Genomic DNA, 72,089 nt, shown 5'->3' on the forward strand with positions numbered 1-72,089 from the left:
TAACTTTTTAGATACATAATTATATTTCCTATAATGTACATATGCATATGTAAGTATAAAAATAAGCTTTCTATCTCATCTTATTATTTATCTCAAGGGTAATGTATTCTTACTTTACCATCAAAAAATACTATGGGAAAAGTGTCAATAGCTCCGCCTCTTTAACTTGGGGCAAAAAACATTGATTCTTTATTTCTACTATTTCATTATCATCTCACACCCTAGCTAGATCCTATATCTAGGGTAAACTCCAATATATATATATTCTATGTATTTTTTATACTTTTCTTATATTTCTTTTTAAATAGCTACTAGGAGAGAATCAAATCCTAGTGGGACACTAGGTGGCATGATTTCAAAGATACACTTATTTTAATGCATTATTGCAAGCATGGTTACAAAACTTTGTCAAGGAGAAATGTCATGCTTTCATATGGCATGAGGTGTCCTTGGGAATTAAATGAAAGTCAAGGCTAAGGAGACCACATGAAGACTTTTGTTGCCATAAATGGACCCTATTTTGATGAATTTTTTACACAAGGTTCCAATCCGAATTGGAGAATGATTTTAAAATGAAAATCGTAGCTAATGAGCTGAAGTTTCTGCCCATATTTTTATTTTTTTATTTGGAGCTACGGTTGAGGAGATATGATCAAAATACTGGACCCCAGTCTGCCCACATCATGCAGGGACAGCTCATTTCCAACTTTTCCAATTCCTGTTCACACTGGCTCCTCTCTTCTTGTGTAAACCCTTGTGGGTTCCCTTCACCTATAAAAGGGGACCTCTTCTTCCTTGGAAGGAATTCAAGCATTCAAGCCATTGATGAGAGGAATTCTCGAGGGAGTGAGTAGTAATGCCTAATTGTACTTAGCCATTAACATAAGCCCAAGCCTACACTTTCTCCTAGAGGGAGACTAGCCATTCTTGCAACAAGCTAACCTTGGAAGATCAACTCTAATCAAAGAAGGTTTTACACTTGGTGTATCAATCAAAGTGGAATTCTCCACTCTTCTTCTCTTTCCCATCAATAATGGTGCCGAAGGGTTTCAAGTAAGATGTGTTCTACATTGATGTTTTCTTGATTTCTTGTCGTTTTCTTTTTCATCTCTAATCCAACATATATATATGTATCTAATCTCATCTCCTAAAGAAAACCTATCTCTCTCATTCTTAGTAATTCATCCTCTCTGCAAATTCTAGGTTCTCTTTTCTACAGGTACATCTCTCCCCGCAGTATCCTTATTGCCTACGGGCAAGAATAGGGCTTGGGAGGGAAACTTCTCATCTCTTCACTTCTCTCATATCTACATTTCTCACATACTATCCTAGATGAATAACCCACATGATGATCATTTCTATCGCTTTCACTCTGTACAATCTATTAGAATTAACGTATGGATTAGCCGTAAAATACACTTTCAACAACGTATAGTGTTTCTCTTTGGCCCTGAAAGGCTCAATGAAATACTTCTATCACCGGATCCCATCATACTACCTCTCATAGACTATAATTTTTCTTTTGATGTAAGCGTAGTTATCTTGCTATGAACCAAGAGGATTTGTACACACAATTAATCCCAATCACTAGACAAAATATCTATATTATGGTAAGCACAAAACTACAATTCCAAAGAACAATTCGTAGCCTATTTGGTCAGCCAAGATTGAATGCCATTAACTCATCCATTAACCCTTTCATATTACCCATGATACGATATGACCATAGCCTTGATGTTTTCATCTTCGTATTGTTTTGACATTCTCTTTTGCGTTCTTTCTTTGTGTGTGTGAATGCAAGAGAGAAAGAGTGAGTCTTCTTTGATTGCACTTCTTTCCAAACCCTAGTCTTCATGGCATCTATGGTTTAACTCCTTCATATAGTTTTTGTTGAGTTCTCTCACAAACTCTCACAGCCATAAGCCCGGTGCTTTCCTGGCAAGACCACAAATTTCTCGACATATTTTTGGTGAACCCGACGCGAAACTGCTAGGGTGAGAGTTTGTGGGTAACCATGGGTGATCATGTTGAGCAACAGGGTATGCATTTTGACCCAGCAACAATGCAAATGTTTCAAGCATTTGCAATGTTCATGCAACAACAACATGCTACTGAAAGAAGGGAGATTTCAGCAACGAAGGCCATACAAGTGGTCGTCAACAGAATGGATCAGTTCAATGGCAAAGATGTAACCAAGTACTTACGCGAGTATGTGAAGGAGATGGAGCTGCATCGCGTATCAGAAGGTGAGATGATTCAAAGCTTTGAGCTAGTTGTTGCTCCAGAAATTAGGGAGCATGTTAGGGCAATTAAAGATGGGCATGGGAGAAATTGGGAAGAACTCAAAGTAGCTTTAAAGGAGGAATATTTCATGGAGGACTCGGAGAGAGTGACCAAAAGGACATTCTTAGAATGGGTAGTCAAGCCAAAGCAAGGACTATCAATAACAGAGCTACTTAGGGAATTTGAGCGGCGCTATGCACAACTCACTAGGACAGAAAGGGCCACACTAGATGCAGAGAAGACAGATCTTTTCTTACAAGCTGCAGGTAAAGAGTTTCAAGAAAATTTGGAGCTTCTTCTTGAAGATAAAGATGCTGAGCAAGGACTAAAGACCGACTGGAATGAGGTTGAAGGTGCTGTCTCACTGCTTGCCAAACTACAAAGAAGAAGGGACAAGATGGTAGTAAATACTACAAGTCCTTCCACCTCAACTTCTGACAAAATGGTAAAGCCTACTTTTATCACTCCTAAGTTTGATGAGTCCATGCTAGATGAGCTTGTGAAGGGAATGCATGACTTGAAGGTGAAGTTTGCAAAGCTTGAAGAAAAAGGCCAACCATCAGGGCCACTTCCTAGGCAAAGACAACAACCCAAAGAAGGGTTTGTTAATAGATGTATATGGTGTGATAGTACAGACCATGTAAGAAGGGATTGTGATGATTTTAGTGATGCTTTGTCAAAAGATGTTGTCTTTTTTAAGGATGGTAAAATCCACTTAAGAGAGACATGTCTACCCTTGAGAACTAACTTTGGGAAGGGGGGAATGCAAACCTTAGTTGAAGATATGGCAACCAAGCATGCCACCTCTTCAGTTGAGGCAGCTACTTATGGAGTAAAAATTGAACATTTTTGTGATGAAGAGGTGAGTGACCATCATGGTCAAATTTGGCCAAATGTCATGCAATTAGCTAAAAAGGGAAAGCTTACAAAAGAGATTCTACATGAAGTAGGTGATTGCATACGTCTAGAAACAGGATGGAATGATCCAGTGGACTCATTGTCAGTGCATGCCTACATTACAAAATGCCAACAAAATGAGGCAATTGTAGAAGAGAAGCGCAGACGTGAGAATGCTGATGAAGGACCATAAAAAAGAGCTTCTAGAAGTGGGGGAAGAAGCGACACAATGCCTTCTCAAACACCCTCAACACAAGGAGCATCTCCACCTGAAGTACTCATGGAGGAGTCTACAACAGGAAAGAAGAAAGAGCCAATGAAAGGTAAGACAAAAGGCCCAACTTATAAACTACAATCTGATATTGAGGTTGCTACAGATTTAAAGAAAGTCTTGGAGGAAAGGATCTTGAATAGCAAGATTGAGTTTACTCTGGGAGAAGTTCTTGGCATTGCAAAGCGTGAATTCCATGAGGAGATCATTGACATCATCAAGAGAAAGAGGCAAACCCTTGCTGAAGTTTCTCGTCCACAGGATGAAGGGGAAACCTCAAAGACACAAGGGATGCAATTGCAAAATAAGGAGAATGATGGAGCTGTGGTAGGATGCTACCAATCTAGTGGGAGAGTGAAGCAAGTGCATTTCTCAAATGATGATGAAGAAGTTGAAGATATTCCTAGGAGTTACTATTCACGAAGTCATTGGGCAAGGGCTACTACAGAAACTTTGGTCAAGGTAGGTGATCTTGAAGAGCCATTTGTTGCCTTGATTGACCATGGTTCAGAAATAAACATAATGTCAAAGAGTCTCTACAACAAGTGCAAATGGCCGATGGACACAGATCATGGCTGGATGGTAAAAGTGGCAAACAATTCATCCGGTGAATTGTATGCAGCATGTCCAGGTGTGAAGGTGACAATAGGTGATGTAAAGATTGACCAAAACTTCTTTGTACAGGATACATCTTCATATCATCTCATCCTTGGACAGCCCTACATTGTGGGAGTTCGAATGGAAACAAAGGTAATGGATGATGGTTCAGCATATGCTAGGATACGTAGCAAAGATGGTAAACGAGCTGTCCAATTTCTCACAGTTTGTGTGAACCATGAAAGAAATCGTGACAACCTCAGAGAACATCCTCTACCAAAGGTGAGCAAAGAGTTTCATGATCATAGAGAAATGATGGGTTTTGGCCAAGTACCATTGTAAAGCGGGATTGTAGTGGTACAGAAAGAAAAAGGGTCTCGCCTGATCCAAAAATAGATGAAACTTTCTCGATGAGCTCCTTGGTAACAAGGAATGGATCAGTATGTTTTACAAAACTTGAAGATTTGAAGAGATATGAGAGGCAATATGTGCATAATGTACAAATAGGCATGAAAAAGAGTGGGTTGCTAAAGCCTGCTGAAAATGTTTTGGGTTTGTGTGAACAAGTTTCTTTTGTAGATACTATGGGTGAGCTTGATGCTATAATGAGGTCTAGTTTGCATATTGAAAATGAAGTTGTAGAAGTTTGCTCTATGGAAATGTATCAAGTAATAGAAGCCTTTAAAGAAAGCCAAACAGTAGGCCCAGAAGTCCATGTTGAAACAAAATACAAGAGTGTAGCAAAGAAGGTGAAACCAGTAGCTTCACCCTTACCACCCAACAACAGGGAAAAGATTGAACAGGCTTCTTTACAACCAAGTTTGCGGAATCCTAAAAAGATCGGGCATACCTTCACAAAGGAGTCTTTTCAAGAGTTGCAGATTGGTTGCGAGGAGTTTCTAACACAAGAGGAGACAAAGTGCTTCAAAGAAATGCTTTCAAAGCATGGTAAGGCTTTTGCATTTGAGCCACATGAGATAGGATGTGTTGATCCTTATATTGTAGCTCCTATGGTAATTTTCACAATACCTCATGTGCCTTGGAATCTGCGGCCTATTCCGGTTCCAAAGGCTCATTTGCCAAAGTTAGTAAAGCTACTGAATGAGAAAATCAAAATGGGAATCGTGGAGCCTTCTTGTGCTCCATACTCAAACAGGTGGTTCACAGTTCCAAAGAAGAATGGTTCTCTACGCTTCATCCAAGATATGCAACCAGTGAACAAGGTGACAATTAGAAATGTAGGTACAGGTCCAATTGTGGATGAATTTGCAGAGGCGTTTGCAGGGAGAGCAATCTACTCAATGGGGGATCTCTACTCAGGGTATGATCAATTTCAGCTTGCAATCGAAAGCAGAGACTTGACAACCATGAGGACACCTTTGGGTTTGGTAAGGATGTGTACCTTGCCACAGGGAGCAACCAACTCGGTTGCACATATGATGAATGGGATGAATAAGGTCTTACATGACTTTATTCCTCACATCACAATGCCTTTCATTGATGATTTGCCTATCAAAGGATGTGAAGAAAGTGACAAAGTTGAAGCTTTGGATCTCAAGGGATGTCGCAGGTTTGTGGTAAATCACATAAATGATTGTGATAAAATTTTGTCTAGGTTGGAAGAAGTGAATCTTACATTGTCAGGGAAAAAGTCTATGTTTGGTGTCAATGAAGTGCTCATTGTGGGACACATGTGCGGGCCATATGGTAGGAAACCTTGTCCATCAAAGGTAGATGCCATCCAAAGAATGAAAGAAACATGCACTAGCATCACTGAGGTTAGAAGGTTTCTGGGAGCATGTGTCTTCTATGTTATTTGGATTCCACATTATGCACATGTAGCTGATCCTCTTTATCAGCTGCTTAGAAAGAATCAAAAGTTTAAATGGACAGAAGCACATGTAAAATCCATGAAAAAGCTAAAGGAGTTACTCCAGTCAGCAACGACTTTGAGAAAGGTAGACTATGAGTGTCAAAGGCCAGTGATTGTAACAGTAGATACCAGTCCTACAGGGATTGGATGGACAATAGGGCAAGATGACAAAGAAGGACACAGGTATGTGGTAAGATTTGGAGCAAAGGTACTAAGTGCTCGCCAAAGAAACTATCCACAGATAAAGAGAGAGTTATGGGGTATGGTTACAGCCTTGAAAAGTGGAAAAGAGTACCTAATTGGTGCATGTGTGGTTGTAGAAACAGATTGTCTACCACTTCTTGGGATGATTACAAGCTGCTCAACACCAGACATTGCTATGTTGCGGTGGATTGCCTACATTAAGTCCTTAAATCCCGAGTTTAAGCACATTGCAGGTAAAGACAATACAGTGGCAGATATGCTATCAAGGGCAAGGTATGAAGATGAGTCACAAATGATTGATGAGGGAGATGATGTAGGCACAAAATTCTATTCTATCTCTCATGTCAAAGGTAACAATGTCTGCATGACTAATTCACTTGAATTGTTCTTGAAAGATCTTTTTGAAGGTGATTGGCTTTCTATTGGAAGGTACTTGAGTACTCTAACAAAACAGGATGATTGGTCTGAACAAGAATTCAAGAGGATACGCAGGAAAGCATATGGGTACTTTTTAAGGGATGGTTACTTGTGGAAGCATCCTAAGCAAAAGGGTGCTACACCACAACGGGTTATATGTAAAAAAGAGACTCAAGTAAAGCTCATGCAAGAGTTTCATGAGAGTCTATGGGCTGGACACAGGGGTGTGTGGGCAACCTTCTCCAAGTTGAAAGAAAAATACTGGTGGAAGGGTATGTATAAAGATGTATCTCAGTTTGTAGAGTCATGTGTAACTTGTCAAATGTATTCAAATGTTCGACATCGTGATGGATTGCACCCTACATATCCACCTGCCATGCACTATAAATGGGTTGTGGATCTAGTCACGATGCCTTTAGGACTCTGGCAGATGAGGTACTTGGTTCTTGCACGAGAGGACCTAACTAATCAGGTTGAAGGAAGAGCATTAAGAGCTAAAACCACAGAAGCTGTGTGCAAATTCCTTCTTGATGAGGTGATTTGCCGTTATGGTTGTGTGGGAAAGATCACTGCAGACAGAGGTGAACTGGATGCCGAAGAAGCAAGGGAGTTCTTTTCTAGATTAGGAATCAAGATTTCTCTTACTACAGCTTACAACCCTGAAGGCAATGGAAAGAGTGAAAGAGGGCACCCTTCTATCATCAAAGCTTTGGCCAAGGCTTGCGAAGGAAGAGTTGGTGAGTGGCCAAAACTGTTACCATACACTTTATGGGCTGATCGTACAACACATAGCTCAGTAACTGGCTACATGCCTGCGGAGCTAATGCATGGTCAAAAGCCAGTGATGCCGATTGAGGATACAATTCCCACATGGAATGTACTACCTTGGCAAGAGGGGCTTAGTAGGGAAGATCTCCTTGCATTGCGCATAAGGCAACTAGAGAGAAGACCTGGAGACATTGAGGCTACAAAAGAACGACTCAAAAATGCAAGATTGAAAAACAAGGACTACTTTGATAAGCGACATCGGCTCAGGAGCAAAGCAATTGACAAAGGTGACTGGGTTTTAGTGTATGATAGTAGCCTTGATAACCAACACACAGTCATGCGTAAGTTTTCAAAAAGATGGTTTGGACCATATGTTGTAAAACATGTGCATGAAAATGCTACTTACAGCTTGTCTGAACTAGATGGCATAGAAGTAAAGATTTCCATTGCAGGAAAAAGGATCAAAATGTTTAAGAGAAGAGGAGACAATGATCCAGAAAATGCTGATGAGGAAGAAGAGCAAAACACAGGTGAAGATCAAAGTGAAAATGAAGCTCTGGAATCATCCAGTGAAGATGAAAGCAAGGAAGATGTACAAGAGGGCTGATCTTACAAAGAAATAATTTGGCACATACCGGAGGATGTGCAGGTTTAGAGGGGGTGGATGTCGTGCTGTGACATGTACATAGTGGGAACACATGCTACAAGAGTTATCTTGTAACTTTTTAGATACATAATTATATTTCCTATAATGTACATATGCATATGTAAGTATAAAAATAAGCTTTCTATCTCATCTTATTATTTATCTCAAGGGTAATGTATTCTTACTTTACCATCAAAAAATACTATGGGAAAAGTGTCAATAGCTCCGCCTCTTTAACTTGGGGCAAAAAACATTGATTCTTTATTTCTACTATTTCATTATCATCTCACACCCTAGCTAGATCCTATATCTAGGGTAAACTCCAATATATATATATTCTATGTATTTTTTATACTTTTCTTATATTTCTTTTTAAATAGCTACTAGGAGAGAATCAAATCCTAGTGGGACACTAGGTGGCATGATTTCAAAGATACACTTATTTTAATGCATTATTGCAAGCATGGTTACAAAACTTTGTCAAGGAGAAATGTCATGCTTTCATATGGCATGAGGTGTCCTTGGGAATTAAATGAAAGTCAAGGCTAAGGAGACCACATGAAGACTTTTGTTGCCATAAATGGACCCTATTTTGATGAATTTTTTACACAAGGTTCCAATCCGAATTGGAGAATGATTTTAAAATGAAAATCGTAGCTAATGAGCTGAAGTTTCTGCCCATATTTTTATTTTTTTATTTGGAGCTACGGTTGAGGAGATATGATCAAAATACTGGACCCCAGTCTGCCCACATCATGCAGGGACAGCTCATTTCCAACTTTTCCAATTCCTGTTCACACTGGCTCCTCTCTTCTTGTGTAAACCCTTGTGGGTTCCCTTCACCTATAAAAGGGGACCTCTTCTTCCTTGGAAGGAATTCAAGCATTCAAGCCATTGATGAGAGGAATTCTCGAGGGAGTGAGTAGTAATGCCTAATTGTACTTAGCCATTAACATAAGCCCAAGCCTACACTTTCTCCTAGAGGGAGACTAGCCATTCTTGCAACAAGCTAACCTTGGAAGATCAACTCTAATCAAAGAAGGTTTTACACTTGGTGTATCAATCAAAGTGGAATTCTCCACTCTTCTTCTCTTTCCCATCAATAATGGTGCCGAAGGGTTTCAAGTAAGATGTGTTCTACATTGATGTTTTCTTGATTTCTTGTCGTTTTCTTTTTCATCTCTAATCCAACATATATATATGTATCTAATCTCATCTCCTAAAGAAAACCTATCTCTCTCATTCTTAGTAATTCATCCTCTCTGCAAATTCTAGGTTCTCTTTTCTACAGGTACATCTCTCCCCGCAGTATCCTTATTGCCTACGGGCAAGAATAGGGCTTGGGAGGGAAACTTCTCATCTCTTCACTTCTCTCATATCTACATTTCTCACATACTATCCTAGATGAATAACCCACATGATGATCATTTCTATCGCTTTCACTCTGTACAATCTATTAGAATTAACGTATGGATTAGCCGTAAAATACACTTTCAACAACGTATAGTGTTTCTCTTTGGCCCTGAAAGGCTCAATGAAATACTTCTATCACCGGATCCCATCATACTACCTCTCATAGACTATAATTTTTCTTTTGATGTAAGCGTAGTTATCTTGCTATGAACCAAGAGGATTTGTACACACAATTAATCCCAATCACTAGACAAAATATCTATATTATGGTAAGCACAAAACTACAATTCCAAAGAACAATTCGTAGCCTATTTGGTCAGCCAAGATTGAATGCCATTAACTCATCCATTAACCCTTTCATATTACCCATGATACGATATGACCATAGCCTTGATGTTTTCATCTTCGTATTGTTTTGACATTCTCTTTTGCGTTCTTTCTTTGTGTGTGTGAATGCAAGAGAGAAAGAGTGAGTCTTCTTTGATTGCACTTCTTTCCAAACCCTAGTCTTCATGGCATCTATGGTTTAACTCCTTCATATAGTTTTTGTTGAGTTCTCTCACAAACTCTCACAGCCATAAGCCCGGTGCTTTCCTGGCAAGACCGCAAATTTCTCGACAACGTTGAACCAACTGACACTTCAAATGGACAATCCATGAGGGAGATATGAGCATGAGAAGGAAGCGAGAGAGTACACAATGCTCAGAAATAGAACGTATGATTCATTATCCAAAACTTCTTAATGGTTTTTTAAAAATTGGCGTTTAGACATTAACTATGTTTTTAAAAATGCCAAATGGACTCAAATCTAGGGTAGAATGGGATTGAAGATCACAAAGCCCCGACTACCGACTTTACAATTTTGTAAAATCAATGAAAAGTACAACTGTGAACATGATGGATTTTATATAAAAAATGAATGGTTACAAAAATACGGCCGCTTTGTTAGCATGCTGCCGGATTGGTTATATTGTTCCTCACTATGGATGCTTATGGATTTTTTAGGAGAATTTTATATTGTTGTTCACTAATTTTAATTGGATGCACTTTAGAAGAAGGGATTTCATGATGTATCTTTCTTAGGTTGCTTTTGATGATTTTTGACCTTCATATTTTTGGATATTTTCTACCTTTGTTTTTCTACCCTTAGAAATGGTTTGCCTTTGGTAAATCTTGTTGTAATTTTTTCCTGGAATCAGGTTTTGAACCTCTGGTTACATGATAGTCTTTCTGAGCTTTAGGTTGCACTTGTACCTTATATTGAACCTTCTTATCTTATCTTATACCAAACCTTCTTATCTTATCCATATAACAAACAACTTGAATGGTTGTACAAAAATAGCACGTGGGAAGGGTTTGGATAACACCGTTGCAAGTTACGCCATAACTCTCAACTATAGCAAGATCCAAACACCAAACTTAATGTATATATTTAGAAGAATCGATGTAATTTCAGCTTTTCATATTGTGAATGATGGTTGCAACAAAATTAAAAATGCGGCAAGACATTGATACTCTATCATTTCAACTTTTCATAGTGTGAATGATGGTTGCAACAAAAAAAGTACATTGCAAGACACTGTTACATGATCAATCTAACTTTGATGCATAAAATAAATACATTCTATTTATTTCTAGTCATCTAGAAATGATAAATATTTTGGCCTCTTGCCCTTATCTAAAGGACCCTCTTCCTTGTGCCTTGGTGTCTTTGAATGAGGCGTTTCGTCATTAGCATCCATCGCAAGCACGTTGAGGTCGAGCAATTGGATTTTCCTCAGATACCTCAACGTGCGAGGCCTCTTCTATAAGTTGAATGATTGGCTACTTTTGCTTCAGCAGATCATGTTCTCCATATTGTGGCAACTGGCGTGGGTTTGTGATTCCACAAGCTAGACCATATGCAGCATGTGACAAAAGTAAGGGACTGCGCAAGCCATGCATGCCAGGCCCTACACCAAAAATTGAGATCGCTGCTTGCTTGTCTAGCAGCATCACCTTGTCTGTGTTCCATCTGATGGCCGCGCCTCCTAAATATCTTGAGAGTGTCTTCAATACAAAAAGAGGGAATTCAACCTTGTCCTCAGAGAAGCTGTAATGGAAGCAGAGGAAGTTTGGAGCGTTCAAATTCTCCAAGTACTGACCAAGGGAGAAATTCTTTCCCTAGCCTCCTTTACCTTGTCTATGGGGACGAGGAATGAACTTATCAATTAGACTACGAGCTACGAGAAATAAAAGCCAAGTGTTGGTATATACACATGAAACTCTCATGCGGGGAAGCAAAAAATAATTTACACAATAGTACACCTTCTGATTTTCATCTTCTTCGAGTAATGCAACATTCCATAAGTCAAGTGTACTCTCATTTGCAAAGGATGAGGAAGGTGTCAATGTCATTGATGGAGCAATTCTCCCCATCTCTGTGATTCCAAGTCTTTCCTGTACTACGCCTTGAACTCCGACTCCATTGGGAGCGTCGCGGCACATGTGGCTACATCCTTGTATATCATTGCTAGTGCCTTTGTTGGTTCAATAAACTCACCCGTTGTTACATGAGCATCCATGACAAGATACTTGTCATTGGCAGGGTCGATTATACTGTCATCCTGTTGTAGATGTTGAGCAACTATAGCAAGGCACTAGTCCTCTCTCAAGTCAAACAATTCCATGATGTCATTAAGCATTACATAATGATGATCACCGGTGGGGACGATAGGGAGCACATTTGTTGGCAAAGCTCCCTCTGGCAATTGAAAACCTTTTGAAACACACAAAGCACCACTTGGTGGTTGCACCAACTCATCACCAGTGACCGAACGGTGACTACTCTTGCCCTCCTTTGTTGTGTCCAGGTGATCATCCATATTAACATTTAAAAAGAGTATAAACCCAGCATAGTATTCTGCAACTCGACACTTAGAATTATATACGGGACATCTGATGTCATTCTTGCAAGATTGCAATGGAAACTTGAGGCTGCTCCTGTAATAAAAAATCTTTCTTTAAACAATTGGAACTGATATCCTTCATATGAACATATCGACAACCCTCAAACTCAAATGTGCCATTGATCGTTTGTTTCTCGTATGTCTGATGAAACTCTGTAAGGAAATGTGATACTAAAGCCAAAAACTCTTGCAATGAGAAGTCAAGGTTGAAAATAGGCTTGAATTCCTACTCCCGCTACTGCAGCCCAATTCTATAGAGAAAATGGTACAGCTTGTCTTTGGGTGCCTCGTTAGAGCAAGGCAGCTCCTCCTCTATCTCGATCTGAAAGGGATCCATTTGTGGAGAGAGGTAAGAAAACTTGGGTTGTTGGTTAGGGTAAAGGTAGGAAGGCACCAGCTAACACTAGGGAGTACGAAGGGGGACTGACGGGCCTTCTATATATAGACTCCTCAGGAACTTGACCAGGTCATTACAGCCACCCTTATGATATTGCATTAGTAACGGTGCAATGAATGTAGCACAAAGACCGAGGCAAGCTCAACCATCCCTATGACACATGTCCTAGTTGGATGGTTACCATAGCTATATAAAGCACCTTGACTGCATACTCCAAAACTCGCTCACATCTACACAACGCAGGTATGGAGGACAAGAAGAGAGGAAAGGTGAAGCTTTCCCAAAAGATGATGGCGGACATGAAGGAGGTCGAGAAAATGCTAGCTGAAGCAAAAGCTCTTCAAAATGAACTGAAGAAGAAAAAAAAGGAAACCAAAAAGCAAAGGCTGGGGAAACCAGCATTGCAAAGATTGAGGACAAGAAACCACCAACGATAAAGGAGGAAGAAGAATAATTGTAATGGACAAACAAGATAGTGCATCTATCATCTCTTAGTCTTGGAGTCCTTGATGATAATGGAAATGTCTTCATATCTTGTTCCTTTCTATCTGTCTCTTTATTTCTTTTTTTGGTTATTGGTTATGAAGGAAGAGCTTTTATCAAAATATATCACACTACAATCAGAGTGGGAGGTTTATGTCACACAGCCGTTGATATGCTCGCCCTCTGCAGTGACATAAAAATATCGAGCCACAAAGCAATAGGGAGCTCTCTTCACGATATGGGTGATCCCTATTGCATTGTGATGAGACAGCCAAATTTCACGCCACAACGCAATAGGGAGGCGCATCCATGATATGGGTGGCCCCTATCGTGTTGTGGAGCGACATCAAGAGTGTCACGCCACAACGCGATAAGGAGGTCTCTGGCTGCGGTACACTCCCCCTTCTCCCGTTGTGCCGTGACACTTTTCCTTGCCGCGACACACAACACGAGGAGGGGGTTTGGTTGATCAAGGCCCATCCCATATCGCATTGCACCGCGACAACCACATAGTCGACATGCAGTATGCCACGCGTCCTTCACGCGGTGATGCACTCTTCCCAATAATGATGAGCGACTCAATTAATTGTGGCTGCCGCCACATGCATATCCCACGTTTAGTAATGATGATGTCCTTGGCGCTTATATAATGTTTCTATTTTCGTATACCCCACTGCTATTTGACCTATGTCCTCACCTTTTAAGACTCAACTTTTGCAGCCTAACCTTCTCATTGCTCAATCTTCTTCTTATTCTTCCCCACAACGCTTTCCAGGGCAAACACTTGTTTCCATGGCTTGCATGAAGCAGACCGCAAGGAAGGTTTACCTGCAAGACAACCAACCTTCATCCTCAAGAGTGTAGACAAAACCCTGCTCAATCTTCTTCTTATTCTTCCCCACAACGCTTTCCAGGGCAAACGCTTGTTTCCATGGCTTGCATGAAGCAGACCGCAAGGAAGGTTTACCTGCAAGACAACCAACCTTCATCCTCAAGAGTGTAGACAAAACCCTGCCTAATCTTTGTGCAACAATGCATAGTTGGAGGTACGAGTAGAACTAAAGCATTTTGCTTGAGCTGTGCAAACTCCAAAGACATTTGTCTCTGACTATTCCTAAGTTACCCTTCCAAAGAGCAGTTCACCAGATTTGTGAGAGCGCAAATTTGGAACTTTGGTGGGCCAGAAGTGCGATGGGTTGCCTCCACGAGGTAGCAAAGGACTTTCTGATCGAGCTGTTCCAAGATAGCTACGTCCTCACAACTCATGCTCACAGAGTGACAGTGATGCCCTAGGATATCAATTTTCTTAGGATGTTACGCTTCAGGTACGACAAGACACTTGCGCCAATCCATCTATTCGATAAGAGAATGGATAACATTTTGACAATCTCTCCAGTCACCAAAGTGAAGGTGTACGATGTGAGCACCACACAACACACATATGCCACATGTTTGAATGTGGAGTGGACCCAAGAGCTACTTGTGGAAGAGCCTTCAGTCAAGTCAAATGAACGGGAGATGTTAGCAGCAACTGACCAAGCTAGCACTGAGACCCTAGGTTTTCTCGGCCCAACTTTTGACGTAGCACTTTTGTTATGGGACCAAAATTTGTATTTTCATTTCAGCCCTCATGAGATAACTGTCTTTCGAAATAGTGAGAGGGAGCTTACGGACCAAATTATAAAGTAATTTTACAGAGGTATTTATTTCATTCTGGCTTACTGGAGACCCTCATCAAGTAATTTTCTCAAGTTGCAGCATGTTGGTTTCCAACCTTTCATAGAATCAACAATCCGAGGTAGCCATTTTGGACTCACAGTTGTCAGTCGTGCTTACCTCGGAGTCCACTTCCCTGATAGAAGTCGTTGATTGGTTTCAACGAGTCAACATGGACACGACGAAAGTTTTACTTTTAGCTTACAACAAAAAGTAAGTGTTTTTTGTCTCGCTATTCTTCAATATTTTGTATACTATGAATAGCAAACTAATTCCTTGTTTTTTGCAATCAGTTCACATTGGAGACTTGTTGGACTAAACATTGAGCGCAAGCGTTGCTACCTTGCAAATTCTGCGCATGGTTTTCATGGGAGTGTCCGAAGGTACGTACTTACTTGTTTCTTGATTCTGCAATCTTGATGCAAAGTGTGGTCACCATATGCTATGGCTTGCAAGTATATTCAGAAACTTATTGCTACATGGGAAGCATTGACCCAAGACAGTATTTGCGAAGATTTACCAATTTTGAGTTGCAAGGTCCCATAACAAGATGATGTGCATTCTTGTGGATGGAGAGTTCTTGCAAATGTGGAGCTTCTCCTAGAACGCATTTATGTTGAGGAGCATAGAAGTGTAAGTGCAATGTTTTGCTTTTGTAATCCTTCCACACATGATTTCTTTGAATTACATATAAAAATTAGGGAATTCATTTGCAAGAAAGAAACTTGGCAGATTATTCGAACGTCCATGTGGAGGCATTCAGGACAACAATGATCTAAAATATGATCAATCTTGTGTAGACATATCCTCTAGGAGCCGCCGACGCCTTTGTCGTGTCATCGCCACGACCACAACCTCGGCCTCAACCTCAGAGGTACGAAGCAGCACCTCAACCAGCGATTGATCAAGTGCGTAGACCTGCCTCCCCTCATGTTCCTGGCCACTCAACCTCTAGTCTTTTTGTCATACCCGATTTTATAGAGGAAGACAAGGCCACAACACAATCTTTTCTTGAACCCCAAACCCCTCACCCAACCCCTAGACCGTCTCGTGAGCCTTTACATTCCAATCACGATAATCAAGCCCGAGAGAGCTTCCCTCAATTGTAAATGAGAGTTACTAATCAATGGATTTTATTGGACATTACAGTGTACATTATTAAACCCAATATAAAGACAACTTGAGTCAATTTTGAAAAGATGATTGTTCTCAAACTTTATTTGCGAGAAATTCCTTAACAATTCATTTTTGCATGAATATAGGTTGCAAGCGTGCTGTCAATAGCTTTCTTTGATATTCGCAGTTCAGAGCAATGTGATATACTGTGTGAGCCGCCTTTTTCAATCAAGAGTTGCATTGCACTAGAAACAGTCGATCATCCTTTATCTCTGCACACAATATATTCTTCTCCTTTCTCTGAGGCACCTGTACAATAGTTAATCGAGCAGTTAGATTAGACCAATATTTGGTGATGATAACCCAGGGAAATAACTAACGTAGCATCAATGTTTACATACAAAACATACTACCTTTCGCATGTTGCAATGAAAAAGAAATACTGGAGGCAGGTTGAGGTCAACCTCGTTCTCCAAATCCTCACGTACTTGTCGTAGTGTCACATTGCCTCAAATGCTAAGAACAATTAGTAGATCAGGTCCACACCATACCTCAAGCATTCTCAAAGGATTGTTCAAGTCATCAGTTAAATCAAGTGGTCCAAAGCTACCAAATGACCATCACTCGATGCCACCTTATGTAGTGGAAGGAAGCTATGAAATTTTGAGAAGCTATCATGCACTTACACGCAATAGACTTCTTATTTACCTTGCATAAGATGCCATCAAAATCATGGACATCCCAAGATTCATCCCAAAAATTGAGGCATTTCTCTGTCTTACAGAGTAGCATAGTCCTAGTCTTCCTAATCTCTTCATCATGGAAAAAGTCGATGAACACATGCATGGGCATGAAGTGTAAGACCAGCGGGTAGACCGACATGCGAATAACCTTCCAACCATCCTATATATAGGCCCCTGGCCCTCTTCCATATATAGACCCCTTTACTGCATGTGTGTCCGGCACATTGCCTGGGCCGTGCCCGTCTAGTCCTACCCTTGGCATGACATTACTCCCCCCTTGGAGAAGCGTTTTCGTCCTCGAAAACACAAGTGGTGGTATCTTCATAAGAACACTAATGTTTTCCACCGTGGCATCCCGCATGGATCCAACGGTTCGTTGAATCAGAACCCGGTTCATTGGGAGGTTCAATGAAATCAAGAGTAACATCTTGATTTTCTACATTGTTGTCCTTGTGCAACCGTCTTGGTTAACCAACTCTTAATCAAAAGAGCGTGAAGGCTCCATTTAGAACTCACTTGAGAATGCTAAACGAGTTATCACAACTAAGAGGTGTTTAAGTGCATACCCAGGGTTCAGACTTTCTGAAGGTACTGAAATGTGCAATATAACCTCGGCTCATCTTTCCATGAAAGTACTATGCTGACATACTCATCAGCAGCAACCAAGTCCTTGACTTGCGGTGGTTTCTTGCCAATAGTCAACCTCATCCAAACTGATGATTAAGGTTGATAACTTAAGAATAACAGGCAGAGATTAGAACTAGCCGTAACATGCCTTTCATCATATGAAGCAAACTCCAAACTAAAAAGGTAACCGATCTAGTTGTTTCATTTCTTGCTAACGTATGCACTTAGCATACCCTTTAGTGTGCTTTACTAACGTACGCACTTTGCATATCCTTTAGTACTAAATAGAATGCTTGTAAGCTGCCCATCCTACGCGAGATGAATAGTAACAGTAAGAGTGAGGTGCTTTCCCCCAACCACTTACAAACAGTCGCCCACGACTGACGACAAACTATGACTCAATCATTGAGTATCCAGCCATATACTCGGTATGGAATGGAGACAACCAACTAGGTTGAAAGCAGACTAGAGTTTCAAGCAACCAATCACGAACACCCATACTCAGCCATCACCTTGTATGGCAGGGTGTAAACTCATACTAAATCTGCAAGAGAGATTGCACTGGCAGTGCAAAAAATTGCAGAAACAATAATGTCCATGAATTTGCATGCCGCTCCGAATAAATTTTTGTTAAACACTAGGGCCCATAACACCTAGTGTACATGCATTTAACACAAACATATCCGAACCGCAATTCCATGACGAGACTTTCGACGGTACGTACGTGAAAGTCGTGCAACAAATTTGGACCATAATAGAATGTGACAATCCGATCACACCTAGGTACCAACCATGAGACATTCTCATGAATATAGCATATTTTGCAACAAAATTTGGACCATAACAGAATGTGACAACCCAGTCACACCTAGGTACCAACCATGAGACATTCTCATGTACATAGCATACTTAGCTATATGTAGAAACGACCCTCCGTTAAGGTGGTTTCACAGCACTTGTAATCGTAACAAGTTTGTACTTAGTACCCGACAATTTTTGGCCACTGAAATTGCTCCTGGTACTGTGTGCTTAAAATGGTCGAACCAATGGATGCGATCAGCACCTAGGGACTTCGTCACGACACATTGGTAAAAATTGGCGCCAGTGTCAATCCAAGAGACTCATATTCTCCACATGTGGAATATGTCTCAAACAAGGATATCAAGAAAAGGGACATCCATCAAGTACGAGCTGGTACTTGTGTGTGGAGGTAACTGCAAACACTCCGTGACAAGAGTGAGAGGGACCCTCATTATCATGCTCCACACTGGCTAAACTGAACTCCTTGAGTTCCTAGACCATGTTGTATCCCATGTGACAACATGTGCCAAATCGAACCCTACAACTAGGTTTGTAACAGCATAAGGTATAGTGGACGCTATGGTCCAAAATACTCTGTTCCAACATGCCCTTGGCATGGCTTTGAAACATTCAAGAGTATTTATACAACTTGCACTGGAAATCGTGGGTGTTGCCTGCGCAATCCAACCCCTTTGGTTAACATCTACGTAGTCAAACCCCTTGGTAAGACCCTCTATAGAAACTCCTCAACTAGCAGGCAACGGTAACCAACATAGTTAACCGTGTACATAATGATTGGAATCAACTCAAAAAGTTGAATTCGTCCGCTATCGTGTGGTAGATTGCGGAATTCTTTCCTTGAAAGTTTAACTAGGAGAGATCAAAGTGTGATCCTCAATGCCTATGGGGTGAGTTAGCAGTCACCCTCCGGGTCGTACCCCAAACAATATGTCCATAGACACTCCGTAGTGCTATAGAGAGAGCAAGAAATCCACACAAGTGAACTGCCTAGCTCTTGTGGACAGCCATGCTGTCTCAACTGATTGTTGCATCTATACTTCCTTGTAGAGATCAGTTGCTATGAGTTGAAGATTTATCAAAACTCAACTTGAGTGTCGCACTGAAAACATGTAGTGCAAAAAGGACACTGTAAACATCCTGAATGACAAGACCCTTGCTTGTTCATTAACGCCGATGTATACTTCCCTGGGTAGATTTGTTCACGCTTGAAAACAATCACCCAAAGAATGCCAATAGTTGGGTCTTACCCTTGGCCTGACAATGGCTCTTAGCCTGTGTGGATCATAGCCCTTGTGCAAATTAGTGTTCAATGGACAAACCGATGAAGACTAATTTGAGTAGCATCTTAGCCACGTGCTAGCTGAGAGTTAGAGCACCTTGGCTCAGGCTGACTCACGAGCAAAACACGTATCAAAAGCTTCTTAGAAGATTTTCATTATTCCCTTAAAGAGAGAGAGCGAGAGAGAAGAAGAGCATGCATACCTACGGAACTTTCCTTGAACAACTATGACGTGTATAGTTGAACGCCATGCTTGTGTGCATCTTATGCCTAACGTGCAGCGTATGCTATAAGCATGCAACAAGTTTCTGCTATGACTCTCTCATGGAGAGAGGTAACAAAAAAACACAACCACATCTTGATCTACCTGCCTTGCATGGTCGTGATTGTATGAAAATGACTTAGCATTGGCACTTTGCCTATGAAATAAGTCCTAGATTTAGGTTCCTTTTAGTGCTGTTGGGTGTTGATAGCAACCAACCATCAGGTCCAACAATCCATCACTTAGTCTGTCCTTGACAGAGTTGCAAGTGTGATAGAGGAAGCATAATGCATAAAGTGGTGGAATACATGCCACCTGCTTAGCATGCCTTGCATGCAAAAACGTAAGCCCTTGGCTACTATAACGGTCTCAAGAGTGAGAACCAAAACCATAAGTGCCTTGCACAGAATAAACTGGTAGGGATTCTATGAGCTGACATTCCCTATTTTGCCAGCTTCCCAAACTTGGGTGCCAAAGCCCTTGATTCCAAATCAATGGCAGTATCTCGGCACAAGGGAGAAGCTGTGCCGTGCGAGAGAGAGTTGTCGCATATGTATATTCGCCCTCTTGTATCATAGATATCCGTCGTATACGGAATGAAAGAATCTGCAAACATTTTGCCAAATCCGTCCCAAGTTTGTATGCTCATAGCATATGTCAAACGTGGGGAGTCTCTATGTAAGATGCATAAAGAGAAGCCTTGCTTCACCTAAATCGGGTAGTGCTAATGGCCAACGGATGTGGCTGCCAATAGCATGACAAAAATAATCGACCTTGTCGAGAAATTTCAAGTGAAATTAACCAGTATTGTGTGGCAAGCATCCTATGTCAGCTTGTAGAAACAGTGACAAGGAGTCGGCCATGCCGAGCAACTTGCTGCCCTCAACAAATCCAGTAATAGGCCAAGCGTGTCACCTTGAGATACTGAAAAACCGGCCCTTGGCCCTGCCTTAAGGTACTCAGGAGAAGCCATGCTTCAGATAACTATGTCCGGCCTCATTGCCAACACATGCTATTGACGACAGATGGCATCGTGAAGAGAGTCAATTGTGTCGATCATGCACAGATAATGGACCTTGTCCAATTGTACTTTTTATTGAAGAGTAGAAAAATACTTATATGCATACCAACGGAACTGGATTATTGAAAGCAAAGAGTCTCCTATCTGTGTTCCAGGCTGTGATAAATGGTCGGCCATGCCAAGCACTTTTTCCTGCTGTGCCAATGAAAGATAGGCGAGAAAGAAATGTGCATGACAAACTATAGGCCTTGCCTATACTTGCTGCAATGTAACTAGAAATCGTCCTATGCACCTCCATGAAATGGTCATACCATACAGTTGTAAAAATGTCCCCAATGAATAGGCTCCTAGCATACTCCAAATGCTAGCAGGACAAAAATGAAAGCCTTGTAAGTATATACATGCCATGCATGATAAAAAGTCACAAGTGTTAACTCTGGAGTGGTGTACTCAACACCACAGTGGTGTATGCACATAATGAGCCTTGCTCAATGATCAGAACAACATGTTGAAGACCAAGTGAGCCGTGCTCAAGCATACAAGTAACAACTGCACACTGAGAATGAATCAAACAAGAAAAGTGCAACAAATTGTCATACCTTGTCTTTGAACGTCAGCGATGAATATTATTAATGTCGTCATCGTTGCAGCTTCTTGAATGTAGGAGCGAGCAAAAAGTATAATTATCGGTCGGCCTTGCCAAATACCATAATCGAATATGTTACAAGCCCTGCATGAATTGCCTTTGTAGCAACAATGAACCTCTGACACGCGTGTGGGGTCGAGGAATTGTGTACTCAAGCCATGCTTGATTTGGATCTTCAACCGAAACATTAATGTTGTGCAAACAAAATATGCCACAAAATTTAGTGCGTACCTGCTGAATCACATGAATCGACTTGCTATGTTGTCAAAATCTTGCATGATGCATGAGCACTCATGCCATGCTTTTCGTATCATGGTGGTGTATAGCTTCCATCAAAGCGCTAAAGAGCCTCGAATCGGCGTCCGCTAGTGATGTCGGGCATTCGATTGGAAATCCATGGCGAAGGTAGAAACCGTGTTTCCATAGCCTCATGGTGAACTGGAAGCCTTGCTTCCCTAGCACTTCTGTATGTATGCCATGGAAAAACCACCGTTGCCTCTCTTCGAGACACTCATGCATCGTAGCAAACTGGTGAGTTAGTCCGTGAATGGTCCTTACGGAGCATTGCGTGCAGCCATTGCTCCTGCAATTGTTGCATGCAACCTTGGGTGGCCCGGCTTCTCCGGGACCCCTTGGGCACCCCATGTGTGGGACAAGGCCCTAGGAGTGCCCCATGGGCACCCTAGGTGCCCACACCATGGCCAACCCCTAAACGAAGTAAAAAATAAATAAACTTAAAGAAATAACCTTCAGCGATGGCGGCTCTCTAAACTGCGCAGGGAAAGACTCGAACATGCCAATCCATGCACTGCTCCAGCCACCTCCATCATGTGATGAAAAACCCCCCGCAGGCCAGGGCGAAGCTGCAGAAAGCATGCAGGTCCGATTTCGTGCATGTCGAACATCGCGACTTTGTGCATAGAAGCGGTCTGTCCCACGTGGAGTTCGGCCCCGAGCTCTGTGTAGATCTCCAATCACAAGAATGAGAGAGAGAGAGAGAGAGAGAGAGAGAGAGAGAGAGAGAGAGAGAGAGAGAGAGAGAGAGAGAGAGAGAGAGAGAGAGAGAGAGAGAGAGAGATCGCCATGCTTCCAGAGAGAATGCCATGCTTCCCTCCTCCATAGCTCCCTGCTGCCCCCTCCTCTCCACCTCGCTCTGATACCAATGTAAGACTAGCGGGTAGACCGACATGCGAATAACCTCCCAACCATCCTATATATAGGCCCCTGGCCCTCTTCCATATATAGACCCCTTTACTGCATGTGTGTCCGGCACATTGCCCGGGCCGTGCCCGTCTAGTCCTACCCTTGGCATGACATGAAGATTGAAACACGTACCAGCCGACTCAAAATTTGGTCTTAAGTACTTTTGTATTTCCTAATGGAGCTTTAGTCTGAAACACTCAGAGGTTTCAGATGAAGGGACTAGCCACTCTGGACTGTCCTTCGAAGGAACCACAAGATATTTTATAGTGCCGAAGCCAAGCGCAGAACGTGGAGCATTATAAAAGTGGTCAAAGAAGAAAACCCACCCCTTTCTGCCAACGCTCTTCTGGCGTTAGTGTTATAGAGTAGCTCTTCCATAGTTGCATGGAATGCATAAAAAATGCCAATAATGCAATCCACCGGCTGCCAGTCTTCTTTGTTGGAAGGATAAATATCTGCAACTGGCAGGTTAAACACACAATTATACATGAGTGAAGAGTAAAATCTATAGTGGATGTAAGAAAGCTTACAATTTGGTCGGTTTGTTGAAAATCCTATCGGCGTTGTTCATAGACGCAACTCTGAGTGCATATATGCGTGTTCAATGAGAACCTCTTTGACTGTTTTGCCCGTTTGTGATACAAGCGAAAGTTTTTCACCCTACCTTTATAATTGTTCACAAACTTGTTGCCCCTGCGCTTTCTCTTCCTGGTCTGCAAGAGAACTCTGCTTCCAACTGTAATGGTGGTGAAAAACCATCGAGCATTGTCCAAAGCGAAGCTGTTGAAAATTTCGACAGACTTAATACTTGCGGATGGTCGTCCAGGTCTTTTGTTCTCCATTAGTGATTCTTCTATGGCAAGAGATACAACACAAATGTGAGAGGGAGAGTGTTTCTGAGCGTAAACACATTACAGTCAAATGCGAGCAGAATAGTTAGTTGAAAGCAAATGAATGAGAATGAGTGGGAATACTATGAAGTCTCTCCTATCAAAACAGTAGGCACAACTGCATTGAGTGTGAGTTATGGTACATTTGTCCTATATTCGGTCCTGACAAGCAAATCACAACGTATGTTAGTGTTAAGGTTTTTTATGCAACTAAAAATTATTTTTTGAAAATGCTAAAATTTGAGATAAAAACAAGGAAAATCCGAACTACCGTTACGGTAGCCCTCCATCCATTGGTCGTGTTGCATTCTCTCTCTAGCATTAAAAGGACCAAATTTGAGTCCAAATTTTTTCTAATGCGTCGCTTTCACTAATCTGTTGTATGCAACCATCTGTACATGATGATATTGTCAAAATACATTCTTTCAAATGATACGTATAATAATTTTCTTTTGATCTGGCGTCATTTTAGCAATGGACAATAAAAAACAACATATCAAATACAAATTCATGGTTGCACACTGCACTAACACTCTCACACTAGTTCAGACAAACCATAACCATGACTTGAAGAGTTTAAGAAATGTGCATGAATATATTGATACACATTGGACACAATTTTCACTTTAAAATGCAATGTTTACTCGTGTAACATGCAGAGCAAACAAGTGGTTTTTAAGAACATCTAAATCAAACAATACATGTTAAAAAATATGAAACATTTCAGCATATTATGAATTTATAACATATATTTTTCACCGTGCACTCTCACAGTAGTTCAAACAAAGCATACACTGATTTAAAGACTTCAAAAAATTATGCAAGATAATATTTATTCAGGTTGATAATCATTTTGACTTTAAAATGGTATGTTTACTCATGTAAAATGCAATAAAAATAAGTCACTCCTAACAAAATTATCTAGATCTAACAGAACATATTAAAAACCCAAAACAATTCAAAATTTTCCGATAGAACAAAATACTTGAGTTTATATTTTGCACGTTATCACGATTCACTGCAAGAAAAATGGCTCTTGGAAGGTCATGCATCGTGATGTACATATTGCTAATTCTATTTCAGCTCATTTAAAACATTGAAAGTATACAAACAAATCATAAATTTCAAAGAACGTTTTGCTCTTTAAAAAGATTAAAATGAATATTTAACATGCAAATTGTGTGCATATACTTTTTTACATAGAATTTATGTAAATGTAGCCTTTAAAATAGCGATGATGATTGGTGAATAAAGCATTCTTTTGAATATGATTAGCTAGTATATATTTTTATAACAACACTTAAAAACAACAATATTAAACAGCTCAAACATTTGTGTATGAAATACTCTTCACGGCCGCGTTACCGACCAAGTATTTCATATACTTAATACTCAAGAAAATGAAATGCACATGCACATACAAATTATATGGCGTTTGTACGGCCGGCTTAATGACTTGAATGCCACATTTATGCAAAAACAGATGCTTCTAACAAACGACACTCAATTAGCCGCGTTACCGATCGACTACCGCCCAAATCTAAGGAGAAATAATGGATTGCATACGAGCATCATATAGCCACGTTACCGACCGATGCCCATATGTTCTTTTGAAAAGGGAAAGGGAAGTTGACTCACCATAAGGATACTAGAATCGTCGTGTTACCAATGTAGTACCCAGACAATGAGCCAATACTTATCACAAGGACATCATATTCTCCACGTCATCGAGGTGATGTCCCCGTGGTAAGCAATGTTCCGTAGAACAACTTACACACACACTCACATTGTGTGGTAAGGTACTTTATGACTGCCACGCAATACGACAAAAGGCATGCTACCACACAACGCATACACACACATCACATACCCAGGTGGTGTGTTCAGGTACTCCACTATTGCCACACATTGCGAAGTAGAGCACGCTCCCACACGATCCCCCCCCTCTCTCTCTCTCCCCTCTCGACGTACTTGCGAAGTCGATCGATCTCTCTCTCTCTCTCTCTTTCTCTCTCTCTCTCTCTCTCTCTCTCTCTCTCACACACACACACACACACACACACACACACACACACACACACACACACACACACACAAAAGATGGCTCAAGGAATAACACCCAACGGGCCTGATCGGGGCCCTAGATTTATTATTTTGCGGCCCCGCCAGGCTACTTGGTTTTCTGGACAGTCCTGCAGGGAAAACTGAATAGCTGACGGGCTTGTTTGTGATCATGTTAAGTGTAATTATGTAAATGTATCAATAAGATCTTGTGATCACATAATTTTTTTGGTTACGTAAATATTAAATCCCTCAATATGACCCAAAAAATGATGAAGGTTGGGATTAAAAATCTTGTTTGTCCTCTAGCTTTTAAAACAAAATTTCAAACAGCTCTTGACGGAAGTATATTAATTTGTAAATTATTGGCCTATAAAATGTGAGATCAATAGCCATTGCAATATCTCTAATCAGGAGCAGGTTACAGGTGAAGTAAAGAACCGGACCCCGAGTATGGAAAACAGAGACCTGCTTCCAAACTTCATCGGGTTTAAGAGAGACAATATGCTCACTGATAACATCAATATCCATGGTTAAATAGTCAACCAGCATATGTGACATATCAGTTCTCTCTTTGTGTGTGTGTGTGTGTGTGTGTGTGTGTGTATAGCGCTCTCTCTCTCTCTCTCTCTCTCTCTCTCTCTCCAATTCCCCTCTTGCAAAATAGGTCTTGAGTTCAAAACTCGTCTGATAGACCTTTTGGGCATGATAGGATTTGATGTACATCTTTCCTTCTTAAGGAATTTTTCCCATCGCATGAAGGGAAAAATTCTCATGAATCTGTCATTAGAAGGGCTTGGCTAAAAATTGCCCTTCTATATGGAAGGAAAGTAAAATAAGGACTTACCAATGGAAGGGGAGGAGTACATTAATTTGCCCATCTAATTTAGAGTTCAAACACATGCTTTATCATTGAAAATGGAAAAGAGTATGTAAAATAGAAGTTTTAGTCTAGTCAGCTTCATGTATCTCCAAAAATGTAGTGGAGAATGTTTTTACCTAGACAAAAGCCTGTAAATAGAAATTCTAATAAATATTGCTGACTTGTAATTTCTGTGATATTTCGTCGAATATTAGAAGGGCAAAATGAAAATTGTGCCCTTTTATAGGAAAGCGTAGTGCCTGCCGGCCTTTGGAAAGAATAGGGGGCCTTCAAATCCTAACACTTGTTAGTTTCTCGTAATTTGTCCCTGCGACGTTCAGAATTCTATTGGTGCTTTGTCTTCTGGCTGGACCACGAGCATGATATAAGGGTCGAAAGCCCACACCCCCACTAATTCGCACACAGCCATGAGCGACGACGAGTCTTATCATTCTGCGTATAGCAGGTTTTCTTCTGAAGTAGGGAGTATTGAAACCGATGGGGAGAACAAAGGTGAAGCCCAGTCCGAAAAACCTCCATTTCAGATCAAGAGACAAGCAGTGGCCGCCGACCGCAACTTCGACGGTGCATACTCCACCCCGAAACGCCACAAACCTGCAGGTGTAACAACCATTAATGACCAACGTACAACGACAGAAGTTCCAAGACAGATATCTGCCAATCGAGAATGGCCAAGTGGCCTTTCAGGAACCATAAGCCCCAACCAAGGATTGCCCAGTAGCCAACCAGAAATGGCAGCTCCCAATCAAAACATTCCACGTAGCCGAGGAGCATCAGCTTACCAGCCGCAGCCGGTCCCACGAGCGCCAAGTAATCAGGGAGCTGCTGCAGCAGCTCCACAGCCCCTCATGAGGTCCCCACACGGTGAAGGATCGCAGGCAGTTCCCAATCAGCAGCAGCCACGCGCCGCGGCCACTAGCTGCTCCCCAGGGCAGCCCTCAGCTCAGCAAGCAACGGCGCCAACAATCAATAAGCATGACAGAGCGCAGCATCAACAGGATGATCAAAGCTTGCGCGGCCATAGCCGGCATGGATTAACATCCCCCCAACAAGATCAACAGGCACGTTTCCCAGCTGTAGAGCCGGTGATTGCAGCCGCGACTGATGATGGTACAGAACCACCGCAGCACGTCGGGCCGCTCCGGCAAAACCGGCGCGGCGCGGAAAAGGTGAGAAGAGGTACTATAGATTATAGAATGTTAGCGCAATTAAACATGCTAGACAGTGACGACTTCGATGGAATGGATGACCTGACCTATCTAGACGAAGAAACTGGAAAACTGAGAAAGGGTAGCACGATGGAATTCTGCCACATGCTTGACGAAGTGGTAGAATTGAACATTGATGTCCCTGAACTAGACATCGATGACACAGACAGTGAAGAAGAAGAATATGATATTGACACAGACAGTGAAGAAGATGACAGTACAGACAGCGAAGATGATGATGACACAGACAGTGAAGATGCCTAGCTAGACGATGATGAAGATATTAATGAAACTAATTATGATGTGCAGTAGAAGACCAATAATTAAGTGAAAGCTTTTCATCAAAAGACCACCCAACTGATCTGCTGATCGGCAATTAAAAAGCCTTCTTTCTACCCAATAAAAACACCCGCTTCTCTAACTAATAAGGGATGGCCGGCTTTAGCCCTCCCTTAAGCCTTTTTCAATCAGTCTATAAAAATAACAAATCAAAGTTCCATTTTTCCTTCTTTTCAAACACGTGATGAAATCACAAGTCCTGTCTTGAGCTTAGTTGATGCGGCTTATGAATTCAATGTCAATGAGAACGTGCTCATGCAAACCAGAAAGTTGGCATATTATATGCAGTACATTGACTCGAGTACTTTCAGCTGTATTAAAATCTCACGTACACCTCTAATATTACGTTGGTGCTATATTGACCTCCACAGGTTTCCTTGAACTCTCTCTCTCTCTCTCTCTCTCTCTCTCGGAATCTTTGGTTCTATATCACATTTTGTTACATGTTTACATGATGGCGATGAAATCCATTATCTGAACCTACTGAGGAGCTTGCAGTGCCACACAATCCTCCATCAATTTATCTCGAATAATAGACCAAGGCAATGTGAAACTGTGAAAGGTGTGTGAGTCAAACAAAGTCAAGTTTTTAGCATTCCGCAAAAAAGATAACATCCAACACTGAGAGATGCAATACATACGTTGTCAGGCATTTTTTGGATGAAGATAAAGTCACTAATCCATGCTAAAAAGCTTGCTCAATAGCTTTGAGTACATAGATATACATAATGCTTTGAGTTTTCGGAGTGCTTTTGTAAATTATATGTATAAAGGTTTGGTTCTGCTTAATCATTTGCAAAAGTTTAGGGTTGGTTGAACTTCTAAAAGGTGATTTTCAATAAGTATTTTCAATCGTGCTTGATAGCCGATCGAGATGAATCGGGCTCATACATCATGAGCTACGTGCATTTGAACTGAGTGGTTCCTTACTTAGAAAGTGGGTGTGGATGCATGCGAGGAAAGACAAGTGGGCTGATTTGATAGATTTAACTAGAAAAAGTATGGTCGAGAATTTTTGAAAATAGCCGAAGTGATAAGCTCCGACCCGGGCTTTACAACATTGCATTGGGTGCTCGGAGTCACCTGCCACGCCTCCGCCAAGATTGCTGAGTGTGGGGATCAAAACAAGAAATTTATAGGCTTAAGTGGGGAGGTGGGAGGATGGTGCCAAGTGGAAATGGAGTAATCCCACATGGGAGGGAGAAAGTGGAAATTGGAGGGTATAAGGGGGGGAGTGGGCACCCCCTAAGGTTGTATCAAAGGGGCAAATGGAGATTCTCTTTCCTTGCTAATGGGGCTCGTGGGTATTGGGGGAGAGAGGGGGTGCCCATTGTCAGTTCCCACTGCTTGGACAGGCGCCTGGCCACCTTTTTGGTCTCCGGACACTTGCCCCCACCCCATTCCTTGGTCAAATAATTACCGACAACTCATTTTTCACCCAAAAAAGGTCAAAATTGGACCAATTAAAAGGTGCCCAACGAGAGAACCATGTCGGCTAATAGGAGAGAGAAAATCCTCTGGGATGAGAGCCAAAAACTCTCCCCTTTTTAATAGCTGCAATTCTCTGTACACTTTTTTGGCTAACAGAGACTAGCTTATTTGGAGCTCTTAAGAGATACCCCAACTTTGAAAGCTTGTAACTCTCTCGTCTGTTGTCGGAATCAAGCATATGGATACTCTACAGAGGTCTACAAGACACGAAATTCATCTTGATGGTTTTGGTTTTCAACAATTTTAATCATGATTTGGGTTAGGGTTGTTTCTCGTCCGACTTTACAGGTGTTCGACATAGGTGTTTTTCGCAGCTTTATGGTGTTTCCTTCCGATGGTGTGGTGTGTGCACGGCTATAGAGGTTCTCGCTTTCTTTTTTGTTTGCATGCTAACATTGTTTTGGTGCCCCACGGAGGAGCAAGTGCTCCTATGCTCCAATTCCTGTGAAATATGTCTATTCTGCAGGTAGTGAATGTAAAAGGGATGTGGGTCCTTATGGACAACCGCCTACGTATGTGCAAATTGTGGACAATACTTGAGACGGTTGTATAATTGGATTACAGCCTTTGGAGGGTCGTGAGTTTTTGTGAAGCCAAGCACTGGGGAATAGGTTACCCAGTGTGAGGTGGATTAGGTACTAGAGCGATCCATCGACATCCCTTGAGTTTTTGACGTCACAAGTAAGTGTTTTTGTGGCAATCAAACATGGCAGACGAGTTTCCACAATTTCATGGATTGCCTAATGAAAATGCACATACGTTTATTGAAAAGTTGGAAGTCAGTTGCTTACTGCGCAATATACTAGACCAAGCTATATTGTTGCGGTTGCTGCAATATAGTTTACAGGATGAGGCAAAAGTTTGGTTACACAATTTTGAGGAGTTGATGCAGGTCCAAAATCCAAGGGTGGTTTTGGACAACAATCGTGTGAAGCAAGCTTTCTTGGCACAATATCGATCCATCAAAGTACCTGATGAAGTTTGGCATGAAACTCTGGGGTACACTCAGAGGGCTAATCGAAGTGTTGATGATTTTGTCATGCAGTTCACCCGTTTATGGGATAAATGGGTCCGGGCTTTGAGAGACGAGATCCCTCCATCCATGTTAAAGAAGGACCATTTTGTGGCAAACCTAAAAGAAAGTTTGAAGTTCAAAATTGAGCTGAAAAAGCCCACCACCTTCGAGGAGGCAGTCACCATTGCCCGAGAGAAAGAATGGAAAGCTCAAAGGCTTAATGAATATGGAAAAGCAATCTCTGAGTAAAATAATGGTAGCCAAAAGGAGGAGAATCATGCAGCAGCTGGAGGCCAACCTGTTCAAAGGACTGCTAATACCAAACAGCTGCAACGAAATATGCAAGACATGATGCAGGAATTATGACTTAGTGTTCTTGGTGGTGGACGTGGTCGTGGTCGTCGACGTGGTAGTGGGATGGCTCAGGCATGTGAAGCTCATCCTAATGCTAATGTGGGTCATGGACAAGGTGATTTTGAGACGCAGAGGAGGTTAATTCATACTTGTTATAATTGTGGTGAGCTTGGTCACATCAACAGTTTTTGTCCAAAGCCAACAAGGATGGGAGGGGATATGTTTCCACTTCCTCAGCAGATTCCTAATAGAACTAATGATTATGCATTAGATATACGGGGAGATCAAAGTACTGGACAGGAAAATCAAGCCTCAACCTCTGGTGGTTATGTGGACATTGTGCGAGTCAAAAAGAAAGAAGCAGATGTGCTGCCAGTAGGCAAAAGAGAGAGGGAACGCTATGCAGCACCAGGGCCTAGCAGAAAGAAAGGGAAGGAGAGAGAGGGTCAAGATGCAAAAGCCAAGAGAAAGAGAGGCTTCTAGATGATTTGAAGTGGCAAATTTATCGTTGGGAGAAGGCCAAACAACTTACAGTTTAAAGGAAAACCTGATTGAGAGGAAACTAGATTGTACTTTTGGACAGTTGATGAATATGGTGCCCAAACTTAAAAAAGGAAACGGAAGTCATTAGTGAATCTAGAAAAAGAGCCGAAGCATGGACAAGTCAGAGTGTTGTCTGTGGGAGAGTTACCCGACATCTGTCCTGTGGTGAACGCTTGGCACAAAGGTGTGGGCATGGGAGAAGCCTACATTAATGGAGGTGCTCAAATTTGTGTGATCACAGAGTCATGTGTCAAGAGACTGGGTCTCATTACTTGCCGAAGCTCTGGGTTTCAGATTCGACTAGCAAACCATGCCAAAGTGAAATGGGAATGATCAAGAATTTGGAAGTCGAAGTTTTCAACATGAAGGTTATGGTAAACTTTCATGTTATGCCAGATGGTATGGGATCCTTTCCTCTCATTTTGGGATGACCTTGGTTGAGAGCTATTGGTGCCGTACAAGATTGGTGCAAGGGCACAATCGGTGTGTATGACAAGAAGGGTGAAAAGAGAGTGTTTGATATGACTACCAAACAGCCTATGGCACTTGAAGATGTGAGTGAGAATGATGATTCCGAAATTACCAGTGATGCCATAGTTCTGAAGACTCAGAAAGTAGCACTACTTCAAGTTCCAGTGATCAGGGTGAAGTGTCATTCTTGTTGTTGGATGAGGAACAGAAAGAAATTAGTGAAGTGTTGCAAATATCAGGAAATATAAATGCTTCAAGCCGCTTAGAGCAACTTGAAGAGTTGATGCAACCTAAATAGGAACTACCAGTGAAGAAAGAGTTGATTCAAAATATGATGAGTACTGATTTGACACAAGGAGAAAGAAGGGAGTACTTAGTAATGTTGGACAGGTTTTCAAATCTTTTGATTACCTCATATCAAGAAATAAGGAGTTTTGTTGGGGATCCTATGAAGATCGAGCTAGTTGAAGGGGCAAAGCCAATACGATAGAAATTAAGAAGGATGGGTAAGGCACATATGAATGCTTTAAAGGAAGAAGTGGATAAGATTTTGGATGGAGGTTTCATTGTGCCAATGGATAATGCTGAATGGGTGAGCCCTATAGTAGTCACCCCAAAGAAAGATGGGCGTTGGAGAGTTTGTGTTCATTACAAGCCACTAAATGTGGTGACCAAGAAAGTTCCTTACCCTTTGCCTTTTATTGATCAATTGTTAGATGCAGTGGTTGGTTTTGAGAGATACAATATCTGTGATGGGTATTCAGGATACTTTCAGATTATCCTTGCTCCTGAAGACAGGAAAAAGACTACTTTTATCATCCCATGGAGTTGTTTCTGTTTTTGCTGCCTTCCTTTTGGGTTGACAAATGGGCCAGGAGCCTTTGAAAGAAAAGTAGATTGGGTACTTACCCCGTTCCTTGGGAAGTTTGTCAAAAGATTCATAGATGATTTCTGTGTATACAGTTCAAGGAAAGAGCATGTTCAAAAGCTTGAAATGACTTTTGCCAGGTATGATGAATGCGGGGGTCATCTCAATCCTAAAAAATGTCATTTGGCACAGCCACGGGTGAAGCTTCTTGGGCATGTTATTTCAGAAAATGGAATTGAAACAGATCCAGAGAAAGTGGAGGCTTTGCTATTACTGTCATCCCCGAAAGATACCAGATAGTTGGCCACTTTCATACAAAAAGTTAAATATCTGTCTCACTTCATACCCTTGGCATCGCAACTATTATATCCATTGTGGAAAACAATCAAGAATGACCCCTTGGAATGGTCTCATGACTGTGACGAGGTTTTTGATAGAGTTAAAGAGGTTTTGAGTACGCTCCCCATTATACAGGCTCCTGATTGAAAAAAGGAGTTTTATGTTAACCCATTAGTGGGAGATGATGCTATCGGAGCTATGTTATTACAAAGGGGGAAGGAATCTCAGTATATGAAGCCTGTTCATTATGCTAGCAGAGTGAAGACTCCTCATGAGAGAGATTTTTTTGAGATTGAATTGGTGATGACCAGTATGGTTTATGCTTGCAGACGATTCAGACACTACTTGCTACAAAAGTCATTCACCTTTCTGATCACTAGTTATTCATTGCTACCCCAGCTGTTCAATAATTCAAATATATCAAAAACAGTGATGAAATGGGTTATTGAGCTTCAGGAGTTCCAATTCACCTTTTTGGTGGAGGAAAGTACTCGGGCTACCCTGACAGATCTCCTCACTTATAAGGATACTCCGGTTTTGGTTAAAGAAGAGGTGGTGCGAAAGAAGGAAGTCGGGACTCTTGCCATCCCTAATGCTTCACTGTTATACTTTGATGGTTCTTATCAAAGAAGTCATGAGCTGCTTCAGGAGGCATTGTTATTTATGATGCACAAGGAAAGCTTATGAGGAAGCAAGGGCTGAAACTTGATGCCAGAGGTAACAATGAAGCAGAATACATGGCTCTTGAAGGTGGTTTGCATATTTGCTTACAATTGGAAATTAGACGCTTGCAAATTAAAGGAGATGTTGTGAAGCAAGTGTTGGGAGTATGAAAGAATAAGAACCCTAAACTGAAAAATTTATACTTCAAAGTGAAAGCGTTGCCCAAAAAGCTTGAAGCCTTGAGTTTGCAGCATATTGAGAGGTCTCTAAATGAAGAATCTCATGATGCTGCCCAAGAGATGATCACTTGTGTGTTTGTGATAAAGGCAGATGCCACTTTATATCATGGGAGGGAAATATTATCAAAGGAAATGGATTTTCTATTGACAGGTGTTTTACCTGAAGGGTTACCGTCTTCCAAAAATTATACGCTCATAAGAAAAGCCAGGAAATATAAAATGCTTGATGATGTGCTTTACATGAAAGGAGATGATTTGGTTTTGCATCGTGTGCCTTAGAAAGAGAAAATTTACAAAATCCTGGAAGAAAACCATGAGGGGTCTTGTGGAGGTCATTTTGCTATGAAGATCATGTTGCATAAGGTCTTGCAAGAAGGTTACATATGGCCAAGTATTCAACGGGATCTTAATCATTGGTGCAAGTCATGTTTGCCTTGTCAAAGGAGGGAAAGAGAATTTTGAAGCCTGAATTGCGAAAGACAATTCTAGCTTTTGACGTGTTTGAGAAATGGGGTCTCGATGCCATTGGACCCTTACCTATGACTAACAAAAGAAATGCTTACATCTTGACCACAATGGATTATTTGTCACGATGGGCAGAAGCCAAGGTTGTCAAACAAATTACCTGTAAAGAGATGGGATAATTTATTTATGAGTACATATGTTGCAAATTTGGTATGCCAATAGAGCTATTTTTTGATAGACGACTAGGATTTAGAGGGGAGCTGTTTGATTTCTTATGCGAAAAGCTCAATATACAGCATAGGTACTGTTCTCCCTATTATCCACAATGCAATGGTCTTAATGAAAAGTTCAATGGAGAGTTGGTAAAGATCTTGACAAAGACGACTCAGACACATGGGAAGACTTGGGATTCAGAGTTGCCTTGTGCGTTATGGGCCTACAAAACTACTATCAAAACGAGCATAGGATTTTCCCCTTACCACTTGGTTTATGGAAAGGAAGCTTTATTTCCAATTGAAGTGGAAATTCTTGCTCTCAAGTTGTTGTCATTGGAAGATGAGGAGCAAACAAATGCATGGCAGAAAAGATTATTGGATTTACAATGCTTGCAATTGGATAGAGTTTTAACTTTGAGCTACTATGAGAAAATGTCAAGGAAGGCTCAGCTCAATGAGTGCGTGGAGGATAAAAAAATTGAGAAGGGTGATTTGGTGTTGCGATACAATAGTAAATTGTACAATACCTTTTAGAAGGAATTTCAAATCAAATGGGAAGGTCCTTTTACTGTTGTAAACAAATTTGAAAATGGCACATATCGGTTGGCAGACTTAAATAGTGCACATCATAAATATCATGTCAATGGTTATAGATTGAAGAAGTATCTGGCACGTTTGATGACAATTGTGACTGATGAAATGCTATCAATAGAAGGAGACAATGTGGAAACATCTGAAACTGTGGATGAGGTTTTTGGGGATGAGATACAGCAGTTGTTCACCCTAGACAGCTCTGCTTGTCATGATGATCAAGCAGGCTAGGGGGGGTTGGCAAGCTATGTTAGGCATTTTTTGGATGAAGATAAAGTCACTAATCCATGCTAAAAAGCTTGCTCAATAGCCTTGAGTACATAGATATACATAATGCTTTGAGTTTTCAGAGTGCTCTTGTAAAATATATGTAAAAAGGCTTGGTTCTGCTTAGTCATTTGCAAGAGTTTCGGGTTGGTCGACTTCTAAAAGGTGGTTTCAATAAGTATTTATAGTCGTGCTTGATAGCCGGTGAATTGGACTCATACATCATGAGTTACATGCATTTGAAGTGAGCGGTTCCTTACTTAGAAAGTGGGTGTGGATGCATGCGAGGAAAGGCAAGTGGGATGATTTGATAGATTTAATTAGAAAAAGTATGGTCGAGGATTTCTCAAAATAGCCGAAGTGATAAGCTCCGAGCCGGGATTTACAGCATTGTCGTGCAGCTCCGCTGCCATGATGAGAAAAAGAGCAGAGAAATGCAAGCTAAGCTTCTTTGAAGCCTACACATTTAATGAGCAGTGATCAGGGCTTGATAACAGGCCAACCTTAATGATTAATGTATGCCAGATGCGGCTTTAAATGGCCAATTGATGCCTTAATGATGCCAGAAAGGAGTATGCATGAAGTGAGCACATATGTGAGTTTATGATCTAGAACTGTAGTGCTTGAAGTGCTCTACCGGCCTGTCTTTACGGCTCGTCGATTGGAGTCACGGTGAAGAAGTTATGGCACTTTGAAGTTTAAGTCGATTGCAGATCTGTACCGGATTGGGCAACTGTAGCTGAGTTGACAGAATTGAAATGAATGCACGGGCCTGAAGTGCTCACTTTGTGGAGCGCATCAGTCTTTTCGGATTAGTAATCGGAGTTCTGGTCGCCAAGATATTAGCCTTTAAAGATTCGTCGGGGGCCGGCTCCTTACCAGTTTGATCCGCTCAGTCGGTGTCCTATCTGGGATTTTTTGACATTGACCAAGTTTCAAGACGTCATGTAGTAATGGTTTGGTTGATATGTTGAGCCTGACAAGAATTATGTATTGGAGTTTGCTCATAGCAGGAAATTTCCAACACAGCTATAGCTTGAGCAGTACGAAGTCTAGGGTTTTTGCATCTTAATGGCTTGCGACAAGGTTTGCAACACTAAAATGAGCAATAAAATTCATGAGGATATTGTCATTAGAAACCAGTTGTTGTGCTTGGCAATGCGGTGCCTAGAAATGCTTTGCCAATATGTATGCTTAATGGGGGTGTCGACCCAAAGCAAAGCCGCCCAAGGAAGGTGAGCTAGTGTCCGTCTGATGGCTACCCAAACAGAGGCCGCCCAATGCTTGGCAATACCTAGGTCGGCGTGTATGTAAAATATGGTGCCCAACAAGGGCCAAAGGCCACTGACACTAAACCAAAGTGGGTATGGTTGGAGGCCGCCCGCCCAATGAGCAAAGGGCCGCCCACTGCCCTAAAGTGAGTAAGTGTGAAAAACAAAAGAAAATGGCGTGATCAAGGCGAGCAGCTGCAGCCACGCAGGAGGAAGGGAATAAGCTCGCGCTGGGGGCTGGAAGGCTCGGACGCCGCCGGCCATGAAACGAGTTTTGGCAAGCAGGCATGCGCGAAGCCATTCGGCGCTAGTTCCAGGACATTTCATGCGGGTCGAACCTCGGGCCTGCCACATCATCGTCGTGGTTCCTGTGCCACGTCATTAGCGCCCGGCGCTATTGCTAAGGGAGGGTGCACGTTATAAATAGGGACTTCATGCAAAAGGAGGGGTAACGAAGAGGGGAGAATTTAGGGAAGGAAACGAGCAAGAAGAGGGAGGAAGAGGGTTAAGCTAAACAAGGAGGGATCTCCATCGAAGCAAGACTAAGAAAGAGCTTCTTGTCAATCTCCTCAATCTCCATCGAAGCAAGCTTCCTTGATTGCCATCAAAGCTAAGCAAAGAGGGATCTCCTTCGAAGCAAGAAGAGGCAAGAGCTTCTTCTCAATCTCCATCAAAGCAACAAGAGGCAGGAGATTCTCCTTGAACTCCATCGAACCAAGGGGCAAGGGCTTCTCCTTGAACTCCATCGAAGCAAAAGGCAAGAGATTACTTCTCTCGCTCTCTATCGCTCTCATCCTTGACTAATAAAACAAGCAAGGTTACTCGATTAGTAAAGGAAGAAGAAACTCTCTCACTCGAGAGTAAGCAGACCTTGGCTAGCAAGCCGACAAGGGAAGATTTGAAGAAGAATATGGCTATCTCTCTCTCGCGTTGTGAAGAAAAATCAAGGGGCTCTTCCTCATCATAAACAAAGGAATTGACCTAATTAAAGAAGAAGAAGGAAAGCACAAGGCAGGCCAGCAAGGGTTAAGGGAATCAGAGCAAGTTGAGTAAAGGAGAAGTTGAGGCTCATGAATGGTAGATAAGGCAGTGCAAGTGCACACAACATGATAATTGATAACTACTGAAACTTGATGATCCAGGCAGTGAACTGAATTGAAACTTGCAGAATACGCAAGGTAATTGAAGCAGATAATTCAAAGACAGTATAAAGCGACAGGAGGACATTTCCACAACCGCCATCATATAGAGATTGAATTAACATTCTTTTAAGTTCGGTGTCGTTAACGGCCCGGTTAATTCTGTAAAATGGGAGCGTAAACTCCTAGTAAGCAGTTGATCCAAGCAACGGTGCTGTTAACAGCCTGCCTTGGCGTAAGGACTAAGTTGTATTCAAGCGTTAACCAATTAACTGATGATTACGGTGCTATTAACTGATAGGCGCCTAAACACATTTTTGGTCTTCGGACACTTGCCCCCACCCCATTCCTCGGTCAAATAATCACCGACAGCTCATTTTTCACCCGAAAAAGGCCAAAATTGGACCAAATAAAAGGTGCCCAAGGAGATAACCATGTCGGCTAAGAGGAGAGAGAAAATCCTTTGGGATAAGAGAAAAAAAATCCCCCTTTGTAATAGCTGCAATTCCTTGCACAATTTTTTGGCTAACAGAGACTAGCTTTTTTGGAGCTCTTGAGAGATATCCCAACTTCGAAAGCTTGTAACTCTCTCGTCTGTTGTCGGAATCAAGCATATGAATACTCTATGGGGAAATGATGCTTTAGGATGAGACTTTCGGATCTTTACACATTCAGATGCAGTTTTATGCGCAATGTATGACTGTGTCACTACAAGAAGTTCCTCACACTTGTGACAACAGTAGCGACAAAAATATACGGGGATATTTTTCCCCCGATGTCACTATAAGCGCCACTAAAAACCTTGCAAAGAAGACGTTGCAATATTTATCGCTATATAAGTTTCTATATAGTGATGCATATAGAGACACTTATCAAAATGCATATAGCGACTCTGCACTTTCAATCTAGCGACGCAAATAGAGACGCTGCAGGACAAAAAATAGAGACGTCTATAGCGATGCCCGAGAATAAATTTTTTTGGGTGGCAAGACATCCATTGCCTTGCCACCCATCAACCATATTGAACATAAAGTTTCCAGAATAAAGATGCAAAACTGACAAAAGTATCTCTACGAAAGCGAATTGACAAAAGTAACAAAATTATACACATCATAGAAAAAATCACTTGATTGTTAAGCTTTGACCAAAATGTAATAATTACAACACAATTTTCATTATTGAGAAAATACATCGTTGACCAATAGTTACAAAAATGACGTACATACGTAATCTCATTATGTATATGCTATGACAAAAGAAAACTAGTGCTATCTGGCTACGACTAGATTGACGTCGCCTAATCTAACGTCTCATCGCGTCCAAGCAACGTATCTATCGGATTCTGCAAAATAAAAAATAAGACTTTCTGTAAGTATAAACATATAATTACAAAACAATCTATTTTTTAGCTTATTATTGAAATACAACAAATATAAAAGAGTAAAATCAAATACTAACCAAGCCGGAACGAGAACTGAGAACGTCCATAAGGGTGTTTAAGCCCTTTTTGCCTGCATAGTCGCGCTCGTACGGTGTGGGGTCGTCACATCTTGTCATTGACCACTATTCTAAACATACAAAGGATACGTTATGTTAGAATTTAAAAGGACAAATATCCATAACTACCAAACCTAAAGCTCAATGCAAAAACGCTTACAAAGTTGGCCTGAAATGATGCCCATCCACCGCTCCCCAAGTATTGGGAGCTCTCTGCCTCTACTTGCACTCTGGCTGCCTCCTTTTGTTGCTTCCGCTTGTCAGGATTCTCGCACGCTGCTCGCTTTGCATTCTTCCAATCTTCTTTGGCTAGCCAATCTGGCCTGTTCCATCTATGCTTTATTGCTTTTTGCATTTCAGAATGCTTGTGCTTGCAGTACTCGCACATTCTCACCTTCATCAGGTCTTCATTGAAGCACTCATCCTAATTTGACATGGGAAACTCATCATGTAGCATGTTGATGACTCTGTCTTTTATGTGGAACTTCACTCCAGGTGTTTAGTATGTACTGTCAAAACACTTGAGAGAAAAGTATGTGCATGCACGAGATCACCTTCTTGCCGTTGTCATCCAAGATGATGCTGCTGCTGATATCGATCAAGTACGGCAAGCCCTCTCGCCTATGGAGCATGAACTTGGGTGTCTTGACAAGGGTCTTGAGTGGCATCTCGATGGGGTAAGGACGACAGGTGTCTCCATTGGAGTCTGGACCCCGAAGCGAGGAGTGTCGATTGGGGTGATTCCTGGAGGAGTAGCGAGTGGTATGTAGCCAGGAACGGTCGATAGTCAAGTAAAACCTGGAGTAGAGGGCGATGTTGTGGCTGGTGTGGGGGCGGGAAAATAAGGGGAAGGTAATGAGCCTCGACGACTACGAGGCGGTGTCAAGAAGTGCGCAGTGCGACTAGGAAGGCAGTGGGCCTCTGACTGTGAGGATTCGTAGCAAAATCAAGCAAGGCGTAGATGATTTGAAGCTAAAAACACACTAAAAAAGAACAAAACTCCAGACATGAAAGCTCCAGTTTGAAAAAGAACCAATACTAACTCAAAACTCTTGTGTGTGTGAAGATTAGGTGTAGCCTTGCTCCCAATTGCACAGATGCAGTGCTCATTCAACCTGTTAAAAACCCTAAATATACGCTTCAATTCTTCGTTGTGACCATTTCATGGAAGCTTCAATAATTCATTGGAGAAGCCCAAGTAGTTATTTGAGGAGGGGAAACCCTAATTGGAGGCCTCACAGCCTCAACCATGTAGTGGAAGCAGAACGGGACTGCACTAGCACCCTGTAAAGGAATAGCTATATCTCCTTGATCATATGTCCAAATGAGCTCATTCTTGGCTCTAAAATTTTCCACACAGCTTAAGAAATAATTCCACCGTCGTTGATGTGGCATTTTGAGCTATGTTTAGGCTATTTTTGACCATTTTAAGGCCATTTTAGCCATTTTTGGCCCAAAAAAGGCTTTTTTGTCCGAAAAAAGCCCAACCCAGTTGGGAAAAGTCCATAAAATTGTGAAAAAACCCCATTGGGCTCAAATTTCATGTTGAACCTCATTTTCCCACTTGGTAAGCACTTTGGACACGTCTTTTACGCCAGCGAACGAAACCTGCTATTTTTGGCTGAGATTGCCCGCATTGAACTTTCTAAGCAAAATGAGCGTGCCACTTCGAAACACTTGACATTTGTGCATTCCTAAAGCAAATTAGGCATATAATTATGTGAAAAAGCATTCCATGGCACCACGTGTAGGGCCTCACCCGCCCGGCAAGGTATGTACACGACTGCAACCGTGACATTCATTTTCGCATATATCACACTATGTACATTGTAGCATTTGGTCCCACACATCATAAACGTTAAGAGTGAGGTAGATCTTTTAATTTCACATTATGAACGTGCCATGGCACGACATCCACCCCCTCTAAACCTGCACATCCTCCAGCATGTGCCACAGATATCTTTTGCAGGTTCAGTCTTCATTTAAGTCCACATAAATGTCGATTCCATCATCGCTTGCAACAAAATCTAGTGCATCATCCTCTTGTTCTTCATCCACATCCATAAAATTTTCATCACAGCCTTCATTCTAACTTCCCTGTGAATCAAAGGGATCTGTATCACCTCTTCTTTTGAATAACTTAATTCTTTGCCTTGCGATGGGAATCTTCATTTTTGTCCCATCTAATTCATGCAAGGTATAAGTCGCATTCCCATGTACATGCTGAACCACATAAGGACCAAACCATCTCTTTGAAAGCTTTCTTATTGTTGAATGTTGGTTTTCAAGACTACTGTCATACACCAACACCCAATCACCTTCCTCAATAGCTTTAGGTCTGAGCCTATGCCTCTTATCAAGTTTGTTCTTATTCTTTAACCTTGCATCTTTCAATCGTGCTACTGCATCTCAATATCTTGGGGCCTTCTTTCTAACTGTTGTATGCGCAAAGCAAGAAGGTCTTCCCTACTCATTCCATCTTCCCAAGGCAATACATTCCATGTGGGAATTACATCCTCAATTGGCATTATAGGTTTCTGACCATACATCAACTCAAAAGGCATATAATCAATAACTGAGCTATGAGTTGTACGATCAGACCATAAAGCATAAGGCAATAACCTAGGCCACTCTCCCATTCTACCTTTGCAAGCCTTAGCTAAAGCTTTAATGATAGGAGGATGCCCACGCTCTGATTTTCCATTTCCCTCAGGATTATATGCAGTAGTGAGTGCAAGTTTAAAGCCCAACCTAGAGAAAAACTCCCTTGCTATGTCAACATCCAACTCACCCCTGTCTGCTGTTATTTTCCCAACACAGTCATAATGGCTAATTACATCATCCAAGAGGAACTTACATATCCCTTCCATGATTTTCATTCTTAGAGCATGACCTTCAACTTGGTTGGTTAAGTCTTCTCGTGCGAGGACTATGTATCTCATTTGCCATAAGCCCAATGGCATTGTAACCAGATCTACTACCCACTTGTAATGCATGGCCAATGGGTAAGTAGGGTGCGACCCATCACAATGACGTACATTTGAATACATTTGACAGGTTTCACAGGACTCCATGGAGACTCCACAAAGTGAGATACATCTTTATACATACCTTTCCACCAATACCTCTCTTTCATTTTAGTAAAGGTGGCTCATACACCTCTATGTTCAACATAAAGACTCTTATGAAACTTTTTCAAAAGCTCATTTTGAGCATCCTTATCATTCACGAATCTCATCGGCATTCCATTTCTTTGTTTTGGATGCTTCCATAAGTACCCATCTTTCAAAAAGTATCCATAGGCCTTTCTCCATATTCTTTTGAACTCTTGATTAGTCCAGCCTTCTTGCCTTGTCAAAGTGCTCAAATAGCGTCCAATGAGCAACCAGTCACCTTGATATAGGTCCTCTGTAAATGACTCAAGTGCATTTGACAGGCAAACATGATCACCCTTGGCATGAGAGATACTATAGAACTGTGTGCCTACATCATCACCCTCGATAACCATGTCTTCTTCTTTTTCATACCTTGCTCTTGAAAGAATATCTACAATTGGATTATCTTTCCCTACAATATGCTTAAATTCTGGATTTAAGGACTTTATGTAGGCAATCCATCTGAACATAGCAATGTCGGGAGTTGAGCAGCTTGTGATCATTCCAAGAAGGGGTAGACAATCAGTCTCCACTATTACATTTTCTCCTATCAAATACTCTTTGTCACATTTCAAAGCTATGACTACTCCCCATAACTCTCTTTTTACCTGTGGATAGTTGCGTTGATGAGCACTTAGGACTTTTGCTCCAAATCTCACTACATATCGCTTGCCATCATCATTATCTTGCCCAATCGCCCATCCAATTCCTGTGGGGCTAGTATCCACTACCACAATTACATATCTTCCACATTCATAGTTTGCTTTCCTCAAAGTTGGAGACATACGCAATAACTTCTTTAATTTCCTCATGGCATGTGTATGTATTTCTTCCCATTGGTTCTGCCACATGCGCATAATGTGGAATCCAGATAACGTAGAACACACATGCACCTAAGAACCTTCGAACCTCAGTTACATTAATACATGTCTCTTTCATTCTTTGAATTACATCAATCTTTGCAGGACAAGGCCTTTTACCATATGGCCCACAGATATGTCCCACAATAAAAACTTGGCTCACACCAAACACTGACTTTTGGCTAGACAAGGTAAGGTTCACCTCTTCCAACCTTGACAAGATATTATCACAATCATTGATATGGTTTGCCGCATACTTTCAGCACCCTCTCGAGTCTAGATCCACATCTTTATCACTTACATCACATCCTTTGATTGGCACATCATCAAGGAAAGGCATTGTAGTTTGCGGTACGAAGTCATGTAGGACTTTGTTCATACCATTCATCATGTGTGCAACTGAATTTGTTGCCCCCTGAGGTAAGGTGCACATCCTTACTAAACCCAAGGGTGTCCTCATGGTAGTCAAGTCCCTGCTTTCCATTGCTAGTTGGAACTGATCATACCATGAGTACAAATCTCCCATAGAATATATTGCCCTTCCTGTAAATGCCTCTGCAAGCTCATCGACAATTGGCCCTATACCCACATTTCTGATTGTCACCTTATTTACAGGTTGCATATCTTGAATAAAGCGTAAAGAACCATTTTTCTTCGGAACTGTGAACCACCTGTTTGAATACGGAGCACAAGAAGGCTCCAAGATACCCATATTGATCTTTTCATTAAGCAACTCAATGAGTTTTGGCAAATGAGCCTTTAGAGCAGGAATAGGTCTCAAGTTCCAAGGTACATGAGGGATAGTGAAGATCACCATAGGAGCAACAATGGATGGATCAACACACCCTATCTGATAAGGCTCAAATGCAAAAGCTTTTCCGTGTTTGGCAAGCATGTCTTCAAAGCATATCTTTTCAACTTTTGTCAAACTGTCCTCGCAACCAACCTTTAACTCCTTCAAAGAATCCTGTGTGAACTTGTGTCCAATCTTGCTTGGGTCACGAAGTCCATGTTGCAAAGTAGCTTGTTCCATCTTATTTGTGCAATCTTTTGGTCGAGGTAATGCCAGTGGTTTCACTTTCTTTGCCACAGACTTATACTTGGTCTTCACTCGTGCATCAACACTTTGAGCATTTTTGAAATCCTCAATGACTTTGTACATTTCTATTGAGCATACTTTCATGACCTGACTTCCCATATGCAAATTGCAATCCATTAAAGACTCCACATCTTGCATAGTATCCACAAACGAACACTCATCAAACATACCTCCAATGCATGCATCATCTTCTAGCAAACCGTTCATCTTCAAACCTCTTTGCACACTATTTACATGTTGTCGTTCACCTCGCTTTAAGTCCTCACACTTTGCAAAAGCAATAGATCCATAGTCTGATAATCCTACAAAACCTATAGAAAATGTTTCCTTGGCATATACATCATGCGAGAAACTTTCTCTTCTTGTACCATTGCAATCCTGCTCTACAATGGTACATGGCCAAAACCCCTCATATCCCTGTAGTCCTTGAATTCTTTGTTTGTCTTTGGCAAGGGTTTCTCTCTAAGACTTTTACGGTTCCTTTCATGGTCCACACAAACAGTAAGGAATTGTACTGCCCGCTTTCCATCCCTGCTCCTTATTCTTGCATAAGCTGACCCATCATCCATCACCTTGGTTTCCATGCGAGTAGCTGTGATGTATGGCTGTCTAAGGATAAGAGGATATGTAGACATCTCCTGTACAAAGAAATTTTGTTAATCTTTCACATCCCCAATAGTCACCTTTACATTTGGACAAGCTCTGTACAACTCCCCTGATGAGTTGTTTGCTGCATGAATCATCCATCCATGATTTATATCAATTGGCCATTTTCCTTTTTGATAAAGACTCTTTGACATGAGGTTAATTTCTGACCCATGATCTATCAACACAATGTATGGCTCTTCCAAGTCTCCCACTTTTACCAGGGTCTTAGTAATTGCTCTTGCCCAGTGACTCTTCAAGTAGTAGATCTTGTGAGTGGTCTCCACTTCATCTTCATCATCCAAGAAGCAAACGTGTTTTACTCCTCCCCTAGACTTGTAGCATCCAACAATAGTTTCATCACCTTGTTTGCCATAGACCTGTACTCCCTGTGCATTTAAAGTCTCTTCTTCACCCTGTACATGGATAGATTCAGTAAGAGACTGTCGCTTCCTTTTTATGATATCAATTATTTCTTCGTGGAATTCCCGCTTTGCTATACCAAGGATCTCACCCAAGGTAAATTCCACCTTACTATTTAGAATCCTCTCTTCCAAAACCTTTTTGAGATCCGTTACTGCCTCTATATCGGATTGGAGTTCATAGGCCAGACCCTTTGCTTTGGATTTTGCAGCATCCTTCTTCTTTTCTTTAGAGGCTTCTTGCATAGGCACTTCGGGGACAGGCATCTGTTGCGAGGAAAGTGATCTAGGAGGCACTGTGTCATTTCTACCTCCACTCCTCGTGGACCGCTTTGAAGACCCTTCATCCCCATTCTCGCGCCTACGTTTCTCTTCAACAATGGCCTCATTTGCTTGACATTTGGAAATGTATGCATGCACTGACAAAGAGTCCACAGGGTCATTCCAACTTGTTTCAAGCCGAATACAATCTCCAGCTTCATGTAAAACCTCTATAGTCATTTTACCCTTCATGGCAGACTCTATAGCACATGGCCATAGCTCTCCAATACCATTAGACTCCTCTTATCCAACTTTGACTAGTCCTTTTTTCTTAATAGGATCCACCTTCAACCCATAGGCGGATGCCTCAACCATTGAGATGGCATGGCTAGTAGCCATGTCCTCAACTAGTTTCTTCATCCCGCCTTTGCTAAAGTTTGTTCCCAAGAGCTTACCTGTTTCACTTAAGTGAATTTTTCCATCTTTAAAGAAAACGAGCTCCTTTGTCAAAGCGTCTTTAAAACTTTCACAATCCCTCCTTCCATGGTCAGCACTATCGCACCATATGCATCTATTTACAAAGCCTTCTCTGTTTTGAGGTCTTTGCCCTGTAGCTTGTCCTGATGGTTGCCCCTTTTCTTCTAGCCTTGTAAGCTTTAACTTGAGCTCTTGCATTCCTTTGACAATATCATGTAGGATGGATTTGTCACTCTTTGGAACCACAATCACAGGCTTTATAGGACTCTCCGGCACACTTGGGACTTGAGTAGGGTTGACTATCATCTTGTCTCTTCGTTGTTGTCGCTTAGCTAGCTGTGAAATGGCATCTTTGACCTCATTCCAATTGGTCTTCAAGCCCTGTTCCGCATCCTTATCCTCAAGTAATAACTCTAACTTCTCTTCAATCTCTTTACCTGTAGCCTACAAAAAGAGCTTTGTCTTCTCTGAGTTTAGGGTAGTCTTTTCAGTCCTTGAAAGTTGATCATAACGGCGTTCGAATTCCCTTAGCAGTTCGGTTGGCGAGAGCCCCTCTTTTGGCCGAACTACCCACTCTAAGAAAGTCCTCTTTGTTACCCTTTCAGAGTCCTCCATGAAATACTCTTCCTTCAATGCTAATTTGAATGCTTCCCAAGTTGCCCCATGCTCATTTCTAAATCCCCTTACATGCTCTCTGATCTCGAGAACCACAACAAGTTCAAAACTTCACACCATCTTTGCTTTGGGCACTTGATGAAGCTCCATCTCCTTTACATATCCACAAAGATACTTTGTTACATCTTTACCTTTAAATTGGTCCATTTTCTTCAGCACAAATTGAAGCGCTTTGGTTGAGGAGAGCTCCCTTCTTTCTGCAGCTTGCTGTTGCTGCTGCATAAACACTGCAAAAGCTTGAAACATTTGCATTGTGACTGGATCAAACCGAATCCCCTGTTGCTCTTGTTGCTCCATAGATTTAAACCTTTGTTTTGAGACCTTCAATGAAGCTTTTTAACCCTCACCCTAGCCTACTTCGCATCGGGTTCACCAAAAATGTGTCAAGAAGTGCGCAGTGCGACCAGGAAAGCGTCGGGCCTCTGACTGTGAGGATTCGTAGCAAAATCAAGCAAGGCGTAGATGATTTGAAGCTAAAAACACACTAAAAAAGAACAAAACTCCAGCCATGAAAGCTCCACTTTGAAAAAGAACCAATACTAACTCAAAACTCTTGTGTGTGTGAAGATTAGGTGTAGCCTCGCTCCCAACTGCACAGATGCAGTGCTCATTTGACCTATTAAAAACCCTAAATATACGCTTCGATTCTTCGTCGTGACCATTTCATAGAAACTTCAGTACTTCATTGGAGAAGCCCAAGTAGTTAATGGAGGAGGGGAAAACCTAATTGGAGGCCTCACAGCCTCAACCATGTAGTGGAAGCAGCACGGGACTGCACTAGCACCTTGTAAAGGACTCATGGCTGTATCTCCTTGCTCATATGCCCAAATGAGCTCATTATTGGCTCTAACATTTCCCACACAGCTTGAGCAATAACGCCACCATCGTTGATGTGGAATTTTGAGCTATTTTTAGGCTATTTTTGACCATTTTAAGGCCATTTTTAGCCATTTTGACCCAAAAATGCCCTTTTTTTGTCCATAAAAAGCCCAAACGAGCTGGGAAAAATCCTTAAAAATTGTGGAAAAACCCCATTGGCCTCAAATTTCATGTTGAAACTCATTTTCCCACTTGGTAAGCACTTTGGACACGTCTTTTATGCCAGCACACGAAACCTGCTTTTTTTGGCCGAGATTGCCCGCATTCAAGTTTCTAGGCAAAACGAGCGTGCCACTTCGAAACACTTGACATTTATACATTACTAAAGAAAATTAGGAATATATTTATCTGAAAAAGCATTCCATGGCGCCACGTGTAGGGCCTCTCCCGCCCGACAAGGTATGTACACGACTGCAACCGTGACATTCATTGTCGCATATGTCACACTATGTACATTTGTAGCATTTGGTCCCACACATCATAAACATTAAGAGTGCGGTAGATATTTTAATTTCACATTATGAACGTGCCATGGCACGACAACGGTGTGGAAGCATCAACGACGACTCCTCTACAACAACCACCACCACCACTAGAGCGTCGATGCCTACAAGAGTGTATATATAGATCGTCTAATCGACAGTACCAAACTCTCAGAGCACATTGATCGCTCCAAAGCAGAGGGAGAATTTGAAGAAGTGAAATGATGCGACAGTGCTTTGGAGCGATGGCGGTCCTCATACCACCACCTGTGCTCGGGGTCCAAGGAAGAAAGAAACTGATCGTCATCCATACTTGCAATAATTACCTGAACATTAAATGTTAAAGGTGGATGAAGAATAAAATTTGAACAAGTTATAATTTGATTTACAATTTAAATTTCACAAGTTTAGCATAGAGTACAAGAATGGGCAAAACTCCATGCGAACACAATGTTATAAAAAGGAGCAAAATTGTTCAGATACATTGTCTATGGCTTTAAGAGATCTCTCTCTCAGCCTCGCATAACTCAACATAACTCCCTATGTCTATATAGAGCTCTCCATTTAGGCAGATGTCCTTTGTTTCATTTTATAGGTCCTCTGCATGCATCCCATAGAGAGTAGTAGCGCTAGCAGCTCTAGGCTCGTCTAGCACCACCTCAACGGCTTTCAAATCAGCATCCTCTCCGATCTCCTCCACTGATGCCATTGTGATTGGCACATTGTAGCCCTCACACATCCGTGCACTATGAGGGGCTACCTCTATGGCATACCACCAGTTTGGTGCAGACTTTATAGGATGTAATACCACCTGCAAGAGCCACATAATTTATATGAGTGCTTCCTCGGGGTGTCCACTAAGAAATATGTAAGATAGCACGTGTAAACAAAAATAAGTGATTTATAACTAGGTACATTTACAGAAAAGTATACTTACATAAAGGGTTTTTTAATTGAGAAAGTAAAAATTTTCAGGGCTAGTTTTTTTACAAAAATGCATACACAAGGGTACATATAATACTTGAAAATATACAGGTAAGGGATTATTTGAATACCTCTTGTTCGCACGTGCTATATGGAATTTTTACATAGTGGACTCCCCGGGAGTGCTTCCAGACCACCAGTTCTCTAAAGTTGGATGTTAAATATTTACAGAATTACTCGTTCACAATGCTCGGGTAGTACGAAAGTGTCTCGAAGGTTGGTCCACTTTTTAGTTGAGTCCACCTCAAGAAAACCTAACTCTCCTTTGCGCACAGTAGCATTGAGACCCTCCATGTTTATTTTGAACCATTGCACGTCGAACAAATCCACAAAAAATCCTGTATAATCGATCCTCAAAATTTCTTGTAGTGTGCCGAAGTAAGTGGGTTCCGCTACCACAGGATCGGCATCAGAGGACTGTTGTCGACTAGATTGTTCAAATTTTGCCATGATTTCACAATCTTGTATAAAATGCTTTTTGTCGATCCGTTCCACCCTAAAATGTTGACCTTTACACCATGCTACCGTGTATGACTTACACTACAACCAACAAAGATTATGAGTGGCCATTCAAACATCTAGAAATCCACTAGTCATACATTGCAGACATATCTTAGTCGCACAACCCCACAAGTACTCCCACTCCTCCTCATTCACCTGTTCATCGCACTACCATGTGCGCTTTTCAATTGGTTGTGCAACCATCTTAAGCTCATGAATGTTAGTAGGCTCTCAAGTCCCACCGGATAATGCATCAGTGGTCGTCCTCCCCGTCTCCAGTCGATTCGTGCCCTTTGTCGCTCTTGCTTTGTATCCTCGTATTGTGAAATCCACTTTTGCATCACTGGATATGAAGCATGCAAAAAAAAAAGATCTTAGCCTATAGATATTTTGTCATTTTTTTTTCAACATCGAGATTGCACATCACAATTTCTGTTATGCGCTCATCATATATGGTTCACCAAAGTGTATCTCGGGCACGATCAAATCCGCCTAGCCACTCTCCAATGTAAACTAGGGACTTTGATACCAGCCAAGGGCCCTCTGCCATGCTACCCTCCGGACGTGCCTTCTGACGCACATATCCATTAAGCATTTCAATGAAACGCTCTAAAAAGAACATCCACATGGAATGCATTGTGACGGCTATCTCCACCTCATCAACTATGTGAACAAGAAGATGCACTTGAATGGTTAGTATGGTAGTAGGAAAGTGTTTCTTGAACATGCATACAACCTTCGTAACGTTTAGTTTAGCAGATGATATAGAACCTACATGGATCTATAAAAATTCCACAGAAGATGTTGCGACACCTTCAATCTAGACACACGTGCTCCACCATACAATGGTGTATCGGCTTCATTTTTCATTTCATCATAGATAAGCCTTTCTGAATCTATGATTGTCTTGATCATTTCGTTGATCTCGGGCTCAAACATAGCCTCGTTGGGAATGTGCTATGCATGATCACCCTTCGAGTTGTCAGAGATTGCATCTTGTGGACTCACGTATGCTGCTTGAGTAAAGCGCCTGCGAACACGTCTATTCAGTTGCAAGATTTCTGCCTGTTGACCAACGTCAGAGTCTTACGAGTTGTAATAGGCAACAACTTGATCTATAATAGATAGGTCAAACTAGCCAAATTCACGAACATGCTGTGTTGGATGGATACGCCGTGACGGACGTCAGCACAGTGAGAACTCACCTAACAAGATTTGTCAGCTAAGGACGAAGCTTGACCCGCAGGCGCGTGGAAGCAAGCAGAGGGTATCAACCTACACTCGACCGACTCATAACTAATTCCTACAGAGGTCTCTACCCAATGTCTAAGTCACAGCCTTCAGGAGTGCATAAGAGGAAACTTCCTACAGAGTGGAACACCCATCAAACAATCTCAAAACACCACAGAACTTGAAGGAGACCCTACTAACACGAATAGGTCACTCTCCCTAAGGTCTATGAACCAAAACCCCAACCCAAAACACCCGGTGCAAAATCATGTAGAATGTCTGGCCGAAATCTGCAGGTCTTCGTTTCCAAAATCTAAAGTGCCTAATGTGTAGCTCTACTCAATGTGAACGTGTGGATATGCTGCAATACAAAATCGGACAACGTATGCTCACCGAATCACCAGATGAAGCTCGTAGATGGAGCTCACAAAACCGGACCGTACACGCGCAATGTAGGTATCGGCGTGTAGCTCTAGTCGGGGGCAACACGCTGCACTTCTCCGCACTCGATTCCAACCAGTGGTGCACATGTAGCGCTAAGATGAAGCTCACACTCTCTCTCGTACACTGTACGCTCACTCACAGACTTCAAAACTTTTTAAAATGACAAAGGTTTTTCATTAAGGTCAAAAAGTGGTATAAATACCTTACAATTCTTAAACCCTAAAGTTCCAAATTAACCATCTACTCAATCTAAATATTAAAACTGGGATACAATCTGGAAACTTCTGTAAGCCCCAATATTTACAAGGTGAAATGTCGGGTTTTCTCAATGAATGAATAATTACAAAAAATGATAATCTGCCGATCCGTCATTTTCCATAAGGTGTGTCCAGCTTCTAACACTCCCCCCCTCCTTGCTCATGTCGTCCCCGACATGGCTGTTGAGCTGCTTCTTCATCTTTTGGTTTCTCGCATCTTGAGCAGTGACTCGTATCTTGCGTGTAAATCTAGTAGTGTTGGGCCGAATATATCAGTGTTAATGGTGAAGAAGCCGGTGTAGTAAGATTCTTCAAAGGCTTGGAGGTGATAGGATGGCAGAAACATGATCCTTTGATACAATGCATGTATTACCTCCTTGGAAGGCTGACCACACAGATCGTATGCACATCTGTAAGTATCTTAAAAGAAGAAGATACTGTCTGTCGCCTGGCCCAGTTTGAATGTCTCAAAGACTGCCAAAAGGGTTTTGTAGATCTTCCTCATCATTATGCAAGAAAGGTCAGGCGAGCCAGTGAACAATTTGATGGCGTCCTTTAGGGTTTTCACCATGTATTGAACACTTATTATCTTGCCTGCCTTCAAGCGTGGCAGCTTCGGGTAGTTTAGCCAAGTGGGTTGGCTTCTTTGTACTAGCTCCTGGGCCTTCCACGTCCGCATCCTTGGTAGAGGGCAGAAGATTAGGTTATCTCTGATGATTTTGGGTGCCTCTACCAAATAGATTAGGTACTGTGGATAATTCTTCAGCCATGCCTTTCTCCACTTGGGCTGGGAGTCGACTATCAACTTTGCCCCTTTAGGCTGGGAGATATCTGCTGTGTAGAGTGGCACTGTTGGCTCTTCTCTGATTCTCTTGTTGATGGTGGCGGCTTCGCACTTTACCAAAGGATATGGGAGAGAGGGCTGTAGCCATTCACGCCGGAGGTTGCTGGCGTCTATCTTCTGAATGGTCATGGATTAAAAAACCCTCTGCTTCCATTCCAAGGCTTCCTTGGCCATTTCTCTGATTTCTACCTCTATGGCCTTGCGCATCTTCTCTTCCTCTTCTTGTGTCAGATCTTGTGGCTCTTGAGAGGGTCCTACTAGGATTTCCTCTTGCATGGGTGTGTCCACAGGATCTGCCACATTCTCTAGGTCTATGCCTTCCATGGCTGCTTGCCCTGTGCTTGGATGCTCTTCTGCCTGCTGGCCTCTCAGCTCTTCTATCTGCTTTTGGAGTGTCTGTTTCTCTACTTCAGCTTGTTCTCCCATGTTCACGAGGAGGTCGTTCAACTCGGCGTTTATCTTCTCCGCCTCCTCAAGCTTTCTCTGGATATTTTCTAGCTCATCTTCCATTGCTTTCTGCTCTTCTTCCATGCGTGTTTGCATAACCACTGACCATTCTGCCATCATCAACCTTTGCTTCTTCTCTAAGGTCATTAGGAAAAATATGGACTCTCCTTGGGCCTTTTTGATTAGTGAAGGCTTAAGGGAGAACCAATGAGAAGGCTCTTGGGATATCACCTAGAGGGGGAGGAATGGTAGGGGTGCAGCCTAATTGTCTCCCTCTTCAATGCTTGGTTCTTAGAGAGAGGTGGGAGGTAGGCTGGGGGGGGGGGGGGGGGGGGGGGGTAAAAAGGAGGAGAGAGGTGTCATAAAAGAGGGAGGGACCCCCCAAAAAAAAACGCGCATGCTTAAAAACCCTAAAAATTGAAATTTTTTTAAAAGTTCCAAAGTTGACCCATTTGCCTCCAAAACTGCCCCAAAACATAAACTATTTTAAAAAAGTCAAATTTTCCCCCCAAAATCCACTTTTCTCTCTCTCCCTCATTACTTTTCTCTCCCACACTCTCCCTCTTCTCCCTCCTCCCATTCTCTCTCTACAGTCAAGGCAGCCATAGCCAAAAGCTTTCCACCACTCTCTTCCTCTCTCTCCATAGCTCCCCCTTCTCTCACACCTCCATGAACCCTCTACAGTCCCACACTCCATAGCCCACAACTCCACTATCCTCTCTACCTCTCTACCTCTCACTCCTCCCCTCTTTCTCTATCTCCACTGTCAAAGCCACCATAGCCACCATAGGCAGCTCACCTCACCCTCCCCTCAGTACTCAACTCTTTCAAATCCCTTCCTAAGCCCAACTTCCCAAGCATGTCCACGCATAGACGGCCCAAACCAGAGATAGAGGAGATTGTGTTGCACAACACAAAAGACTCAGAGGGGGTATGGATCCCACAAGTATTCAAGAAGGGTGCATGGATCTACATGCAACCGTCACGTGCTGGACCTCATCGCTTACGGTGTCGAGGCGTATTGGAACGTCATTGGAAGGGCCGGCTATTGGCATTCAAAGAAACAAAGTCCGGAATGGTGGCCATCGTGCAACACGTCTACAGTGCAGCTGAGCTCCACCTCAAGAGAGCTTCAACTCAATTTGCACCTCATTGTAAGTTTTCATGGTTTAGCTATCCCATGTATATGTCATGTTTACGTTTATGTGATCATTATGTTTAACTAAGGGCATTTGTAAAGATGTTTTTCCATCCAGCTTAGTTGAGGAGCAGCCGCTTGAGTGCCTCTCAGGCACGTTCATGGTTGTGCATGCTCACATTGGGGAGCTTATGTTTCCTAATGTTTCATCGAAAAAACTTACCGAGCAGCAAATATTCATGTACTCCCACAAGTACGTGGTGCCGAAGTCAAGCCAAAGCTATGGTAGGTTAGAAGCCGTGGAGACACCCTCATTGCAGAGTGCAAAATGGACAACTCCAGACCATTGGGCTTTGCTTTCTTTCAAGCGCAAGGTGCTGCAAGATTTCCAAGGGTCCCTAAAGTTTGGTAAGGCAACCAGATCGGTGGGTCTCAGTTGGAATTGTCCCATTCATTTGTTTGTGCATGCATTCCACTCTCTGCCGATTGTAGAAACACCAACAATGTTTGTTTGCAAAGAAGTTGACATAGATGCAATGGACACCATTCTAGGTATCAATTGGGGCTATGTTGACGGTTTGCATGATGATGACCGTTATAAGTGCAATGTGTCCCCCACACAGCTTTGCCTTCGGTATTTGAAAGCAAGGTGCACCTTGTATGCATGGTTTAGCTATGAGAGGTGGATGCACAAACGTGGCAAATGGATACCCTTACAGCTGACAGCCCAAGAGATTCAATCCTTTGAAATTCGTGTCCGCATGCCCAATAACGAGGTGGAGGTGGTTGCAGTGAATCCGCATTGGACTCTTGCCAATCTTCGGGAACACTTTGTCATAATGGGATTCGAGGATGTTGGTAATGCAAGTTTCAAACTAGAACAACGCAAGGTCTGCTTTGTGCTTGCTTAGCTACCTTTTCTTATTTTTTGTGGGTTTTTGTATTTTGATTGGCCATTTTTGGTTGTATAGATTGGAAGGCGGATGGATGCCACTATGCTTGTTTACAAAGATTGGGCTACAAACGAAATCATCTTGTCTAAGTGAATTGGCTTGTAACTTTAATCGTTTATATATTGGATATTTTATTAAATATTTTGAAAAGTTTTAAGGTGTTGTATTTGATTTTGTACTTGAGTTTTAAGGTGGTGTAAATTTATTTTTTAAATGCATATTTTTTATTTTTTTCGAGATGGAATATGTCTATATAAGGAGGACCACCTTCTCATTTCACCATTTTCATCCCAGCATTGCAGAGAGACCTAGCATACCCAATCACGCAAAGAGAAGAAATGGCTGCTACTAGTGCTTTAGATGCATTCCTTACTGAGGTTGGGCATGCAAATCGCCTTGAGCTTCAAGCAATTTTCACAACCCAACCCGATTTGGAAACCACCTTGACCCTCCACTCTCAATCTCTTGAGCACATTACTTCATACATTTCCACGTGTATGGGGAGATTCATTGTTGAGTTACCAAACCGGCTAGGGCAATGGGTCCCTAAAGGCCTTCTCCACCACATCTACCAAGGGGACAGGCCATTTCATCAACGGCTTGCACGCTTTGCCACCATAGCACAACCCGCTGGACAATATGTGCGGCTTGAAGCTGATGATGTGTGAGCAATGCGTAAGGGAAGGATCGAAAACACTTTTTTCTCTGTTCAGGCCATAATGATCTTCCTCCTTCACGAGTGCCCAACAGGCCCTGACGTAGTGCTACCTCACTTGCAAATCGATGGGGTATTGGCTGATGTGAAGGACCCCAATCCCGCGGCCATTGACTCATCCGCAGAGGAGAGGATGCTTGCCTTGACCTACCCTATAGGGATTCAAGGCCTCTTGGAGGCCTCTCCATCAGTCGGTTCATCCTCCGGACCGCCAGAAGGAACCACCACTCGGGATGCCATCGCTGAGGTAGAGATTACTCGCTTCTCCTCCATTGTGGTGGGTGGGGAGGAGTTTGTGTTTATGCACGATCTGGAGAAATCCTTTGAGCTTCGCATGGATGAGTGTTTCGCCATCCTCGATGCCCATGGCAAGTTTGATCTTGATACCACCACCTCCCATGACGATGATCTCCTACTGCCCATTGGGAATACTTTGGCGGACACAGTGGCGATCGCACAAGCCGAGGTGGCAGTGGCCGAGCAGGCCAAGGTCTTTGAGGAGGAGTTTGTGGCCGTGCAAGCCATGTGTTTGGCTAAACGCGCAAGAGTGGATTCACCACCACCTGCTGCAACACCTGTTTTGCTTGATCCAAAGGGGAATTCAAGAGTGGATCTTTACTTGCACCCGGATAGACAAGAGGTATAGATGCTCACTTACATTTGATTGTTACAAATGATTTTGTTAATGTTATATGATAATTCTATGCCATATCTCAGAAAACCTATGTTCTGGAGGTCGACTCCTGGGCGCAACGGTCAGGGGGGGGGAGGACGCCATTCGGACCTCAAGCGGCACTTGCTCACTACCTCGGCACACTTCTCACTGGTGTAGTGGTGTTTGTCCATGCCGACTAATCTCCCAATGGTCGCTACAACATTTTTTCTCTCCGTTCACCTTCCAAGGCGTTGTGTTTAACAACACTTGCCCAAACGGCCAAAATTGTAGTGCTTGTAAAGAAAGATTTTGCAATATCCACTTTCGGTGTAAACTTTTGCGGGCACCTTATTGCCCATGTTGGCATGAACCAAGCTATAGGGGTTAATGACACCCAAGAAATCACAACCACTTTACTTAACAGGGAGCCACCTCAAAAGGCCAAGCGCCAGAAAATTGTAATTAGAAAGATCCTAAAGCAAAAGCCGGATATCATGTAAAGCATTGATTTCTTTAATGAAACTACTTTCTGCTGTCTATGGCTCTCTTTCTTGCAAGGTTTTGAATTTCTTATATGTTGGGCTTCCATTGTGTATGAGAAGCACCATAATTTCTCCTATGACTACTAAAGGGTCTGACAGGCATTAAAATTTAATAAATGCATACTTTGTTATATCTAGGCTTCCAAAGTTATGTATGTGCCTAGTAAAGGGCTTGGAAGTCCCTAAAATATGCTGCCACAAGGACGCGCATTGGGGCTTTCCATCAGCTGATGAACTGTGCAAATGCGCGCCCTTGTGGCAGATGAAATTGGACACATCTAAGAGCATACCCAGGTACAAAACATAGTGACAAGACATTAATACCCAGTTGCAAAAGACAAAGACATGGATACCCAGGTAACCTTAAGCCCATCTTGCCCCAGATACCTAAAGTTGTATCAACAAACCACAAGAGTAAACTGTGGCAATATCTAAGCCCTTTTTGGAGTATAGGAGCATACCTAGTTACAAAACAGAGTGACCAGGTAACCTTAAGCCCCTCTTGCCCCAGATACCTAAAGGTGTATTAACAAACTACAAGAGTAAACTTTGTGGCAATATCTAAGCCCTTTTTGGAGTATAGGACTGACATGGACTAAGGGGGGATGATTGCAAGCAGCATCTATGCTAATTGAAGCATTGAAGCAAACAAAACATACTTATTGCTTGTCAAAATTGTTTGGAAAGCACTAGGAAAGGCTGCCACAAGGGTGCGCATTATGTCCATCCATAGGCCTCTGGAAGCCCCAAATGTGCGCACTGTGGCAGCCAGTTTGGGGGCATTCCAAGCCATTTTCAACACTTTGTAGATGTTTTTGCCATGAAATAGTGAGTCACATAGCATGGATACATCAGGAAGTGTATGCCCCACTTAGCCAAGGTGCTAAATGTAGGCAATTTTTCACAATAACAAGCTAATGGCTACATACATACAATAGAAGGTAGACAAAACTTGAACCAGTGCTACATTGCATGGTACATAATTAAAACAATACAATGCGCAGTGGGGTATACAATAAAAGACGCTTATATTCAAATTCTTCCCAATACAATGCACAGAGTGGGATATACAATCAAAAGACGCTTGTATTCAAATTCTTCCCAATCTTGGAGTTCCGTAAATACAAAAAGGTTGATGCCTAATTACAAGCTACTCCTCATGGCGCAAACGGCGAGCAAGCTGCATATCCTTGGGCATAATGGTTACATGCTTTGCATGGATGGCACAGAGGTTAGAATCCTCGAATATGCCAGTTAAATATTGCTCTGCTGTCTCTTGGACTGCCTCTATGGCCACGACGCCCATCCGAAACTGAGTGTTGTACAATTGCAAAACCTCCCTGCATAGCCTTGCAAAAGGGGCCCTCCAAATCAAGAGCTCGGTGCTCTTTTGATAGTGTTGAATCTCCGCAAAAGCACGGCTGCGCTTTCGTACCTTCTGAGGTCGACGTGGAGGTGCATTTTTGGCACGAGTCGGGGCAGTTTGCTTCCTCTTCTTGTAGACAATGCTCTTTCTCTTTTTTTTCTACACAGGCACTTCCAACACCTCATAATCTGACATGTGAGCCTGATAAGTTTGTATTTGGACGCCAACCCATGGGGCATCTTCATCCATTTGTGTCTCTTCGGAGCCTTCTGATGGTTGCTTTTGGCTGTTTGTTTCTTTGCCCTGGTCGCTCTCATCCTCCCTGTTGCCATCAAAATCGTTGGAGTCCGATGAATAGACAACAAGGCGATGCTTCCGTCTCTCTTTTGCTGCTGTAGAGGACTGGCCATGCTGATTTGAAGCTCCAGCTTCTTCTGTGTGGACTTCACCTTGAGCTTGTGAAGTTCCAGCTTCTGTTGCTGTACCTTTGAGTCGTTGGCCATCCGGCCCCTCTGGATATGCAATCCTAGACGTTTGTTTTGTTCTTGCCATGGTAGTAGGGAAAATGACAAAATGAGCCCCTTCAACCTTTAAATAGGTTTTTTTGAGATTTGGGCCCTTTCACACTATGCAGCCAATTGAGTGAAACTCAAATAAAGAAATTGAATTTAACAACTAAACCTGGATCATGGGGACGGCTGACGCGATGCCCAAACGCTGCCTTTTCGATATTTAGTTGCACGCCAAGCTTCATGGCCCAGGGACGCTCGCGAGCGTTTCCACTTCTCGGATGCTGCAGTACGGGAAGCGTTGCGTAACTGCTTTGCTAACATCGATTCTCTTGCTTTCTCAATAGTACGAGTTCTCCCAAAGGTGTGCCTAAAAAACCAGTTAAACATTTCTTGGAGGTAGTTGGAGTGTAAACTACCACCACCATGCCGAGTATTCTTGAAGTAGACTCCTTTTGCTCGATAGTGGGACTTCTCCATGCCTTGTGTACTCCATATATCAAGCGAACCATAACGGTCCATGAAGTATGCACCATGCGCATAGAGAATGTGCTAAAACAACCAAAAAGGAGATAAGCGAATAGAAAATTTGCATTTTCAAACATTGCATATGTATTAAGTCCGTTAAAACAAACCATGTAGTGTGTAATCTTGCTTTCAGACCATCCGTCCTTAGCAGCCTTTGTGAATTCATAAAGCACCTTCTTGAACTCCTCTCGCTGCTCAATGGTGGTGCTTGAAAGATTCATCAATTGCACAACCTTTTGAAAGGATGACCATATTAGCTTGCGTTGGTTAGCAACCTCCACATTGGGATCTTTGTCCGTTGTGCATGAACACAAATCTTTCCACAACTCCCACCGCTTCTCACTTGCTAGATCGACACTTGCCTTGGATACCTGCATTGGAGACTTTGATATCTTCTTGAAAAATCGACGTGCCTTGGCTCCATTCATGGAAACCTTCTGTGCCACCTCATATGTCTTCTCCCTACAAGTCTCTGCTACAATGTTCACCCTTGATCGGTGACATCCAATCTCATTAAGGAGCGTCTCCACCCCCTGCAAGGAGTCTTTTGACCGTTGAAGGGGCTTCATTGTGAAAGAATAATCAATGTAATGCTTTAGGATCCTATCAAATATTCGCATAAACACATGCAATGTACAAAAGTGAACATTGTTGAGGGAGAAGGGAATTATGGGGTTCCACCCAGGATCTTTGCTATCCCTATTGGGCACCTGCAGCATATCACATGAAAGAACCGAAGTTTGCCACTCCCTATTTATATGGTCATCATTATCTTCGTCCTGACCTTCCACTTGAGTTGCTCGACTTGTCTTGTGCCCTTTCGTACAGAATGGACAGGGAAGTAAAGAATTTGCACCTTGTTTGCATCCAAGCATGCACTTTATGGTCTTTAGATCACCACCTAAATGCCATTCAACATCAAACTCCCCACGTCCTGGAACCATGAGCTTCTCACCGTTTATTTGAGCTTTAATGACCTCTGTGACCCATGGGATTCTACTGAAAATCCATGCAAGGACTTCATGTGTCTCTTTCGGAACTTCAATTGCACCAAGCCACCATATATCCTTCTTTGATTGCACACTAAAAGAGGGCTTTGTCGCTTCACTCGAACTACAAGATTGCTTGGCATAAGCTAGGGCTTCATTCATAAGAGTGATGCTCATTCTCTCCAACTTTCTCCCTTTAACAATTACACACCCATCCAACTTCAGCACGAACACAAGCTTGCCTTCAAGAACTGCCAACAACATAAAGCCTCATAATGCTTGTTATGACACATCATAGAGCATGTAGGCAACTCTAAACTAACCTGCATCACTCAAATTGTAGAAAACAGCCATGGACTGCTGCAATCGTATCAAGTCCACAAAGATATTGTTGAATTTGGTGTAAACAAACCCTTCGGTCCGCAACACACTGTTAGAAACAGCACTGCTTCCCTTCCCGCGGCCCTTCCTTCCTTGTGATTTGCTACGGAGTGGATGAAGAGGCATCGTGTCTTCAATATACAAGTAGTCCCCTAATCGGTGAACAACATCTTCATTTGACACCTTCTTGGCAATCTGCACTCTGTGAGGAAGTGGGAATAGGTTTTCCGTGACTCCTCGACTTCTTAATGCATCTTTTAACACTTGATGTATTGCTTGATAGCCCTTGGTACTAATCCCAACAGCATCACAAATATCTTGAACATCTAGATCAGTGACAATATTAGAAAAATCACTAAGAACTCTCTTAGTGATTGCGTCTTTCAAGTGTTTTGCCTCTGGAGCATCAAGCATCCCAATAAAATCCTCTTTGTTGAAACAAGAACGAAGTAAAGTAGCCCTAGCTTCCGCATTCTCGTCGCCGCACGTTTCTTGGACGAAGTTCCTATTGCCCAAAACAACAATGATGAGCCGTATTAGACTTAAACAACATGAGGGACACAACACGTTACCTCATAGCTGTCACCCTTTGTTTTCTTGCACCTCCACGTGGTGCAAGAGTCTGAATTTTGGACAACTCTCGTTTCCTCACCCTACCTCCCATGGCAGTACTCTTCATGTGTGAAAGAGTATCCTCAAGCTTTTTAATTACATTTTCCTTGGTTGTGATGGTGCTCTTTGCCTCCTCAAGCACACTAGTAGCTGTTTGCATCTGATCTTGAAGATTGTGGAAACTTCCATTGAGCAACTGCCAATGACGCAAGTAGACCTCGGACCGCGCAATCTCGTGTTTGTTGAGTCTCTTGCAGTAGCCCAACAAACCTTGCTCTCCATTTCCAACGTATTGCAACAATGATGGAATGTTTGTAAAAGATGGATGAACATTGAGAGAAGGATCCTTTGGATACAAGCATCCGTCTGTCCAGAGATCCACATTCTTCTCCCCTTGAGCACGGCGTTCGTTGGCTGAAGGTAATGTACCCAAGCATGTTTTCTTTGTCGGAACATACTCTTGAGGTAGGCGTAGGAAAAGCCCTGGAGACCTACCGCGTGAAGAGCTTGCTGGGACATTGGTCACGTCGTCAAGAGGCATTGTAGGATGGAGAGATAGAGCTTGAAGGATGGAGAGATGGATCTTGGAGCTTCCTTTAAATTAGGGATTCTTACAAGGCCCATGGAGAGTCCATTTTTTTCCTAATGGTCAACTAGTTTTGGAGCTCTTTCATCTGTTCTTCATAGATCTAGCTCTCTGTAGTGGTGTGAGTCGAGCTAGTAGCGCTGACTCTGGCAGGAGGTGCCCATAGCCACTGGATGGTTTGATCCTTAACTTTAAGCTGGTCCTTGAGCTCAAGGACCTCATCTTGGCTAGCCTCCTGGTCTATTTCTACCTTCTCTTTGGCGTTTCTCATGGCCTCAACTTCCTTGGACTCCTCAACAAGTTGTAGGGTTAGGTTATCCCTTTCCTTCTCTGCATCTGTCAATGACTTGCTAAGTTGTCTATACTCCTCTTCCGCTCCTTGCAATCTTTGAGCTGCTTCCTAATTTTCTCTTTCCATTTCCTGGCATCTTTGCAATGCCTTTGCCAGACTAGCTTGCAGTTCTGCTTCTCTCTCTATCTGCCTTTGGCTTTGTTTTTGTAAAGTGTCAACTTCAAGCTTTATCTGCACTTCAGTGGCTTTAAGAGTTGCCATTTCACTTTTGGACACAATTGATTGTACTCTTAGCCTGGTTAGCTTGGTCATCACCACATCCCAATCATTGGTGGGCGGGTGCAGGTCCACTGTATCAGTGGCCATCTCCTTTAGCTCCACTAACCGCAGGCTCTGCATTTGCTCTTTGGGCCCATGTTTGCCAAGTCGAATGCGACTGTGGCAGCCTCTTCTTTTGTATATCCGACAGCCAGTAGGTCTAGAAATGTGTTATACCTTGCTTCATTTGGCTATGGCTGCTCACTCTTAGGCTTAGCCTCTTCTTTTGTTTCTTGCTCTTGGCTTTGTTCTTGCTTAGACTCTTCCTGATCTTCAGGTTTGTCTTGCTCCTCTTTCTCTTGAGTTTGTGGAGGGCTACAAGGAGGTGGTGAGCGCGGTGGGCTTGACTCAGGGCTAAACGGTGGAGTTGTCGGATTTTTCTTGAAATCCCTGTCTGCCTTTGTCTTTCTTTCTCTCTCTTGGCCTTCCTGCTTCTCTAGCAGTTGTCATCAGACTTGCTCCACTTCTGCTTCTGTAAATGGTACATGTGGGATATTTTCCACCGTGGCATCCAGAATCTCAAAATTCTTAATATAGTCATCGAATCTGTCTGTGTGCACCCTTTGGGATGATTCTGACATTGCTTCTAGAGACAACTTTCATAGCTCATTCAAATCTCCTTTGAGGGCTCTTTCGGCCCTGAAACTTTCCATCAGCCGCTCTAGCCGTGCATCCTTCTATGATTTCGTCTCTTTGACTGGCACTTGGATAGATTCCTTCTTTCCCTTCTTCAGCTCTGGTTGCTCTTCTTGCATGGTTTCTAATCGGCGTTTCAACCTAGTGGCAACCCTTGGGGCTTTGGGCTGTTCCTCTTCCTTATCTTCCTTGAGCCTCAACCAGTCGCTTTGTGATGGAGGGTCGGGCCATCTCCCCTTGGCGTGCAATGCTCCATAAATCACCTTCGTGATTAGCTCACCCGGAACAATGTATGTGGGGTTCTTGTTGCCCATCTTCACCAGATTATCATGTATATAAGCTGCATAATTGATTACCTTCGGCTTGCTTTTCTGCATTGCCTAGGTGACTGTTGTGGCAATTGCTACAGGCGGCATTCTGTATTTTTGTGTCCGCTTGTACACATATGGAAATACTGATTGTACAACTGACTCATGATTGCCACTTTGGGGTTGGCAATGTCTTCAAAAGTGTAGTTGCCTTTCTTTTCTGTGTACACCTTTACTTCGTCTCTTCTTTTGGTTACACTATCCCCTTTGTTGGAGAGGTCTAGTGCAGCTGCCACTACTCTCTATGTGATTAGAATCTCCGTGCCTGGCTTGCCCTGCAGATCCGTTACTCTGGCCACTCCATCTTCCTTGATTGTCGTCACAAATTTCCATACTCTTTTTATGTTAATACCTGCCGGCACAGCTTCAAAATAATTGTGGAGATCTATTTTCTCCAGATACTCTGCCATCTTGCTTTTGAGGAACTCATTGAGCTCCCTCGCTAGCATTGATAGCTCTATCACATTTCTTTCGGTGTCTTTGAACACGCCTTGGTAAATCTTTAGATCATTTGACTCTAGCAGGTCTTCTTGGATCCAGGTGATGGTTGGCTTTAGAGTTCCTTCTGGTATGACGAAGGGCTCTACCTCTTCTAGGTAATCTTTTATGGTCATCCTCTTCTTCTTTGCCGATGACTTTGCGGCTGCCATAGATCCTGTTGCACTCAATAGTCCAAAGTTAGCGTTTTTTTCATATTAGCTGAGAAACTGAGTTTTAACTATCCAAATGACTTGAAAATTGAAAATAAAACTTAAAAGGAACTTAGGAAACTGTTCTTGTGCTCACAGTGCAATTCTGGCCAAACAATTTCATTTAGACATCCTACGCGTAGGATGTCTTTTTCATCAGATCTTGGTGATACTTGTCATGCTGGTGGTCCTTCGCCTGTGGAACATGGCTATGTGTTTGGATTTGGATTTGGGCATCAAAAAGTGGATTTTTGGGCTGATTCAAGCTTTTGGTCACAAATTGGGTAGAAAGTCCACAACAGGTAGCAAATGATATCCACATGGGTTGAAAATTGATATATGGGCTCCTTGCACCATGGTAATGGCTCCCATGATGTCATTCTTTGCACAGAAGGTCAAAAACATGCTAGAGACATCCTACGTGTAGGATGTCTATTTACTTAAAATGGCTTGAGATTTGTTCTATCGGTAGTCCTTGGCATGTGGAACATGGCCATGCTCTTGGATTTTGATTTGGACAAGATTTGATGTTGGTGAGATCCTGTGTAGTGTTTTTGGACTCAAAAAGTGTATCTTGAAGGTGTGGGGGGTCAAAAATGATTAGAATGACTTCAAACTTGACATATGAGTTCTTGAAGATGATAAGAAATATCTGGAATGTGAAAATACCCTCTGTAGGCCAAAAATGTCAAATAGATATCCTATGCGTAGGATGTCTACTTCATCAATTTTTGCAAGTGACCACACAAATTGATTGGCTATGTGCTCATGAATGTGTTGTGCAAGTTTCATGTGATTTGGACAAGTTTTGGTAGGTCTATGGCCCATTATTGCCTCTATGCCCTAACTTTGCATTTTTTCATGCATATGAGGTCAATTTTGGTCCAAATGTATGGAAACTTGGTGGCTAGCATGTAAAGGCTATTCAGAAAATGTGTGTGATGAGAAATGTTGGGTTCTGTGCCTAGAAATGGCCTTGAGACATCCTACGCATAGGATGGCTCCTGATGATGTTTTCATGGAACCTGTCATTGGTGCCCTTAGTCCCCCTGAGTCCCTTTTAAGCCTAATTTCAACAAAAAAGTCAAATGGATAGAAAGTAACTCCCTGTGTGGATTTCAGAGCCTCTGAGCCATTTTCTGACTTTTGGAGTGCTTTTCGGCGATGAAATTTCTTGCTGTTGGTCTCCATAGCTTCCCGATCCCTTGGGGATCTTTGCCGTATGGTTTTTGTTGACTTTGGCTTCACCGGAGCTCCATTTGGCAATTTGTCACTCTAGAAGCACCCGCGATTGCGTTTACATGTCTTCGATGACTTGTGGTGGTCTACCACCATAGGACTTGGTTGTTGATGGTCTAAGAAAGCCGCTCATGAAGTTTGGTGGCAAACGGACATGCGGTTTGGCCGCGAGAGCTATTTGACGCTTTGTGTGTCTGATGCCGTTTCTGAAGTTTAGTGCCGCTTTCGGTCACCTTTTGGTCATGTTGGCTACATAGACTTGTCGAGCATGTCGAGATGCTCCTACCCATGAATTTTGGTAGCATTTGGGCGCCTCTCCGCCGATTTCCCATTTGGTGGCCTCTTGCGGGATTCTAGGAATTAGGGTTTTTTCCGATGGTTTTCTACTGCCTTTGCACATCCAAGACTGGTCTCCTATGCTAGGGTAAGTTGCCGATGAAGTCTCATTGCTTTTGGGTTAGCCGTTAGGTGGCCACTTCTAGTTGTATCTCTCTACTGCCCGCTTTCTGTGTGAACCCTACGCTAGTTTTTGAGACAAAACGACAAACATGCGCGAAAAGCTCAAGGTGGTGAGCCTACCTCTCATGTCTAAAGCCCGTCGGGTAGTCGTGCGCATCGTAGAAGCTGCTGGAAGTTCTGCTCGCTCTAGGTGGCAGAAGCTCTCTCTTAAAGGTCAATAGTGAAAATGAGCTTAAAATGAAGTGAAAAATTCTTATAATGGGGGTCCCCGAACCACTTTTTATGAAATTCGACATGTGCTCCCAACTTCTTGCGAGATGCGGTTTAGGCTCAAAAATTTCTTGATTTGGACTCCATTTGCCCGTTTACCAGAAATTTGGCATTTCGGTCAAAATCTGGCCAAAACACGCTTTCCGCTCTAGTCTCATAATTGCACCCCCACTGTACCATAGGTTGTCCTATAGTCACTAATCATCCCCTATTTTTTTTTTCATTATGACCGTTTTTCACTTGCTTTTTGTATTTTTGAAGTTTTTTTGCTGAAAATTAGCAAAATTAAAAGGAAAATAGGAAATCAAGCCCAGAAAATCCCCAAAAATCATAATAAATAAAAAACATCACCTCAAAACATTATATACACTCACGTGAAATTTTTATGGCCGGATTTCTCCGTTTTACCAATATTTTGCCTGAAAAATGGCTATTTCCACTTATATATACACACCTAGGGGCTTGATTTGGCGTTTGGCCCCATATACCTGTAGATTCATGCTGTATAAGGGCATATGTACTTGGGTTAGTCCAAAAAATTTCGCAATCAAACAACAACCCTTAAAAATAGTCAAAAAACATGCCCCTTTTTTGCTCTTTCTGCTATTGGGTCCGCATTTGAGAATGCCTCCCCCCCTCCTAGCTGGAGTCCTCTCGGACGACAAGGTATCACCTCAGAGTATCTGCCGTGCATAGGTTGAAAAAATTGTGCTAATGCTTGGCCGTGTAATGTGGCCGTATTTTATGCATACTCGGTCAATGCATGGAAAAATTAATACTGTGCAAGAGAAGGGTATAAGCAAGATGCTTATTGGCATTCGCCGTCGAGGTTTCATGTTTTCTTTGCAAGAAAAAGCTGTAACTCTATTGCTCTCTGTTTGATTGTCTTTTGGGCAAAAGTCGCTTGCTTTGCCGCCACTGTTGATATGGCCGTAGTTGTCTCTTTGGAGAGAATTGGCTTGGCCGGAATGGCCGTAGACCGTATCTCTTTTTCTTTCCATTGGTAGCTTGTCTTGTCCGGTTTAGGGTTTATTGCTACTGCATTGGTTGCCACTGTTTTGTTGCTGATTGGCACCCACATAAATTGGTTTGTTGGTTTCATATGCAGTTAGCTACGTCCGATGTTGCTTGTACTAAAGGGAGTTCCTATTGCTTCGACTTCGAGATCCAGATGCGAGTCGCATTTGAGTTATGGTTGAGCATTTTCTTTGGGATCCATATCTATTTGATTCCCTTGGTTTTTGGGTGAATTCTCGGCTTATGTTGACTTCCTCCGTTGTATTGTTTTTGGTCTGCCATGTCATTTCTATCCTTCCGCACCCATATTTGTTTTTCTCTTGTTGGTAACTCTGATCTGTTCACTGCGGTCAGTGACTTTTCATACTTGTAGCGAACTATGTTGGCAGTTTCCGGGTGGTTAGCCTTGGGTATCATGTTGTTCTTTGGTAGCACCCTTGATTTTGGCTCTTTTTCCAGTGATTGCATTGCTACCCACTGATTATTCCGGGGTTGCTGAGAAAAGGCTATCACCTGTTGTTCTTGTGCATGCTGAATTTTGACTGCATTCACATTCCAATCTATCTGCACATTGTACTCTTTTTGCCAAGGTTGTCCCAACAACATGGGGTGTTGTGTGCTTTCATCCTCGACTACATAAAATTTGTGTGGGTAAATATATTGATGTACTTGTACATGCAATATAGTCCAGCCCAATGTTGTCAAGGAATGTGATGTACTACTTTCCATCACTTGTGGAGTAGGATGAAGTTGACCTTTAGACTTGAGCTGTTTGTATAATCTGTAAGAGATCAAATTTTCTTGAGCTCCAGAATCAAGCAATGCCGTCGATTCAACTTGATTGCTACCCACTTTGACTGCAATTATTGGCTCCAATGTTTCTTCATCAAAATTCGTTAGTCGAATGGCATTGATTCGCAATGGTGCTCCACCTTGTTGTTGTCATAGAAGTCTTCTTTTTGCAATGCGTTCTTGTGCTTTTGCTTGAGCTTCTTCTCGTACCCTCTGCTTTCCTTCATTCGTTGTTTTCCTTGATGGATTTGTTGAAGCATATCCTGTGTTAGTGGTAAATGATATTTCTTCAATTGACACCCACTAATCCAATTTGGCATTTCTTCTCCTGCTAATGTAGCAAGCTTGACAGCTCCGCTTTGTGATAGATCACTAATCACAAAGGGTCCCATCCCTTGCTTTTTAAGTTTCTTGACATGTTGCTTCAAAGTATAAACAAGTACATAATCATCTATTTTGAACTCTTTCGTGCGCACATGCTTGTCAAAAAACTCTTTTTTTCTTCTCTTTTTAGCATAGATCGAAGCTACAGCTCTCAGGCGGAGTTCATCTAGCTTTTTAAGATCATCTATTTTTGAAGAGAGCTCATGCCTTGTCTATTCTAGGTGTTTCGCTACTCATAGAGTTGGAATTAAAAACTCTATGGGTAACATAACATTTAGGCCAAAAACCATGTTGTATGGTGTCGTTCCTATTGATGTTTTGTAAGCTACCCTGTATGCCCATAGTGTTGAGTGTAGCTGCTGATCCCAATCTGTTCTTGTCTCTGATACAATTTTAGTGAGAACCGTGCATAGTGTTTTATTTGTGGCCTCAGCTTGTCCATTTGCCTGTGGATGGTATGGATCAGATTTCCTATGTATGACCATGAATTCCTCTAGCATATATTCAATGACTTCATTAAGAAAATGTGTTCCACGATCACTGACAATTTCTATTGGTAAACCGTATTGTACAAAAACATTCTCATACAAAAATTGTGCAGTGGTCCGTGCATCTGCTTTTTGTGTTGCCTTCGCTTCCGCCCATTTTGTGAGATAGTCCGTAGCCACAATGATATATTGGGTATGGGTGCGATATGCAAGGGGTGAAATAGGTCCCACAAAATCAATGCCCCATTTTGCAAATGCCCTTGCCCCCATCATTGGCCGTAGTGGCATCTCATCTCTCTTTATCGGCACCTTGGTGCGCTGACATGCGTCACAACGCTTTAGAAACTCTTCAGCATCCATATGTAATGTAGGCCACCATATTACTGCGGTTAAGACAAATTTTGCCGTCTTATCGCCTGAAAAATGGCCTCCACTTATTCCTCCATGTGCGTGTTCTAGAATCAGCAGGTATTCACTTTCACTTGTATAGATTCTAAGTTGATTGTCCTTTCCTCGCTTATAGAGTTGGTTCCCAATTAACTGAAAGTCACGAGCCTCCAACTCTATAGTCCTTTTTCGTGCTCTTGTTATGTTTTCAGGAAACGTCCTTGTGGTTAAGAAATCAATGATATATTGACTCCATGTAGGTGCAATGTTTACGTAAAACAATGTCACGTGATCCACTGGTCGTTTGGCACTACATGCAGTACAATTGTTAACATAAGCATGTGTGTCCACGTACATAGTTGGCCAATAAACCCCTAACTGTTTCAGTCTCTGGTGTGTTTTCATGCTGAACAATGAAATGCACAATCCTAGATATGTGCTTCTGCAAGGTAACACTCGAATTCTTCCGGATTTGTACATAATCGTAGAATTTTGTCCGATCCTAGATGATACAGCCGTCCTGCAATCAATTGGAAGTTTTTTGTTTGTCGAATGGTTTGTTGTTTGGATCTATCTTCCGTGTTATCAAACCTCCCTCCGAAGGTAAGAATGCTAATAATTTCCTGAGACCATTTGGGTATCATTTCAATATTGAAAGATAAGCATCTGGTATGTCATCATCTACTCCTTCAGGAGCTTCCCCATTGTGTATCCTTGAAAGATGATCCGCCCGTAGATGGGTTTTACCCTTTTTGACCACCACTGTGAAATCAAACTCTAGCAATATAATAAACCAGCGTACAATTCTCCCTGTATTGCATGGTTTATTTACTAGATACAAAAGAGCTTGATGATCTGTGAAGAACACAAATTTGTTTGCGAGCAAATAATGCTGAAATTTCTTTACAGCATAAATCATTCCTAACCCCTGTCTTTCAGTGGTTGTGTAGTTCTTTTACGCATTGTTTAACTGTCGGCTTGCATAACAAACTGGAAAATCCATTGTTCCGTCTCTAGGTTGAGCCAGAATACTCCCAATTGCATATGCAGAAGCATCAATGTGAACATGGAATATCTTTTCCCAATCCGGTGCTTTAAGTACAGGTGCTGATACAAGGTTTTCCTTCAGCTTTTGGAATGACGTTTCACACTCCTCGGTCTAATCAAAATTGACTAGCAAACGATACAGAGGTTGTGCGATGACTGCATACATATATATGAATCTTCGATAATACCCACAGTGTCCCATGAAGGATTGCACTTGTTTCGCATTAGTAGGCTTGGGTAGGTCTACTATGACTTTGACTTTGTATAGGTCAGTGGTTATGCCATTTCCTGAGACAATGTGTCATAAGATGCGGCCTTGCCTAACCATGAAAATGCACTTTTCCGGGTTCAGACAGATTCAATATGTCCTGCATTTTTCAAATACCTTTTGCGAATGGTCAATATGTTCCTCTCGTAGAAGAGAGTGTACAGAAAGATCATCCATGTATATTTCTAAGAATATTCTTAGGTATTCTTTGAACGCGTGCGTCATTAACTTTTGAAAGATCGCTGCGGCATTAGTTAAGCCAAACGGCATAACTCGATACGCACATATTCCCCATTCTGTGGCAAACGTTGTTTTGTGATGATCCTCCATTGCAATTGCCAGTTGGTTGTTTCCTGAAAACCCATCCAAAAAGGAATAAGCCCGTTTCCCGACCACCATCTCAAGTACATGTTCTGTGATTGGCAAGGGATAATTATCCCTTAGGGTGGGTGCATTTATCTTTTTGAGGTTTACACACACTCGCAGTTTTCTTTTTGGGGACTACCACAATGGGTGACACCCAATCTGTATGCTCAATTTCATATATGAATTCAACATCCATCAGCTTGCCAATCTCTTCTTTGATTCGTTTAGCAAATGTGTCATTATATGTATAAGGACGCTGTTTGCTAGGTTTTGCATCTGATTTCAAAGGAATTGTATGTTGACATATCGATGGATCAACTTCTTTGAGGTCTTTGTAGGACCATGCAAACACATCTTTATACTTCTTGAGAAGTTATGTTAACCGTTCTTCTTCTTCAGGCTCTAAATCGGTTGCGATATAGACCGGCTGAGGCTTCTCACTGGTTCCGCGAGGTCTATCCTTTTTGCATTTTCCGGCCCATCATAAGATTCCTGGTTGGTTCTTTCCCTGACTGGTGGTGTCATTATGATTTTTCTGTCCTGGATGGTGAATTTCGGATAGTGTGATGGTACATTCATGTTTCCTTTTTCTATCTCCCTTTTACCATCACTATCTTCCTCAGTAGTCCATACCTCTCGTAAAGACCGTTTCAGTTCTTGGTATTTCTGTTTACGCTCCAGTTTGGTCCACTCTTGGTCTTTCGTTGTTTCTTTTTTTTATTTTTGAGATTTTTATGATTTTGTTTCTGTTTTAGATTTTCGTACTTGTCTTATTTCCTCTCGCATTCTTTCCCTTCGAACTTTTGAGAATCTTCCTGATATTTGATCTTTTACACAATCCTCTGCTTTTACAAGCATCAAATAGTGAGTTTTATCTCTCATCCTGGGCATCAGGTTTTCTCTTGCTTTGTTTCTTGCTCGTTTTCTCCTATAGAGTTCCTGGTGTCTAGGGTATTGATTAGCAAAATCATAAAACTTGATATTCTCTGCTT

General features: G+C 42.2%; 1 pseudogene; it reads right to left on the minus strand.

Annotated features, from left to right (window-relative positions):
* Nucleotides 1-21,693: 21,693 nt before the first annotated feature.
* LOC147424156 (uncharacterized) lies at nucleotides 21,694-26,114 on the minus strand (annotated as a pseudogene).
* Nucleotides 26,115-72,089: the final 45,975 nt, after the last annotated feature.

This window comes from Adiantum capillus-veneris, chromosome 26 (genome assembly GCF_014529385.1).
Source record: "Adiantum capillus-veneris isolate H3 chromosome 26, ASM1452938v2, whole genome shotgun sequence".
NCBI classification, from domain to species: Eukaryota; Viridiplantae; Streptophyta; class Polypodiopsida; order Polypodiales; family Pteridaceae; genus Adiantum; species Adiantum capillus-veneris.